Below are 72089 nucleotides of genomic sequence, written 5' to 3'. Positions count from 1 at the left end.
ACTAGGCGGAATTTTCCGCGCGGAGCGGAAAATTACGCTCAAAAACTATTTTGAGCATGCGCAATATCTATTTAATATTTGCGTTTGGCGCTATGGCGTTTTCGCTTGGAAGTTCAATCCAATCCGACTTTTTCCGCTTTCCGCCCGTCCAATGAGCAACATGGCCGACAGGAATATGAGTGAAGAAAGCCGTGAAAGATATATTTCTAGCATAAATTCCTTAAAAGAGCTTCTTGCAAGGTCCGAGGAACAACAGCAACTTATTGCAATGGATGAAGGGTCAGTTACTGAACTGTTTGGTCACATACAACAGCAACGACAGGAAAAGCAAGTGGGAAACATTTCTCAAAATATTTCAAATTTAATAGTGCAACAGAGCAAGGTGAATAATAATTATACAATTTACACCAACTTTTTTTATTTAATATTATCATATATCCCTTGATATTTTTCAAGGGTGTTTTTTGCGGTAATTTTCCCATTATAATACCACTGATTTCAATTGATTTCGCTTTGAAGTACTATAAAATTCTTCAATGTATAGTAGTATTTTAACTGAAATTTTTTATAGCAAATCAAATGAACACATTTATATATTTTTTATATTTTTTTCAAAATTTTATACAGCCAAGTAAACTTAGATTACACAAAGTTTCGTCATTCATAGATCATACATCATAAATTATCCTAGTTCAAATTTCTTTATTGTAAAAAACATTTTTATTTTTATAAATATTAATATTTCATTTTTTGAAAAAAACTCATAGCTAATCCAGCAATAGACTCAAGTGAAGCTCCTTTAACCAACATAGAGGCAGGAGAAGAGGAGAGGGGAATGTCAATAGATTTTGAGGTTGAGTTATTTATTGAAGAAATTCGGAAACTTGGATGTTTGTGGAATACATCTTTATCTTCTTACAAAGACAGAAATGCAAAACAAAATGCATGGAAAATTCTCTCCAACATATTTAACAAAGATGGTAGGAATTCTTTAATGAACAGTTTTAATAATACTATTCACAGTTATGATTTTTCAAATTAACCTGTTATATTATGTGATATGCAGTGCAATAGTTTGTCAAAAAATGATGATAAGGAGCTTTTAGAGAAAGATTTACATGGCCTTAAAGTAGAAATGCTAGTCTACATCAAATCCCACCCATTTCCCACATTCCATTAATTTAATAGTGTAGGATTTAAAGGTGAAGAATTTACCATAATAAGCATGCAAGATAGTGAATATAGATTTATAATAATGCTGCTAGAATATATTTTCTTAAGAAAAATTATTGTAAAGTCTACATGCTGCCATGTTATCTCTTTATTTTCATTTGTTAATATGATTTGCATGCACTTTAAAAGTATTTCATTGTATTTACAGTGGAATTTTTAAAGACACAGTTGAAATATTTGAAAGATAACTTGAAGAAATGCCTTGATAGGAGATCCAAGGCTACAAAATCAGGGGCAGCTGCATCAAAGTTGCCCACATGCAAGTATTTTGATCAGTTGAGATTTCTGCATGGCAAAGTCTGTAACAAACCTACAGAAAGCAATTTGACACCAGTGATTGATGTTGAAGATTCATCTTTAGCAGTCAATAATTCTTCTGCACTTACTAGTTTTGTAACCCAGTCAGTGCTCTGCCCCGAGACCTCAACTCCAACATCATCAAAGAGTATTCCAGCCTCTGCTCCAGGAAAAAGTAAAGCAGAGACTGAAATTATTGCAAATACACCTGCAAAGCGAAGTAAGTCAAGAGCAGAAATGGCATTTGCAGTAGATACAATGTTGGTGAAGACATTGAAGGATATGCAAGAACCCACTGTTACTGATCAAGATGAAGATTTATTATTTTGCAAAAGCCTTGTACCAATACTTAAAAAGATGCCTGCAAGACAAAATAGGCTTGCCAAAATAAAAATAAATCAACTTTTGTTTGATATAGAGTTTAATGATGAACTGTGACTAATTTCATCAAAATAGAGTGACTTTCTCTAAAAACAATAGACACTCAAAATTTTAAAGTTAAAGTTGTACAGTATGATTCATTTACTGAGAGTTTCTTTTTTAAGATGTGAATTAAACAGTATTTTAATTGTCAAGTGAATGTAAGGTTCGCGTAACCATTTCCATTTGCCAGCTGACAGCACCCTGTTGTGAATTGAAATATTCCTTGAAGTCATCACGAGTACTTTTGGCTGATTTAGAATAGTTGTTTGAACCAATTTGCGGAATAGGGACCATTCCTTCAATGTTTCCTTCCCTTCTCCATTCCCCAGTTTGCTGACCAGCTGCTGATTCATGATCTGTGTAGCTAAGTGGGCAGTAACTGTGGGTATCCTCTGGAGATCTTGTTGCCATTAAAAAGTTGTGCAAAACAACAACTGCTTTGGTAATATTTATCACCTTCTCCACGTTTGCAATGATTGGTTTTCGAAACACTCGGAAACGTGATGTTGCAACCCCAAAACAATTCTCAATAATTCGCCGTGCCCTTGATAGTCTATAATTGAACACCCTTTCTGCAAGGGTTAAGTTCTGTCCTGGGTAAGGTTTCATCATGAAAGTCTTGAGTCCAAAAGCATCGTCCGCGACAAATACATAAGGGTAGGTTTTGTTTGATGAGTCAGGTTGGAATAGCTTTTCAGACCCAGGGAGATTCAATAGATTATTATCTATGGCATGACCAAGATAGCTATTAGCGTACACACTACCGTCACTCTGTCTACCTGCATCACCAATGTCCACGAGAGTAAATTCGTAGTCTGCATTACAGACTGCTAAAAGCACAATACTATGTGTCTTCTTATAATTAAAATAATCAGATCCAGAACGAGCAGGTGCCTGCATTACTACGTGTTTCCCATCGATGGCACCAAGTGCATGTGGAAAGTTCCATTTACTCTCAAATTCTCTAGCAATTTTCTTCCATTGTTCTTTAGTTTTTGGTGCACTTAAGTAGCCGTTTTCGATCAAAACATGCCAAAGAACTTGACACGTTTCACCAATAATCCTTCCTACGGTCGAAGGGCTTATGCGATAACTAGCTGCTATACTGGTTTGTTCATCTCCCGTGACTAGGTACCTCAAAGTAACTGCTAATCTTTCACTGGGTGAAATGGGCTCACGCATTTTTGTTGCTTTTTTCTGTATGTAAGGAGAAACCCAAGAAAGAAGTTTTTCAAAAGTTTCTGGTACCATTCTGAAACAACGAAAAAAGTACTCGTGGTCAAAAAGGACCATTTCTTTGATTAACAGGTGGAATTCTCCTTTTAAAATGCGTTCTTGATAAATCTTCCGCACCCAAAACCGCTTCTTGTATTTTTCATTTTGTCTTTCTAGTCGCCTACGAAGCACAACTAAAATTATTAATCTTTGCAGTTGTTTTTGTTTTACACTCGACATGTTGAATTTGAGATTTGATTTTCGCGCGTTTTATTAATTTTCCAACTTTTTCGCTCGCAGCGGATACTTGTGGAAATTGAAAAGCCTTTCCTCTCGAAACTTTTCGAGCGTAATTTTCCGCTCCGCGCGGAAAATTCCGCCTAGTGGAAAACAGCCTTAACGCATTATGCGTCTCTAGCGTGAAAACAGCCAATCTAGCAATTAAACTGCGGGTTTCACATGAGTCGCGTGTCTGATTGCTGCTAATCTTCTTTGGTTAAAAAAAACCTCGTTAATTTCACAATACCTTGTCTTGCAAAGCCAACGGTATAGGGGACAATAGGATGGGCGTTAGCAACAATATGAGATATTTCCGCCATTTTTTTAAGGCTTTTAACCATCTCGAAGCCATGTTTCAAAAAACCTTTCCGGGGCAAAGCGAAGGAACTATGTTGACTGTTGTGATTCTATGATAATCTGCAGCAACGATTGTGCAAACGTAAAGTGATAATATGACACTATGCAATTTAATACCGCTATTTGTAATCAAAAGCGCTGGGAGCCTAATCTTTATCATTGTTTATTATCAATCAATGTTACTTTGACCTCTACTTAAGGTTACATTTACCTACGCTTAACGTTAGGTTGGGCTATTTTCATGCAACGCAACGATTCACGGGTTATTCAGTAGTGAGTTTACGATTCACGACGCGGCCATCTCGACGACGCACTTGCAAAACAAAGAAACTCCCACACGCGAGACAATAGGTATGCATATATAATTTGTTGTCCCACGACAGGGTTGTTATTCTTACGACGTCTTCAAATGAGGTATTTTCACGGCTTCTCGATGACATCAAAGCAGCGGCAGCCCGCGAAACTGTTTTACAGTTTCAAAATTGCTCGAATTTTCACGTTTTGTAAATCTCTGAACATAAACTCTCTCTCTCATAAGTAGAGCAAACTAAAAGCGTGTCAAATATTCTGAAGGTTCTTTCAGCAACTTTCATGGAGTTAATTTGAATTTTTAAAATGACGTACGGTCATTTAGGGTCTGTTTACATAAGCCCGGTTACCCGAAATTCAACGAAGCGTGAGATGATTTTGAGGTATTGAGATGAGTAGATAACATGATCTTAAAAGTCGTATTACTCGTATAATCACCACAACAATAGCATGTTCTTGTATGGTGTCATAAAGACTTTTTTCAATACCTCCAATTCCTCTAACGCTTCGTTGAATCTCGGGTAACCGGGCTTATGTAAACAGCCTCTTAGTGTAAACAAACGTTTTGTTTACATTTTAAACTTCAGTGTTTCCAAAAATATCCCTTGTGTTATGACTGATATTTTTTAGGCCCGTTTATACAAAGTTGAATTTATTGGTACGGTACGGCTAAAATTGGTACCCGTGCACATTGTTATTCTTTCCCATGCAAGCTACCAACACAAAGGCCGAGCATCAGACTAGTCTCTAGTCCTCTTTACCGCGCCTTGCATTCCTGTAACGGCCGAGCATTTCATCCGTCCTGAAATGCGAATTTAAAACGAGTTTCGTCCTGACGGGATTCCCGTCCAACTTACGGGAAAGTTAAACGGGAAAGTTAGACCGGTAAATTCGGATGAGAAACCCGTCTGTGACCAGATTTACATTTGACAAGTTTCCCGTCTCTAATATAAATACGGCTATTCAATGACGAATAATTTATGGCCCTCAGCCTGCATGACAGAGCTGTCAGTGAGGATCGTTCGCAAAGGAATTTCTCGGAATAAAGTTTAAAATTCGAGGAAGAGGTCACTGATCTTATATTACACAGGATGTAGCAACCATACCTATCCCAAAACAAAGCCAAGATTACTAAACTTTCCACGCTAGACTTTGAGATTGATTTGGAACCTGACCGAGTTAGTCCTGACTATTAAAATATAAAGTTACCGTTCCGGGGTTCTCGTGATGTGTTAATTAACTTAATTCTCTCAATGAAAGTAGTTAATTCTAACAGGCATGGTTTCTAAATCCAGTGTAGTATTATAAGATCAGTGTGCGAGAACCACAAATATTTATTGGAAGGCTAAAATATTTCGTTATTTACAAAAACATTAACGAGAGAAATAAATGCCTCGAAAAAGTCTTGCCATTAACAACAAGGTAGTCAGGTAGTGTTCCAAGTTTGATTTAAATGTCGAAAGTATAGAAGTCAAATTCTAAGTTGCAACCTTAAATTCTCCCAAGTTCGTGAGAGAAGCGAACGAAGCTATACATTTTGTAAACAGTCGGGTCAAATAAAACTATGAAACACTACAACGCAAATTTGCAATCACGTGATCGTCTTCAAATTACGAATATTTATTAAACATTCACATTCACATTAAACAGTTATTAATCATCCCAGCAAAGGTCTCATCTCGTCAAACGCGGAAAGTCTGATGTTACACGAAGTTTGATTGGCTCCATAGAGCCAATCAAATTTCGTGTAACATCAGATGCGTAAGATGGTGCAATATCTCAAGAGAAGTGAGTGTAGGTTGTTGACGTTCTCGCAAATAACAGAATACACTAAAAAAATACAAATAAAATGTTACCTTATCTCAGTTTCAAGAGAAAAGATACATAGAAAGCTATCTTCCATAAAAACAATAACTTGCAAAGAATTTATCCGAAACATACGAGTTTCAAAATACAAAAAAATCGCATTTTTATACGAACTTTTCATACGGGATGAAAAACTGCCCCATGCTAGGACGATTGGCAAAAATAAAGGATTATCAGTGTCTTAAAACTGTGTCAAAATTACAAGGCAAAAAACAAAACTTACTCGAAAGCTAAAGCAAAAGTTTGAAGCGTACTTGAACTCAAAGCGAAAAATTCGTATTTACTCACACTGTAGTTGGAAAATATAGTAGTCAGATAAGGTAGATGCAGAGAAACAGATTGCTATAAATTTTTTTAAAAAACCCACAAGCGCGGTGAAAACAATGAAAAATATTTGACCGCCCACTTAGGAGGAGTGGGGTGTCTTCCAATAGCTCCTTCAATTTCCCCCATCTTTGGCATCACTCTTAGCAACCAAGTTACTACTCCATATTTATATAGAGCTCACTAGGATGGTCTGATCCTGCAGCCTGATCCAAATACGGGCTTCGGACCAATCAGCAGATGCGTTATATACATGTCACGTTGTAAACTGTGTTGAACGTCGTGCGTACTTATTATTACTATGGTTTGCTCAAGTGGAATCCCAGTTAACCACGCGAAAAATCACTAATCAAGACACAAAATTTCATTATATCGTCGCTACACTTCCGCCGGAAGTGGCTGTTGATATTCGTGACCTTATCATCAACAAACCAAATACGAATGCCTATGATGTGCTAAAGGACAAACGAATCACATTACCACGTACAAAAACCACTAGACATGCCATATAAGGGGCCATATCGCGTACTCCGCCGGTTAGACAAGTACTTTCAGCTCGATATCGGTGATCGCGATGATACAGTTTCGCTAGATCGGTTAAAGCCGGCGTTTATAGACAATCATCGAGAAGATGAGGATGAGTCTATTGCGTGCCCTGCAGACAGTGAACTCGAACAGATAGAAACAGGCAGTGCGGAATCGCAAGACGCAGAATTTCAAGAGTTTTCCTCCGTCCCACGCCAAACTAGAGCAGGCATGCAGGGTGATACGGACACCAAAACGGTATGCAACGTAATGTTGCTATACACTAGAAGGGGGTTGTTGTAGTGACGCTCGCGGTGGCCTGGGCCGAGAGGACATGTTGTGTTAAAAAAAGAAAGGATGTTTTAGAATTAGTCGGAGCGTGAAGTGTATTATAACAGCTTGTTAAGTTACGCTAAATACATTAAAAGGTTGTATTGTTTAAACATCCAAGTTGTATACAATAAAGTGTCTTTGATAAACGGTTTATGCCGTTAAACTGGTTTATGCTGACCGAATTCTGTACTGATATCTCAACAAACCAGATTAAATCTATCGACTTTGACGAACGAATTGACCACAGCACCAATATTTCGAGTTAAAGTGATAGGATAATGACTAATCTCAAATACACGTACTGCAAGATTCAGAGGTGCGATATCAAAAATTTATCGCCATTTACCCAAATTGCAGTGCAACGTCCTTGTGAAGGAATAGAATCGACCGTTAAAGCCGCCGTTTGTCCTTTAGTTGTTGGTGGAAAATATTATTATCATCACGGAGTGTATTTGGGCAACAACCAAGTTATCCACTTTAGCGGCGAAGATAAGAGCAAGGCACAAATTGGTGTGTGCTCTGTGGAGGAATTCGTTGGGCCTGTAGACAAAAAAAATCTCGAAATTTATGAAATAAAATACAAAGACCAAAGTGTCGTTAGCCCTAAAGATGCCGAAGAGAGATTTTTAAAACTCAAGAAGAATCAATTCAAATTCGGAAAATATGACCTTGATAAAAACAATTGTGAGACATTTGCAACGTGGCTAATGAAGGAACAAAGATGGCCCCTTCATGTAATACTCCAGTATAAGACGTTTACTATATAGGCAAAGCAACCACCAACTTTCTATTACCTAGCAACCAATATAAAGTTTACTTTAAGACCAGTCACTTAGTGTTTAGCCTTTATAAAGTTGAATGATTTCGTAATTTGTCTAAGGCAGTATACATGCACTAAATGATTTTCAACCATTTCTGGATCCGTTCAATCATCTGTATCCAGTCGTATCAGTTTACATGGTAACCGCCGCCCATATAAAATATCTAAAGATCAGAGACAAGTTATATTAAATATAAACAGGCCAATCCTTATTTGTACATGCGAAATTTCATATTTTAATAACGTTATGTGAAGTTACATATTATAACATATACGACTCTCGCAATAGGATATGTGCAGTTTCACAGAGGTCCACATGCATGTGAAACTTCAGAAGAGAAATAAAGCATTACACATGCACATTTAAATCTATACCAAACAGTAAAAAGAAATATTCAGTAGGAATTTGAATATGGAACCCCGAATTAAGCTTTCAAAGACGGCACGCAGAACCTCTCCTCGAATGCAGAAGTAATCTCTTTAAAAAAAGAATTATTCTAATTTGTGAAGAACATGCATATAGAACTTTTCAAATAACTTTTCGTTGAACACTCATAAGACTCTTCGTCGTCTAATATTCATCATAACATATTGCTGGTTTTTATCAGGAAACATAATAAAAACTATCTAATCACGGTTATTACACTCCAGAATAAGACTTCAGTTTTTGGATAATAAAGCAAATTTCGCAATACCAGTCCTCAGATAACCGGAAGTGATTTTACCAGGAAATAAACATTGATTCTACGTGCTTACAAATTATAAAATCAAAACAATATACTACGAAGAGAAATTTACTTATATCTTTCTCAATTCAAGCGGTTCCGCATTCCTTAGTTAAAGCGTATAAACATGCAACTTCCTTATACATTAGTGGAGATTGAGAAATTCGGAACTCTTGCAGAAGGAACTCAAATTGCTTATAAAGGTTTATACAAAGACCTGGATAAAATTTTGGCTTTCTTTTATCCCCTGTTTAGTTCTGAGGAGCATTACTACCATCATGGCGTGTATCTTGTAGATCGAGTTGCTCATCTTTCCGGAGCAAAATAAACCGACGCTAGACCTCGCGAAATTTTCTCGAGTTTGCCACAACGCTTCTGCCATTATCATTTAGCTAAATATTTAAATCGGCGCTATGCAATGATTAGATTATATTATGAACTTATCCATTCAGTTCAGCATTAGAGGTTATTAAAAAAACGTTAGCAGATCGTAAGAAATATCCGTATTTGAAAACTTTAGATGCCTCAGGAGTAGAATTGCATTGCAAGTCGCAAGGAAAGTTGCACTGTGTAACATCTTCCTTAAGCCCCATCATTTACACTACACTCGAGTTTTTGGTACGGCATGGCTAAAATGGTAAAACAAAAATTGCCTACATCGCATGTTCATATTTTCTGTACTACGTCACATTTTGCAGCCAAACTTGGCAATTATACGAATTTTAGCTTGTTACCTAGGGCGCTTTCCATTTGCACGGCCAAACTGGTAAAATCGGTTATATTGTTAAATGGAATGCGAAACCTCTGAATATCTAGACCGTTCTGACCGGAATTTTTGGACCGGACCAGAAGTAAGTCCAATCTGGCCATTTTTCCCGCCTTACGGAATTCAAGATGGCGGAGAGGACGGAGGTGACAAACGGTAAGCATTTTGCTTTATATTTCTCGAATAATTTGCATCCTTCACATGTATTAGAGGATCGAAAAGAGAAGCAGTATTGTGGTTTTTGTTTTTTATACATTTGCAAACAGCAATGAATTGAAAATGGCATTAATATTTTGTTTTATCCGTTTTAAGTTACAGTCGGCGATATTTTCCATGCAACTCCTTTAATAAAGTGGACGTCTGCGTACACTAAATTACTTATATCCATCCGGAAAGAAAACGAGAAGCTTTTCAACACAGGACGTTCAAGGAAAAAAGTAATTTGGGCGCGAGTTGCGGAGAAATTCAACGAGGAGATTGACGATGTTTACACGACTGGTGATCAGTGTCAGAGTAAGTGGAAAAAACTTGAGCAAAAGTATAAAGACGTAAAGCTTCACAACAGCCAGTCAGGAAATAATCGCAAGGAATGGGAGTTCTATGACTTGATGGATGATGTAATTGGAAACAATCCAAATGTTGTGCCTGTATGTACAATGAGTACCATAGGGGATGAAAAAGATACCATTGGCATTGAGGATGAAGATGATAAGGAAGTACAAGAAGGGAGTAAAAAGAAAAAAAAGAGGAGAGGCAGCTCTACCTCCACAGCTGTTGTTGAGTTTTTGAGTGGTTATGCCACAGAAAATAAATCGAATGAAAGAGAAAAAATGGATATGCTGCAAAAAATGCATGATGATAAAATGGATATAATGAACAGGTTTCTCACACTAATGGAGAGGCAACACCATGTTTGACTGAATATTCTGCTTCACTGTTGAGTTAAAATATTTTATTATATTTTATAGTATTATATACATTTATTTATTCAGAAACCATGTATCAAATATAATTGCTTTTACATATTTTATATTGAATTGCTTGAATGTTAATATAATTGTTAAACAAAAATTGTAACAATGTAAATACATGGTCCTAAATAGCTTAATTAATTATTTTTCAATATAATTGTCATTTTACAAGACTGTAATTATTATATTGGTCCTTTTTACAATGACAAATAATCTCTGAGAACATCTCGTTTAACAGCTGCCAGTTGGTTGTCTTGGTTAATATTGTCACCAGCAATGTCATTGTTAATATTGCCGCCAGCAATGTCCAATCTGTTTACATCAGCAAGAAATTCTTCATAGTCTTCTCCTTACATTAAGCAGAAATTGTGTAAAACACAAGCTGCAACAATAACAGAAACAATCTTCTTCTGACAAAGCATATCCAAATAAAACAATCTCCTCCATCTCCCTTTTAATAAGCCAAATGCTCTCTCAATGACCTGTCTAGTTGAAGAAAGTTTAAAGTTGTAGGTTTTCTGGGCTGCTGTTAGATGACCATTGTCTTTATATGGAACCATTAGCCATCTATATAAAAATAAAGTATATACAAAATTTCATTTATCTCTTGAAAATAGAGTTGCATTGTTTATCTGGTATATATATCAGTCAGCCTCAGAAATGTGAATTCAGATTCAAAATTATAAAACCAATAAGAACCAATTCATTATGAGAAAAGGGGCAAGGGTTAAAGGTTTTAACTTTTAATATCTTACTTTAGGTTACCAAATTTATGTTATTAGATATATACCTTAGCAAAGGGTAACCTGAATCTCCAATAAGGTGACCATCTCCTGGGAAAAGGAAGTGGTGGTTTTGCATAGACTCAGCATGTAAAGGTGAATTTGCTAATACTCTAGAATCATGCACTGAGCCTGGCCAGCCTGCATAAATGTCTGTGAAGGTTAGGTCGTGGGCACAAACTGCCTTCGTAAAAAAAAACAAAGTTGAATGAGTAATAATTGATTACAATGAAACAAATTTCATGAAAATAAAAAACATCTTATTCACTTGCATCAATTTGCTTAAATGGTGATTGGTATATTTGTACCTGCATAATAACAGAGTGAGATCTTTTTCTGTTAAGATAACTATCTGGATAGTCACTTGGTGTTCTTATTCGTATATGTGTTCCATCAATAGCGCCGAGAACACGAGGAAAACCTTTTATTCCTTCAAACTGTTGTTCGATTTCGTTGGCTTTTGCATCTGAAAATTATATTCGCAAAAAGAAAACGTAGTAGTTACTATGTCTATATGGAAGTGAACTTTGACCAACGACGAATATCATATTATAATGAACTTCTCCGTTCATTACCTTGCGGCCAGCGAATGAATTCTTTTCTCACACTAACCAGAGCTTCACAAATTCTGTGCAAACATCTGTGAACACTGCTCATAGTAATGTTGAATCTATCCGCCACACTTCGATGACACTCCGGATTCGCTAGCATCCATATTGCGACTAAAACTTGCTTTGCAGGATGAATTATAGGTCGCCTGGAGCTACTTGCAACTGGAAGGTATCCTGTTTGAACAATGACTGTCACTAGGGATTCAAATGTCCCTCTTTCAAGACGAAAATGATTTTTAAATTCATCCATTTGATATTGAGGAATTAATTCCTCAAAATAATATTTGTTTCTAACCAAGTTTCTCCGGATAAAACACGCAAGTAGCCCTATGATCTCTGTTGGTAAGTGTGTACGGAAAACTGTAAAATATTCTTCAAAATCATCGCCAAAAAAGCTAAGAAACATGAAAACCACATTATTGTCCTCCATCTTGAAATTTCTTACATTTTCTGTCTCGGTTTCTACAAGGCAAAAGGTCTGGGAACGAGAAATCCGGTTATCCGGCACCGATCTTTCCAATAAAACTAGATATGGCAATTTTGGTCTGACCAGTTTGGCCGTGCAAATGGAAAGCGCCCCTAGATCGCTTTCCTTCATACGGTAAAAACGGTCAGTTGTGTTTCAGTACAGACAGATTACTGGTATTTTATAGAGTGTTTTAAGAAATCTGCACTCAGATTTAATGTTATTTACCTCTGATTAGGAGGGAAGATGCAGTTTCACCGCTATATTTTTAACGAAATACTCTATTTCAATTCAAAATTCCACCGGTCTGACCATTTTGGCCGCTTAATGGAAAGCGCCCCTACGCCCGCGCGGGCGAAGCGAACGGTAATAGAGAATCGCCTTTAGTCTGTTATGGATGTGGTCCATTCATGGGTTAAATATATTCATGATTATTTTTAAAACACAGCAGAAACAGCGCCCACGCACTTATCGCATACAGATACAAAGATGCATCACATTATTTACAACTACAAAACGAAACTACTTTCATTATTGAATTTGGCGACGACACTTGGTCTATAAGAAGCTGTGAAAATGTCTAACACTAAACCGTATACATTAGTCGAGATTGAAGAAATAGGAATCTTATCTAAAGGATCTCAAATTGCATATAAGAGTTTATATCAACGATTAGATTCAACTTTAGAGGTCTTTTATCCGGAATTCAGTTCTGAAGAGTATTACTACCATCATGGCGTGTATCTTGGCGATTGCAGAGTGGTCCACTTCGCAGGAGCAAATCAGAAAGATGCGAAGCCTTGCGAATGTGATATATTTCAATTCTGGAAGGGGGCAACGGATGGGAAACTGTATCGAGTTGAATACGACGATGATGTCAAGAAACTGCCGGTTCAAGAGACGATGAGGTACGCGGAGGAGGTTTTAAAAACAGCTTCGACGTGGCCAGGATTTCAGACCATCTACAACAATTGTGAATCGTTTTCTACGTGGTTGAAGACAGGGGAGAGTCAAAGAGCCGAAGGAAAGAGTGCAAAGATAAGAATAATTCCTCTGGCCGCTGCTGTTGTCGGCGCTGTTGCTAGTTCTTCTGCTGTTGCAAGTATTGCCATTCGTCGCTAAGCGGTTGGCAAGAGAAACATAGTTCACGATGAGCAACAATGCGAATAGAAAGAAACAATGCCAGGTGGTTGAAGACTGTAAAACTTACTATGTAACCGACAGACGTCTTATTATTGACTCTTATATTATTATAAATTTCATTTTTCAGCAATTCCTATATATTTCAAGGACAGGTACAAAGTCAAAGATTAACAAATATTCTACCCAAAAATGGATATTGTCAGTCCTCAATTGGCAGTTATAAGCATTGTTTTTGACACAATAAAGGTTCAAACGTTTAAGAAATAGAAAATATTTTCCGTGTTTCCATATACAGTTATATAAACACGCGTGGGAGTTTGGTAAAACGAGAGATAATCAAATTCGAGTTCTCCCAAACTCCCACAAGTGTTTCTATAACTGTATAGAAACACATGAAAAAACGTTTTCTTTTTTCTTGTAATATAACTCAATAAAAAATTTTTGTACAAATATTACACATAATACGATTCAATTATAATTATGTTATATTTCATAATTTCACATTTTATACAAGAAATAAATAATTAGTTCGGTGTATTTTCTTTCATCAATAGTCTGATTTGTACTGGAGAAGAAGATCATCTTTCGAGCTGAACTTGTCCGCAAATTACGATTTAAATCTCGCTGGATAGGTTACGTAACTTTTGTTTTAGTCTGAAGATAAAATATGCGTAAAAGTATATAGTTCGTCTAGAGTTGAACATCGCTTGGATCCCGATAAACGTTTATTTATATAAAGAGTGGCATTTTCTTTTCATGCTTTCCGTAAGTTATTTCGATTTTTTGGCGTCGGGTAATTCTAGATTATCCGGATAGATCAACGAAGGGACGGCGCCAGCGCTAGCAGCACTAGCTGTGACTGCAGAACTAAGAGCTATTGGTGGGGACACAACGGAAGACCCCACGGTCAAAGCAGAAGCAAGTGAAATGACAGTATTCACTGCTTTTGAAACTTGTGCAGAGCGTCTCACCCCAGTCAGGAGCCATGTCGCAAATGATTCACAGTTATTGTTGCAAAGATTATACCCCGGCCATATTGAAGGTTTTTCTAACACTTTTTTCGCATTTTCTAGAGTCCTTTCGACAGGAAAAGTCTCAACCTCCTTGTTATATTCCACACGATATAGATTTCCATCCACTGCAAGCTTTGTGAACCTTAATATATCACATGTGCAAGGTTTCGCTTTAAGCTTGCATTCTCCAGCGAAGTGAATCACGCTACAATTGCCAAGATACACTCCATGATGATAGTAATACTCTTCGGAACTAAACAGAGGATAAAAGAAAGCCAAAGTTGAATGTAGGTCTTCATAACGCCCTTTGACTGCAACTTGGGTTCCTGGAGGCAAATTTCCAATTTCATTAACCTCGACTAAAATATAATCAGCACTCATATTAATCCACGATATTTTGAAATTCAAGGCTTGCTTTTGTGTATTCACAACAATTAAAGCAATTATGTGCCTGATCATGCTCTACTTGGTCATTCTTCTAAGAATATCAGCAGGAAATTCCGGTATTTAAATTCAAAATACCTCGCTATTATAAAATCACATTCTGGAGAGTAGCAATTTAGAAGAATAAAGTAAAAGGGTAAAGGTAATATTCCACATGACAGAAAAAACTTTTATCTCAGGTCATCAGTGAAACATATTCACCAGCTTTACTCAATCAACAGTAATTCACCAGCTTTATTCAATTAGTGCTTGCTAATTGTTATGTTAACAAGTATTGACATTTTGATTTACGGTTGTGATGGCAATGTGGATATCCTACTGTTAGGCAAATACCTTCCACAAAACGAAACTGCGGAGAAACATGTCTAGTATGTCGGAACCGTACACGTTAGTCGAGATTGAGGAAATAAAATCTTTACCAAAAGGAACTCACATTGCACATAAAATTTTAAATGAACAATCAAAACCAGAAGAGTCTACATATCGATATGGTGTGTATCTCGGGAATTATAAAGTGGGTTACTTTTCAGGAGCTAACATGCTTGATGCTGATCGTGAGAAATACGATATACTTCAAGTTTTGAAATCTTCCGCAGATGGTAAACTCTATCGAGTTGAATACAATGATCACGTCAAGACCCTACCGGTCGAAGAGACGTTGAAGAAGGCAGAAGAAGTTTTGATAGAGCCTTCAACATGGCCTGGATTTCAAACAGTTAACAACAATTGTGAGTCATTCGCAAGATGGCTTAAAACAGGTGAACAAGTTCCGGCCAAAGCAACAGATGCGACAACTAGAATAATTCCTCTGGTTGTTAGGGCAATACATCGTTCAGTTAACTGCAGTGGCGCCAGTCTTCAGTCTTAACGATGCCAATGACTCACGAAATATAGGAGTACATTAGCTTTAGCACTAAATATATGGACCTGTTTGTAATGCATTACTGAGTGCATTGTTGATTGATGTAAACGCTGCCGACCCACACATAGCGATGTAAAGGTTTGTTCACACGATCCAATTTTGTTAGATCCAATTCACCTCGGACGGATGTTTAATAGTCTGTTGTCTTATGATGTTCATGGCCAGCAAATGCACTAGTGAATATGGCTTTATCAATAACAGACGATATTCAATATGTCAGAAGTTAATTGAATCCAACAAGTTTGATTCATGTGAACGAATTATGTATGTTGATTAAAGTTCACATTCACACACTGAATATTAAACAGTTGTTAATTATCCCAGCAAAGATCAATCTCGTCACGTGAGATTATCCGCAGCAAACATTTGAATTTCCGTCTTGGGATGGCCTGATCCAAATACGAGCTTCAGACCAATCAGAACATGGGTTATATATATACATGTTACGAGTTAACTGTAAACAAACTGAAACGATAACTCAGGAGGGAAAATTGAAGCCATTGCTTTTTACTTTTTCTGAGTTAAGAAGTGAAATACTTAACGCCAAATGTTAAGCCGTATATGAAATTAACCTATTGAAAAGTTGTATTTCGTGTAGAAATTTCGAGACTTTAGGTTAAAGGGAAATATCTAAAAAATATTTCAAAATTTCCCGGGGTTTTTTGCCTGCTGGTAATTGTTTTTGTTTCTTTAAATATTTCCTGTGCAGTTTAAGTCTTGAATTTTTTAAGTCTTGAAGTATCTCGTCTCAAAACTCTTAGAAAAATTATTTTCAATTGGCTATTTCGGTGACCCAGAACAGAGAGAAATATTGCTTTAGTGGAGTCGCTAAAGTCGCTAATGACTCGAGACTTTGAGATTGATTTAGAGTTTGATGCAAACTAAAGTCCTAACTATTAAAATTTATAGTTGCTAAGAAAGGCCAACCTCAGGGTTCCAATGATGATGGATTAATCCTTTGACATTAGATCTCCGGAAATCATTAATTCTGACAGACATGGTTGCTAAATCCAGTGTATTATGAGATCAGTGTGCGAGACCCGCAATTATTTATTGCAAGACTTCATTTTAAAAGTTTTTATTGGAATGTTTAATGTAGTTTTTTCGAGTACAAATTTTCGTTATTCACAAAAATCAAGGTTAGAATTAATTAAATGCCTAGAATAAGTTGACCACAGTTTTGTCTCAAACTAACAAAATGGATTTAGGACAAGACCAAAGTGAATTTGTGAAACCTATACCCGGACTTGGCTGCTAAATTGAAGATATTAATTATGTTCGTGTTATCATACTTTTATAATGTATTATATTTCTGTTATAAAAGCGAAATAAGAAAGTCATTCTTGCCTTTCCATTGGTCAATTGAATTTAGGTTGTAAATATATCACTTCTATTGTTCTGTGTACCCACATTGTAATTTCTTTGTTGAAAATGTGCTAGTATCATTATTTCAGCTTGTATACATTCCAAATCTTACAAGAATGCTCTAGTAATGGCCCGATTAAATCTGGTTTTCCACCAGCGATATTTTTCGCCCCGATGCGACTTTATTCCTTGGTTTCAGTGAGCAATTCGTTCCAGAAGGTTGCAGTTGAGAGCTCTAAAACAAATGTAAAAATGTCGCTTCGCGCAAAAATTGTCGCTAGTCGAAACCGTCTTTATACAAGAGACGCATTATCGGTCTGACGAACTGGGGAAGCACAAGATAGTTTGCTTTCTAGTTTGTCTGTGTGTAAACAACGGGAAAACAGACGGATCATCCATCAACACGAACTTGGGCAAGCGAAAGATAGTTCATTTTCAAGTTCGTCTGTGTGTAAACATGGGAAAAGAGACGGATCACCCGTCAATACGAACTTGGCAAACCGAAAGATAGTTCATTTTCCAGTTCGTCTGTGTGTAAACATGGGAAAACAGACGGATCATCCGTCAATACGAACTTGGCCAAGCGAAAGATAGTTCAATTTTCTAGTTTGTCTATATATAAACACGGTAAAACAGACGGATCATCCGTCTGGACGAACTTGGACAAGCGAAAGATAATTCATTTTCTCGTTCGTCTGTGTGTAAACACGGGCGAACAGACGGATCATCCATCAACACGAATTATCCACATAGTTCGTCTAGTTAGACGAATGTGAATGGATAGTTCGTCTTGATTGGGGAACTACGAAAAATTCATCATAAAACGGCTCTTGTGCACTCTTCTTACCGCATAAACAATTTCCCAAATCCCGTGCACTTTCTAAACGCGCGACTCTGTTTCGTTTGACATACTCGTCTACATATAGTTCGTCTAGATATTGTGTTCATACTAAGACGAATGATCTGATTTGTCTAAACGGATAATCCGTCTCTGCTATAAATCGGGCCAATATTAATAAATAAATCATGTTGAATATTTAAATGAATTGTCAAAGACAGGTTGTTGAAGGCGAGCAAGACAAAACTAACGCTGAAGTTGACGCGTCTAGAGCGGGAAATGAAAGTGGAGGAACTGTCACAGACAACGATAACGATCCTATAATAAATCTAAACGTTGGTGGAAAGACATTTACAACCAGGAAATCAACTCTCTGTCAGGTTGAAGGTTCCTTGTTCGCTACAATGTTTAGCGGTCGCTGGGAAGATAGTGTCGAGCGTGATCAAGATGGCGCTGTATTCTTTGATTTTAATCCAAAGCATTTTGGCGTTATTTTGAATTATCTCCAAGTTAAAAAGATTGCAACCTCAGAGAGTCTGGTAAGTGCATTTAAAATTCCGGAAGATGAAGCGAATTACTTCAACATTCTTGTCGAGTATCTTGGCTTGAGTGATGAAATTTGTCCAACTGAGATTGTGTCTGACGAGAAATTCAACTTGCACAGCCCAGGAGTCACTCTTGAGGAAAACGGGAAAGTCGCAGTTCATGATAGAACTGATGGACTCGAATATGCCCTTGGTGAGAATGTTTACAAACAAGGAATTGTGAATCTCGAATTGAAGTTGGAGTCGTTTGAAAATTTACGTTGGGTTTTCGTTGGCATAATGGATGTTGATGTGTTTGTATCACCCAATAATATTTCACATGAACGGCTTGGTGGATATGGATGGACATTGGGGGTCAACGGTGGATCAGGGTGGAAAAATGGGTCAACGTTGCCATTAAATGTGGATAAAAAAGCTGCCTTACAAAGTCAAGTTGAACAGGATGATACGATTGAGTTAGTCTTGGACTGTGAAACAGCAAGGTTGTCGCTTCATTTGAGCAAAGATATAGATTCCATATCGATATACCCAAGTGTAATAGCTTCCGACTGTACATTGGCTTGTATTATGCCAATGACAAGATACGATTGAGTAATACGTAGGGATTTAGTGAACTATTTGAGGCTATGCCACCATTTTTGAAGTTCTACTCTACTCTGTGACTGTTCTTATTTTTAAGATAACGTTATTCTTTGAACAGTCGGTTGGTTTTTAAAAATAGCTTTGCATGTTGTATATTTTTAGAACAGTATCTCGTGTTATGTTAAATCACTTGTTTTCTTATTAGGTAGGCTACTTTTTATATAGAGTTACTTTTTCATGCGTAGCTTAAAAATGGTTCTGTCATCGTGCTTTGAAACGTTTTAACTTCAAGCACTGCCTACTGAGGCGACTTCAAAAGCAGTTTGCGATCTCGCTGTTATCAAAATAACTTACTGAAGCATTTTTAATTTCAAATACCCTGGGGCCGGTTGTTCGAAAGGCGTTTAGCTTAATAAACGGTGGATAAGTTCGGAATGGAAAACAAAGTTATCAATTTATTGAACAACCGAGCTAAAAATATTTCGATGTAAATAGGTTAACTTTCAAAGAAAGTGAGTATTAAATGCATAAAATGCAGGTTCAGTGTAATGATGTATGAGAGTATTTCTAAACTTTGACTTATCCACCGCACCGTTTAACGCCTTTCGAACAACCGCCACCTGAATAAGACGATGTATAGTTTAAAATCTCTTAGGAATATTTACGAACCAAATTTTAGCAATAAAATTCTAAAAGCTTTTGAAATTTTAATATATCCCTGCAGCTGTAATAATCTGTCCGGCCATTGTGGAGAAAGCGACATTTATTTGTCAATTTTAACTATATATTAGCCGCAAATTTAGAAAAACGGAAAGGATATCGATGATAAATTGTCATCAGGAAATTCTTTTGCCTTTTAAGTTTTAAGGAATTTTACAAACGGTTGATGCTGGCTAATTTTGGTGTATCAATTGAATCAATTCGTGATTACGGAGCAGGTACGTTGCCAGGCAACCGCATACATAATAATTAAACTTCCGGAGCCTTGCAAAAAGGAAACTGCATAAATCTAATTCCAATTCTTTACGGCCTTTCAATGATCTTTAATTCCGGAAAGAATTACTATCATCACGGCATGTGTCTCGGTGAAGGTAAATGAGTAATCAAAATCGCTTGGGATGGTGAAACGAACGCCAAACCTCAGATAAACAGTGTATCTGATCTGCTAAACAACAAGGAGAAAGTGTTTAATGGTTTTAAAAGTTATCGTTTAAAAATTTAAAACTATGAACTTAATATATGAAATGTATATGTCTAAAATAAATGGGGGGCTATTATAGGGGGTTGGTCTACCCGGAAACCGCCATATTTTTATCCTCTTTCACCGTTAACCGCCATTTTTTTCTTCGAAAATCCGTAACCGCCATTTTCCTGATCAACATAAAATTGGTTTCTCTTCAAAGAACCCTATGAACAACACTTATACATAAAAGAAACTCCGCACAAAACACAAAATCAAAGTTTTAAGAATATGCGAAAATCATTCATGATACCTCCCATAAAAACTTCCAAAGCTTGACCTCGTTCATATTTTAAACCGCATTCCGCGCATAAAACACATATTTAACCGTAAACCGAGTTAAAAAAAATAATTTTCCGCTACCGTACAATAATCTCTTAGTTTACCGTAAACTGCCACAAAATGTAGATATATCCGAAATCCGATCCTTGAAATGGATAAAACAGCCTAACCACCAGACTGTAATAGCTCCCAATTAATCTACTTAAAGTTCAAAATTATGAAGATGTATGAACTATATAAGTTTATAATGTTCTAAAAATCCTAATTACAAATGTATTATATCGTTGCCCCATGTTCAAATTTATCAACTGTCATAGAGAAGATAATTAAACAATGTTCCATACGGTCTACTTAAAAAGTCAACTTACACGAAGTATATAAGTCTAACATTTTCTAAACAAACTATTTTATCTGATACATCGACTTGTTTTTGTATAAAAACAAGTGTTGTAGTGCAATATTTTAGTGTGAAATACGTATTATTCATACGGATTATGAAAATGATCCTTTATCACATGCGATTGTTATTTTTTTCTAAAACCATGAACGCCAAAACGATAAAAAAACGAAATGGGGGCAGTTTTAATGAAAAAGCAGTTCCGAATAGTAGAGACTGTTTGCAAAACATCAGCTTCGTCTCAATTCTTGAAGGTCATCTACTGCATTTTATCCGTCACTTTACTTATGATATTTATTGATAGGCCATGCATTTACCATTCCCCACTTTGGTAAAAGGTAAGGGTGCAGTTTCCCCCTGTCGCCCCCCCCCGGCGTCGCGTATCGCCGTTCATGTCTAAACGGCTTAAAATCAAAAGAATATTCAAAATTATCAACTTCTATATAACTGTTCAAAATTGTAAAATTAAAGTCATGAAATATATTATGGAGATCTTGTTCTGGAGCCTAACCTGGAATATCAGGTTTTGCAAAGTTGCCAAACACCACCATATCACCCGGTACAAACGCTTCTTTCATGTCAAACAGGTTTTTGGCTGGGAACAGCAGGTTCTTCAGGGCAAAGAGGGACACTGACGTGAAGTTTTTGTTGAAAATCTGAACCAACTGCGGAGGAACGTCTTGCTGCATTCCACTAAAGAATTTATCTTGGAGGTCTCGATCATTGGTTTTGCATGGTCCGGCAGGTGGTGAAATGTGACCGTTGAGTTGGACGTTTGTTGAAGTCGTGTGAATCGTAACCATCTGATTCTGTCCAGAACCAGTAACATCAAGTGGTAAGTTTGTGTTCAAGTTGACCGTGACTGGCAAAGAGTAGTTTTCGTAACCAATTCCGGTCCAATGGCCACTATTAAACATTGAGGAAATGAAAGTACGGGTTCCGTATTGAAAAGGATAGCTCTTGTTGATATCATAAGCCATCTTGACATCCCAACTTGATGCTGCCTAGCCATGTTTGAACGTCATGCCTTCGAGATCTACAATAACTTCATCATTTTTGACTCTCACGAAAGATTCCCATGGGATTGGAATCGGATCTGGTCCGCCGCGCGGAGAGGAACCGCTGGGCACCATTCTTGGGGAGAATGAGCCGGACACTGACCCAGCTGTCGCTTTAGAAGACCACGTTTTGTCTTTGTTAGGATCGGAAGCCGGAGGATCGCTTTGCAAGGTTAGGCCTTTTGTGTTTTCAAGACTTGCAGGCAAGACATCCTGGAAGAAGATCTTCCTGTTGATGATCAACGAACACTGATAATCTGACAGAATTGGCTCCCGCAAACTGGACTGCGCGGAGCTTTGCACCTTTCCTGTTGTCGCGATGAATAGCTGAAGCAGATTTCGTTTGCTCGGGGTTTGGTAAACATTGAAGAGGAAGTTGGATGGTTTTAGAGATTTTAGGACGGAAATTCCATTGAAATCGAGAGTTCCAAATTTGTATACATCATAACCGTCTTTCAAATTGGAAAAATATTGAGTCAAGGCCATGGCAAGAGTAGTCTGCACACCACTAACCTTAAAACATTGAGGTTGAAAACTACCACCTTTCAGCTTCACGACCACGTTATGATAGCTGGACACAGAACCAGACAATATTGCAAGGTCTACATTTCCAAGAACAGATGCACCGTCACTTTCCAAAACTTTGCAGTCGTTAACCGCCACCCACTTTCCGTTTATTAAAAGGCTATACGTCCAGTAACCAGAAATGATGGGCAAAGTGATTTCCGCGCTGTTTTTATTGTTCAAGAGAAACTGCAGCTCAGGAGCGTTGAACTTAAATTCAAAAGAGTGTTTGTATTTCACCCCGGTGTCTGTGGTTCCCTCTTCTTCATGTTTCCCAGTTTCTCGTAGAAACTTTGGATTTCCGTTCTGTCTTCGTACTGGGCTTTCAACTGCTCGTTGACTTGTCCAGCTGTCATGGAGAAAACAACATCCCATCCTTCACAAACAGATATTCCCTTCATCATGGTGAGAACTGTGTCTTTGGACACAAATTCTGTGAAACTTGATGATTGTGACTCTGCAAGGGTCGGTGGTGAACTTGCGAGATATTGCTGGGATTCAGTTTGCATTTCCAATGGTGAAATCTCGGTTTCCTTCAGTTGAGCGTAAATATGGAAGATGACACGTACGTTGACACGATCTCCAAACTTTACTCCCTGATTCGATTGAACTTGAGGCAAAGAGACGTACCACTTGGAAAACGGAGTGATTTTGGAAATATTTCCATCAAAAGGATCTTGACCGGTTGTCAACTCGTACGCTTGAAAATCCTCGACAACATCTGACTCGTGATCTTCACATGAAGAGTTGACTTTTTGAAGCCCGGTGAAGATTCGCGATGTCGTTCGAAATGTCAACGTTTCGCTATTGAAGCCTCGATCATAGAATGGCTCAGCATCAAACACGAGCTCTGTGTAATACTTTCCACTATCGGTGGAGACGATGCCGTCAATCTCGACCACCACGCTTTCCACACGGACGTAGTTAAATGGTGAAAACTCGTGTTTGTTGATATCCATGTTAAAAGGGAAGCGACGGTTGTTTGTGAAGGTTTCTGGTCGAACACCATAAATCTCGTAGATGATCGGGTCTTTCTGTTTCTGAGGGAGTGGTTGAACTGTCAGACCCTGGTTGATGCTTTGAGACTGTCTCAAGATGGCCAACTGCAAGCCCATCATCGTGAAAGATCCGATCGGAGTGGGTTGACGAAGATACTCGTATTGCAAAGCCCTGTCTTGCATGACGACAGTGGAGGCCAATATTATTAGCATCTGGCGTTGAAAGAACAACAGCTGACCGGAAAGACCAATCAAATCAATATTTTCGAGATCAAGATTCTGAGGTTTCGCATCCAGATTCATTTTTAACTCGTCCAGGCGCTTTTTCTGATCTTGATGAAGCTTTATTCGTTGTTGAACTGCGGACAAATCTGCTGCGATTTTCTGAATTGAACTCTGTGATTCCAGCAAGGCTTTGCCACGTACGTAGGACGAGGATCTCAAAAGCAGCAGAAAGCTTTGCCTTTGCTGAAATATCAGGTCCAGTGGAAAGAACAGCTTTGAAGTTAACGTGCATCTCATCCCATTCAAGTCTGGACAGCGTCACCAAACCTTCCGGTCCCAAGTCTTTCAAGGCTTCGACAACTTTTTGGGGATCTTTGGGAAGATTTTTGAAGCTCCTATAAACGTTAATGACAGCATCAAAGACTTTAGCCATCTTTTGAATTTTCTGTACTGACTTACCAAGTGACTGGAGTGCTGTGAAGGACGATGATGGAGTAACGAAGGCAAAACCGAGGGAAAAGAGACCAGAGGCGATGTCCATGGCCGCTTTTAACGTTTCTTGCTTCTCCCAGTCTGCAACAGCGTCTTGGTAATCCTTGACCGTTTGATCTACGACCGTTCTTTGTTCGCTTAAACCTGCTTCCAACTTCTTTGTCTCTTTAACAACATTGTTCATTTCTTCTTCTTTATCTTCGAAGACGCTCTGAAACACACTTTCCAAACTACTTTGGTAATCTGCTTGGGTGGAAATGTATTCCTGTAACAATTTACCAGACTTGATGATATTTTCGTTCAGGGCTTGTTCTCGTTTGATCTCTCGTTCCTCGGCCATTCTTGCTCTGATCTGGCTCTGAAAGTTCGTCAACTTATCAGAAGCTGTCTTGATGACATCCTGGACATTTTTCACGACATCTTTGTATGCCTCGTAGCGGAGTAATGGAACAGGGATTCCAGATTGTTGAGGGCTCGCAGCGACCTTTGCAAGGTACATTGCTCTGGCTTTCAAATCCAGCAGTTGGTCTTCACTTCCTGTTACGTCAGCAAGCCACACAAGGAAACGCTTCATTAACTCGATACTCTTTTCGTTATTCGTGGGGTTGGCGAGGAGAAAGTTGAGGCGAGCTTCAGCGACAACCAGAGAAAACTGAATATCGGTGAGTCTTTCCATCACAACCGTCGATGAAGGAGATTCTCTGACATCACGAATTATGGTCACCTTTCCATCATTATATTTCATCATCAAACCATTCATAACAACACAAAACTTGCTATTATCTGAATTACTAATACGAAGACCACTATAAAACTCACCACAGAAGAGGCGACTCTCGATTTCTTTAAAAGCTAAATCTGAGATTTGGATATCTGGTGGTAAAGGGCTGTTTACACCTCAGGAAATGACGTGACCAAGGAAAGTGACGTGAGAGGAACCAGGAACATTGATGGATGTCTTTTGCTGGTCATTGGAACTTGGTAGCATTTTGCGTTATCATCAGGATTCTTAATCACCGCTTCCTTCTCGAAAAGGGCAGGTTTGCTTGAATTCGCAAAAGGCACGGAATAGATATCCGCGTTAAAACCTGCAATAAGGTTCGTCGATTCACCGAGCTTCATTCGAAAATTTTGCGACATTATTAGAGTTTGCTTGGCTCCCTGTCAGCAATGCACTGAGATTCGAACTATTTCTTTTACCAAATTAACGTTGCTTTGTTTCTGGTAAATAAGAGCATTGTTAAAGTTAAAAAGTGTGAAAATTGTGAAAATATAATTATTTGACAGGTTCTGACGTATGTCGCCCCTATTTTGCCGCCTTAAGGTTTTTAACACAGCTGCATGTTTGTGAAGGTGTCCCAGAAGTTTCCACAATAGGTGGTTTGCAAATGCCGCCATCTTGGTTGATTTTTCAAAACATATGCACAAATATTTTTTCATCGTTGTATCTTAATACCCACCCAAAAATATGATAGAGATAATAAGCAGTTACATAATAAACGAGATGAAAAACAGTTACAAAATAAACAAGGAAATAGTGAATCAAAGCAGTGAATCTCTTGAAAAGTAGAAGTAAACTTTGCAGAGTCAACCCATAGGTGGCCCAGAACTGATCTCGCTAATCTCGCGCGACGCTCATGTTGTCTGAACAGTCTTATATTATGACTGTTGCCTATATCATAATATAAGACTGTTCAGACAACATGAGCGTCGCGCGAGGTCGGCGAGATCAGTTCTGGGCCGCCTATGGTCAACCAAGATGGCGCCGAATGAATGATTGTGAGGTCATATGCAAACCAAGAATAGAATAATAAAAACACTTAGGCCCGTTTCAGACGTGAAATTTTCATGTGCCGAATCGAATGCAAATGAACTTAAACAAAGGTTTTGGTTCATTAACTTTAGATGAAAAGTTCGACGTCTGAAACAGGCCAAATATGACTAATTTATAAGACAGCTAAAACGTAAACAAAACAAGGTACACGCGTGGAAAATATTATACACTTAATGTATGCTCCCGAGGGAAATAGTGAGTTTTGTTTTCCCAAGAGTCTGAATCAAGTCTGTTCACAAGCTTGCAACAAGATTTGTTCGCACTGCTTGTCCCAAGCTTTTGACGAGATGGGACAACTTCTTAACAAGTTGTAATTATAACAAACTTGTTGAATCGAAAGACTTGATAGAAGGCTGTTCAAACAAGTCTGGTACAAACATGATGTGACAATATTGCTACAATCTTTTGCTGTACAAGTTCGTAGCAATGTTGTTGTATCATATCTGTATAAGACTTGTCAGAACAATCTTGTAAATGCCATCGGACTTGCTACAAGTTGTTAACAGCTTGTCCCAAACTTGTTGCAACAAATTGGAGCAAGCGGTGAGCAAGCGGTGCGAACAAATCTTGTTGCAAGCTTGTGAACAGACTTGTAACAACTCTGTTGCAGACTTCTTACAATTTGTGCGTTTGGACGCGTGTACTTTGCAGGGCAATAAAAAAGTCTTAAAGCGAACAAAAGTGTCGCAACGCAAATAAAAAAGATAAAACAAAAGCAAAACGTGTTATGGAGGAAGAAAAAGTGACACAACGGAAGTTAACTTCGTATTCCGCAAACGGGAAATTTTGGCGGGAAACTTTGTAGAAAACGCAAAAAGAGAGGATCAGGGAAGTTTTACGGGAATTCCAAAAGAAGCAAACATCTGCTAGATTCGAACCGTAATAGAAGCTAAAGTCCCGAGGAAACTTGAGGTATATACCGTTCGAATATGAGAAATTTCAAAGTACAAATGACCGGAAATGCGAAAATGTTATTCTGGTTCCTCTAGTCCACGGCCTTTCTAGTCAACGAGCCTCTAGTCAACAACCCTCCAGTCCACGACCCTCTAGTCCACGACACACTAGTCCACGACCCTCTAGTCCACGACCCACTAGTCCACGACCCTCTAACGAGGAAACGAGGGCTCCGCGATAATCGAAAACAGAATGTTGTATTCGATTAGCGTTTGAATAATCAAAATTATTGAAAACGAAGCGATAGGATAACGCCAGTGCAAGAATATGTTTATGCAATAGTCGTTCAAAATCACATATATAAGTTTGTAGTTAACGTTACAGTTGGTATGGGGTACCTTCAAGGATTAATAGGAGAATTGTTTATATGTGCATTTTGGCGGGAAAACGTTCAAAACATCAAATCATTTGGACGTACCACACAAAATTCATTTATAGTAGTTTTGTTTATTAAATTATTATATTATAATATGACATTTATAGTACGCGCATGCTGATTGGTCGAGAAGCGTGTTTCTATAACTGTATAGAAACAAGGGAATTTTCCCGACGAACTTGACAAGCGAAGCGATGTAATGAGAATTTGTAATTGAATCGAATTATAATATTTGTACAAAATCATTTTTTGAGATATATCATAAATGAAATAGAAAACATTTTTTCCTGTGTTTCTATACAGTTATAGAAACACGCGTGGGAGTTTTACCAACAGCTATCCGTGATTGGATAACACCAAATAGCGGCTATCGACGTTGTTAATTATAAATTTCAACGCCATTATCACTGAGATGAATACAAAAGTTGCTTTGATTCAAGTGTCATATTCTTCTCGGCGTATCCCGAGAAATCTTTTCATTTCAACGATATTTTTAGATTATATAGCTAGCTACTTTTTAGATGCTTTTCACGGGCCAATTGTATCAAGCCCGTTTTGTTTCAAAATAGAAAACAAGTCTATTCTTTTATTCAACAATCGAACTTTTACAAAGATACTGTCTACAACTACATATTCAGTGCATAATATTCAAGTTGACTCATTCAAGAGAGATGTAGGGAATTATTTAATTTTGACTTATCCACCGTTTAAGCTAAACGGCCTTGATACAACCGGTCCAATGTTTCCCAAATGTCTTTTTATGTTAAAAATGTTACCACTGTTGCATGATTATATGACTAAGGTTCTTCCTGAGCACATATATTACCCGACATAGAAAAATTCTCGTCTTAATGCAACTAAATTTCATGTTTATCTTATACATATATACCATTACACTTCAAATAGTTTGAATATAAATATACAAAAAATGCATGTATGTTTATTGGTTTCTGACTAAAGTATATAAACAAAGGTATTAATTTAGACAATTCGCTTTTGCCGTGTTCAAGCTTAAGTCGGTGCAAGCCTTGTGTGCAAGACATAGTTTGTTTGAGTATTTATTAATCTTTTCGCTGACCAAGTTTGAAGCTTATACGTATTAAGAATTGCGGCTGTCGACTCAAAGGAATATTCAATAGAATGCAAGCCTTGTCTTCCGAATTTCAATTAACCTTGAAACAAACAAATTTTGCATTTTTCAAATTATACCAGTTCATGCAAATGATAATTTAATAAAAAAGTTTAATAATAAGGTTTAATAATAAACAATTATTGAATGAGGTTGAGCAGGATATGAGGAATTATTAAGGCCGAGGTTTGTGTTATCTGCCGAAGCCGAAGGCTGAGGCGGATAACACAAACCGAGGCCTTGATAATTCCTCATATCCTGCGAGAACCGAATTCAATAATTGTTTTATTATTTATTTGCAAAAATTTACCTTTCCTTTGATTTAGCCATTCGTATTTTCCCGCTTTTAGGTTTTGGCACAAGCCGCATAAATTAGCGTCACGTCATACCGTGCAATAATTTTTTTCATATCTGACGAAGTGACGTCAAACGTGCAATAATTTTTTTCATATCCGACGAAGTGACGTCACTGTCCAAATTTGGGCAGCTGCCGAGCGGATATGACGATTTCGCAAACAGCTGCTGGCCAATCAAAACTCTTGACTCATTTTCAATAAATAATAAAGTACATTCTTAGCGCCAGCAAGCACAAAACACAAGTTATTATTAAACACAAGTAATTAACAACAAATTCATTCGGAAGAAAATATCACGTTGGTTCTTATTGTGTTATTCTATGCGGGAGCAAAAACCTCATAAGTTTGCTGTGTAAATAGTCTCAGCTAGCTACGAATATAGTTACTGTATTTAATACAAATTCAATTTTTTAGTTGGGTGAAATAGGAGACCGCCTCGCGTCTAAATTATTAGCTTAGACAAGTGCCGCTAACGTTGGTAGAATGCCTAACATTAGTTACATTGTTGTGATAATTTAAATTGCCCGGATTTATTTGACATCGTAATTATAAAACAATACAGCATACAGCTATTTGCAAGCCATCGTTAACCGTGAAGTTTTTATCACGTTTGTTTATGTTTTAAACTTTTGGGTTTAACCGGAAACGTTGAATGTTAAACTATAAACCAATCAAGTTACACTGTGATATTTCAGCAGTTTTGACAGGTTCCGCCCAACTGTTTAACATTCAACGTTTCCGGTTAGACCCAAAAGTTTAAACGTAAACAAACGTGAAAAAAGCTTTACGGTTAGCGGTGGCTCGCAAATAGCTGTGTAATCATGCTTATTATTTTATTAAGTGTTTATTGACGCCAATATTAATGAATTATGTAGAAAAATTTCAGCACACATTTTAATTGAACAACGTTCTTACTCAGTCTCGGAAAATTTGACAAGCTTTTTATTGTCAGAATATCGGTTTGGGAAAAAAGTGACCACTCGAAAAGAAACATCGTTTTGACTGTACTACACGTGTTGAACACGATTAGCCTCCTATCTCTCACCTTATTTTTTCTAACATAAACAAAGGAACAAGTATTTGCAACGCCGAAACGGATAAAGCAGTGCGCTTAAGTTTTGTATCTGCATGGTAATGGGGTGGACCTGAATGCCAGTAATCATGCTTTACTCATGCCGTATATATCATGAACACTAGTCTCTGGGGCTGCAAGCGGCCGGGGGGGCGTGAATTCTTGCCTGACTTAACCCTAACTATCGTGTGTTTCGGCAGCGATATATTTGCCCTTTTAATAGAGGAAAGATGTCCACATTAACGTGCAGTCTAGGCCAAAGCTACAGCTTTAGGCAACATTTTTATTTTGTGAAACACTTCAGCGAAGCCTATTTGCTGTTAAATAGTTTGCAAAACGCTGTAACTGCCGTAATTCAGTAACTGGTAAAATCGAGCGCTATACAGCGCAGTCATTGCAATGAGTTTGAATAAAGAGAAGCTTTTCTCATATATGTGTATATAATCAATCTCTTTGAACTGAATTTGCCTTCCTTTAAATTTATCTCGATCGCACAAAATGGTCGAACATGCATGTAAAAAGCTTGTGGTTGTTTATGAAAGACACACAACCAGGTCTTAGAACATAACCATGCAATTTGCTTGTAAACATTTGACATATACGGCCAACGGTGATTTGCAATCTTTTCTTTCAATTATTCAATAAATTGGTATATATAAGGGGCTGATTACATGGAGTGTTTTCAGCCCGAGCAGAGTTTCACCCCAGCTGACCGGGCTGGAACTTCAGCCTGGGGTTGTTATAAAATCCTAACAAAATCGCGCACGCGATTACATGACAAGAATTTCAGCCCAGTTCGAGTTACCTGGGAAAGTTAGTTGAGTTACCCTAAAAGTTCAGCCCGGGCTGAAACTTAGTGTTGTTGCCATGTAATCGTAAATAAACTTAAACCCGGAAAGAAAAATTCGCCTTGACAATGCTTTTCGTTTGTTTATTTCACTTTTATGTGCGGTGGTCCCAAGGTTGTCATAGCCGGGGGTGGTATTGAGGATAAGCTCCCACTACCTATAAAATGCTCCCATATGGCGTGCGTGCTCAAATAGCCTGACAACTAAGTCCAGCTCCTGGCGTGCTCGTCGCAGGACTGCTTCTACTGACAGGAGAAGGGGTGCAGGCGGGTCTCTGGCGCCTTAAAACCAGATTGCTTCGGGCAGGTGGGGCTCGACAGCCTGGGAAGGCAGTCCACCTAGGGGAAGGAAACCCTGATTTCAAACCTGCGCTGCCTTGCGGCATACCCGTTCACTGGAAAGGCTTCGGGAGTCAACCCTGAGGAAAAATCCGGAGTCGGGGCCCCTAAGGCAGTTCGTCGTTACCCTCAACCTCGTTCTGGCAGCTCCTGCGACGGCGCTGGTGCCAAACTGTAACAGCCTGCTGTTCCTTTGGATCCACCAACGACGTGGAGAGGGGGGACACGCTGCATGGGCAACAGCCCGTCCTCCATATCATCCTGCCCAGGCTAGAATCCTACCACAACGTACCAAAACCCAGACCATACACTGGAGAGGACACTCCAGCTTCGCCCTCGGCGTCGACACAACACGGGAAGCAATAGATACCGGTTATAAGTCATTGCTCGATTGGCGTAGAGCTTGGCGCCAGGGATTGCTTTCGACGGTGGGAGGGATTTTCGGATGCCATTGGACAGCTATCGCCCGCCTCAAGCTGGGTAGCCCCCAGCCAATAAGGTGCTGTCCCGCCACGGTCTGCTTGCCCCATTGGGTGCATGGGGATTAAGAGAAATCTGAACGGCAGACTGCAAATCTCGCACTAGGCATAACAAAACAAAGAAAAATACCAGCTCTAAAACTGGGAAGCTGGAACGTACGAACTATGATGACCGGCCTCGCAGAAAGCCTCAAACACATCAGCGACGCCAGGAAGACCGCTGTCATCAACGACGAGCTGAAGAGACTGAACGTAGACATCGCTACCCTGCAGGAAACACGACTGGCTGACTCGGGCACACTGAGAGAGAAAGACTATACGTTCTTCTGGCAGGGAAAGGGCTCCAACGAGCCCAGGGAGTACGGAGTGGGCTTTGCAGTTAGGAATACATTGCTGAAGATGGTTGAACCTGGCAGCAACGGCTCTGTGCGACTCCTGACTCTCCGCCTTAACACCACTGAAGGCCCTGTCACTCTCGTCAGTGTCTACGCCCCAACGCTGGTCGCCACCCCAGAAGCCAAGGACGAGTTCTATGAGAACCTAGCAGCCAATGTCAGGAATATTCCCAGCACAGAACAACTAGTTCTGCTTGGCGACTTCAACGCCAGAGTGGGCGCCGATCATGACTCCTGGCCGTCCTGCCTCGGTGAATTTGGTGTGGGCAAGATGAATGAAAACGGACAGCGTCTACTGGAGTTCTGCACGTACTACAACTTGTGCATTACCAACTCCTACTTCCAGACCAAGCCACAACACAAAGTTTCCTGGCGCCACCCGCGTTCCAAACACTGGCACCAGCTGGACATGATCCTGACCAGACGCACCTTCCTGAAGAACGTGCTACTGACCCGTTCCTGCCAGAGTGCGGATTGTGACACAGATCACTCACTGGTGTGTTACAAGTTCAGGATGCAGCCAAAGAAATTCCACCGCGCCAGACAGCAAGGAAAGGCACGCATTGACACCAGCAAGATGGCCCAACCAGAACTTGTGGAGCAGTTCGCCGCCGCCTTTGAGAAGGAGCTTGGCACCTTGGGGCACGAGGAATCTGCAACGAAGAGGTGGGAGGAGCTGCGTAACACCATACACCACACAGCCTTGACTACCTTTGGGAAGAAAACCACCAAGTCGCATGATTGGTTCGAAGCCAAGACGACTGAGATGACCCCTGTCATCGAAGCCAAGCGCGCTGCTCTCGCCGAGTACAAGCGGACCCCAAACGAGAGGAACCTCCAGATCCTCAGAGCTGCAAGGAGCAAAGTCCAGCGGACGGCACGGCGCTGCGCCAACGAGTACTGGATGCAGCTAAGTGAAGACATTCAGACTGCCGCCATCACTGGGAACATCAGAGGGATGTACGATGGCATCAAGAAGGCACTGGGCCCAGTTCAGAGCAAGACGGCACCCCTCAAATCCTCCACTGGGGAAACCATCACAGACAAGGGCCTGCAGATGGAGAGATGGGTGGAAAACTACTCCGACCTCTACTCCAGACAGAACACAGTGTCCCCCTTAGCTCTTGATGCTATCGAGTGCCTACCGACCATGAACGAGCTCGACGCGGAGCCAACCTTGGATGAGCTCAATAAGGCCATTGACAGCCTGGCCGCAGGAAAAGCTCCAGGCAGTGACTTTATACCACCCGACCTGATCAAGCACTGCAAGACTGCCCTATTGCGTCCACTGCACGAAGTCCTCTGCCAGTGCTGGAAGGAAGGTGCTGTACCTCAAGACATGAGGGATGCCAAGATCATCACCCTCTACAAAAACAAGGGCGAAAGAAGCGGCTGTAACAATTACAGGGGGATCTCTCTCCTCAGCATAGTTGGCAAGGTGTACGCGCGCGTCATCCTCGTTCGCTTACAGAAACTCGCCGAACGCGTCTACCCTGAGTCCCAGTGTGGCTTTCGCGCCAACAGATCAACGGTAGACATGATTTTCTCCCTCCGCCAACTCCAGAAGAAATGCAAAGAACAGAACATGCCGCTGTATGTTGCCTTCATTGACCTGACGAAGGCTTTCGACTTGGTCAGCAGAGAAGGCCTATTCGCGATCCTGCCAAAGATAGGATGCCCCCCAAAGCTGCAGAGCCTCGTCGAATCCTTCCACACTGATATGAAGGGAACTGTACAGTACGACGGCAGTATCTCGGAGCCATTCGACATACGCAGTGGCGTCAAACAAGGCTGCGTCCTCGCCCCGACTCTCTTCGGGATCTTCTTTGCATTGCTCCTGAAGCACGCCTTCGGCTCATCAACAGAGGGGATCTACCTACACACCAGATCCGACGGCAAGCTGTTCAACCTTGCCCGCCTCAAAGCCAAAACCAAAGTACGAGAGGCCCTGATCAGCGACATGCTGTTTGCCGACGATGCTGCAGTCGCAACACACACACAGCAGGAGCTCCAGACCCTGATAGACCGCTTTTCCCAGGCCTGCAAGGACTTCGGGCTTACTATTAGTCTAAAGAAGACCAACGTACTGGGACAGAGCGTGGAAGTGCCACCATCCATCACCATCGACGACTACGAGCTGGAAGTCGTGAACGAATTCACATACCTGGGGTCCACGATCAGCAGCAACCTTTCACTGGACACAGAACTGGACAAAAGAATTGGGAAGGCAGCAACAACACTCGCTCGCCTCACCACACGAGTGTGGGAGAACTCCAAACTTTCCATCAAGACCAGGATGGCAGTGTACAATGCCTGTGGAGTGAGACGTGGACTACCTACGCCAAACAAGAAAGAAGACTGAACGCCTTCCATCTGAGGTGCGTCCGCCGCATACTGGGCATTTCGTGGCAGGACAAAGTGCCCAACACCGAAGTCTTGTCTCGCGCCGGCCTTCCAACCATGTTTACCTTGCTCAGACGACGAAGGCTCCGCTGGCTGGGCCATGTTCACCGCATGGAGGACGGCCGTATCCCCAAAGACATCCTCTAAGGAGAACTGGCGAGTGGCAAGAGAGGCACTGGCCGCCCACAGCTGCGCTATAGAGATGTCTGCAAGAGGGACATGAAAGGTCTTGAGATCGACACAGAGCGCTGGGAGAGCCTGGCCGACGACCGCTCCAGATGGTGAAGCACAGCGACCACACAGCTGAAGACAGGAGAGGAGCGGCTGAAAGGTGCTGCGGAGGAAAAGCGAGCCCGCAGAAAAGAACGTGACCGCTCTCACAGCACAGAGACAATCCACAAGTGTGACTTGTGTGACAGAGACTGCCATTCGCGCATCGGCCTGTTCAGCCACAGGCGGCGCTGTTCCAGCAGGACAGACAACTAGGATTTTCAACCCATGGTCACCACAGACCGAAGGAGGCCACCACCATGTGCGGTCATAGTCTCTTAAAGGTCAAGTTATTGTCATTCGGGATTTTAAAGCGCTCGAAGAATCGAAATAGGTCTACGACCAGTCTTTACAAACTCAGCCCGGGCTGAAATTTCAGGCTGCTTTAAAAATAATCAGTGACGTGTCATAACACAAACTTGTTATGTAATTGAAAAATACTTTGGCTCCGGTTTGCCTGGCTGAACCTCAGCCCGCGCTGAAAAGACATATTGCATTCAGCCCCTAACTGTGTGTAAAAAACCCCGCCACTTTCTGAATACTTTGTAGCAGGTTTGCAAAAATCAATAGAATCTTGTAAAATTCTCATTAAAACTACCGTTTATATCAAATATTTTGAACTCTACGTTACAGAGGGATAACCTGGGTTGAGATTCAGCAAGTTCGTTTGCAAATCGGTACTTTATATGATTGATGCTGGACAAACGTTGATAGGCGGAAACGCTCCGATTGAAGTCGCAGATTTTTTTTTGCACGATGGTTTTATTACACGATAATTAAGAAAATGTAAGAAGAATAAATCAGTTATATTACACTCCGTTAACCTGCACTGGAATCGATATCAGAAAATATATAAATTTATAATTTACCATCATAATTACCAATACAATATGATACGATAATAAAATTTTAACCCATTTCGGGTCTTACCTGTCCAAATGCGGCCGAAAAACGTTGTACAATTGAAAAACAGCAGAGTTATCAGCTCCAAACGTAGTTACCAGAATTATACAACTGAAAAAATGAGCTTTGTTCGACTAGAAACAACTTGTATGAAGCAATTTTCAAGGGAATATTGAAAACAAGCCAAGTGATTCAGCAGTGTATAAGTGCCACAACCTTCAATTTGGTAAACAATTTAATTAATAAATTTAATTGAATTTTTCAAAAGCCATAGGGATTAAGCAGTTGTAAGCGGACCTTCTCCGGGCGCGTATATTAGCCAAGACAGTTGCCGCTGATGCGGTATAGAATGCTTAACATTGGTTATAATTTAAGAGTTAATTGTGGAGATCTTTATTTGAACCGTATTTTGGGCTTTTCTCGTGAGCCACGTTGCTGAGATATAACAAAACGTAAAATTGACTTCTGAGGTATTGAAATAAGTAAATAATATGATCCTGGTAGGCATGTAGTCATTCTAACAAAAGAATGTGCTTGTTTGGTTTCAAAAAGACTTCTTTCCATGCCTCAAAATCAGCTAACGCTTCGTTGAATCTCGGGTGATCGGGCTCATGTGAGGCATATAGAATAACATCGTCAATATCTATAATCGAATATATTCAGGTACCGTTTATTGAGACAATCACGTCTCCGTTGGTATTCCATTCAACAAGCGAGGAATTTTTGAACAATTCTGACCGCTTGGTTGCAATTATATTTAGGGTAATCCACACCGCGGAAAATGGTGTTTATGAAGTTTCAACTCGAAAATCTAATCACTATCTCCATCAAAGAGAAAACTATTGAATAACTTTAAAAAGTTCAATTTTTCTTCTAAATACGGATTCTGCAAACTTTTGACAGCTCATCAAACACATCTGAAAGTTGCGAAATGGCCATTTGCTTGCGATATGTAATTGACAAGTAACTCGTCTATATTGATGAGCCGATCAAAAGGCGATATGCTTTCTTCAGACGCGCTTCAAGTAGGGAGCTTTAGCAGTGACTACGAGTACGAGATTCGTCATTCTCACAAGTTGTTTGCATACGCCATCAGCCAAAACTCGTAGTCGTTGGACTTTTGAGTACGAAATTTACCAACAAACTCGTATCAAAAGCTGAACGACTCCGAGTTCTAGCTGATGGCGTAAGCAAACAACCGCGCGCGGGAATGACGAATCTCGTACTCGTAGCCACTGCTATATAATCTCCCTAGTAACTGGTGTTAGTCGGTAAAACTCAAGGCTTTCCCCCCTTCAGTTAAGATAGTCACGCTACGAGCGCCCTGAAACTCTTCTTTAACTCAACCTGACAGTTCAATCTTCACGTGCTATTGTTAGGTAGATTAAAAAGTTTAAAGGTGAAGTTATTCTATTTTCTTGCAATAAGAAACTGGTCCACGTTTTAAAATAAAGAGAAATATCAGTCAGTACAGTGTCGCACACGGAAACAGTAAAACATTTCAAAGTAACTCATGTAGTCCATCTTTCCCAAAACGAATTTCCGAGGATTAAGGAATGTAATATTTGCACTTTTCGCTAAAGTCAATTTAAGGTGAAAGTGAAGTCCGTAAGTAAACAAACGGTTTGTTTACATTTTGAACTGCTGTATTTTTTAAAATACTAAGGTCTGTTAATATCTGATATTCAAATGATTCAAATATAGAGCTTCTGAACATAAACAATAAAGTTCATATTCGCATTTAGAAGCCTTGCGAACCTAAATGTTCGACCGCTAAATTCAGAAGCACGTCTTACTTTAAAAAGTATAGAAGTTCAATTGTTCAAAAATGTAAATAAACCGCATGATACGTTCACTTTGTCTTACACTTTGCATTTGGAATTCGTGCTTATATATTCTTACCCCAATTCAATCTAAACATAATCGAACAGACGCCGGAGTAATTGCTATTTTAAACTTCCAACATAAAAAACGACGCTCGTATGCGTTATATTTTACCAAGCTCGTAAGCTTGTCTAAGGGGCTGTTTATATGGAAGCCGGGCTGGCCCACTTAGCGAGACAGCTTAGCTAGCGAGATCTCACCGCGAGTACATTTCCTAATAAAAACGTTTGTGCGTTTATATGGACAGGCGGGCTGGCCCGCTACTTGGCGAGATCCTGCTCGAAAGAGGCGAGATCTGGCTTAGCGAGATGAAAATATTCTCATATAAACGCTCTAAGCGGGCTGTGAAACCAATTTTTATAATTTTTATGTTCCTCAGTGTTCACTACATATTTAAAAACAATCAAACAGTAGCAACGTACTTTAATAGATGCTGATACTAATGTAATATGAACTTTAAGCGTGAAGCCAACAAAGGCGTTGTGAATGATGAGAAACACAGGACTAGTTTATCCTGTTTACCATATAAACAACCCCTTAGCCTTAGGCGGCTGCATTTGTCTAACTTACGTTTCTACATTGCGGCTTTCTTCCGTGGCGTAGCCAGCCCGACAATATAGTCATGCTATGCTAATATTTTGGTGTTCATTGACAGTGAAAACAATTAATTTCTAAAGATATGAATAATGGTAATAACATAAAATTTGCATAGTATGACTAAATCGTCAGGCTGGCTACGCCACTGCCTTTCTTAACTACAAAATCTACAAATGAAAACTTTTAACATTTAAACTTTATGAACTTTGTTTCATAACCGATGAATCCAAAACATATTTAAATACTTCAAATAAGGGAAAGTATCATATGCAATGTTTATTTCATGCTATAGGAATGTTGTTAATTACAACCCCATTTCAGGCAGATTAATGAAAACAGCTTTATTATTTTGATAGACAGATGATATAATTAGTACCTCTACCATGCATGGGGGCATATGGTAAAACGCGGACTGGATTTGACTTGTAAAACACGGACTGGACTAAATTAGTAAAACACGGACTGGACTAAATTAGTAAAATGCGGACTGGACTAAATTAGTAAAACGCGGACTGGACTAAGAATGCGTGGGTCATTCGTCCATTCAATTTTTTCCGAAATTGAAAATTGAAAATTGCATTCAATTTTCAATTTTTTATTTTGCAATTCGTAAATATATGTAAAAATAAATTTCGGATATTAATTTTTATGCTTTTATAAGACGAATTTAAAAGAAAAAACGGCGCACATTGGGAATTTTTTCTTTAGTATCGTTGCCGATTTTCACCATCTTTCAATTTAATATATATACGGTGTTTGTACAAAATTATAAAAGCAATCAATTTTCAATTAATCCTTTCGAGAAAAAAATTGAAAATTGATTGCACTTCCGGTAGCAAACCCCCCCCCTCCCCCACTGGCCCTAATTCTTTGAATTTCTTTCGCGCCGGCGGGAACACAAAAAAGAACGTGTTCCACGGTTATAACACTGTTCCTGTAGTATAGTTGTGTTTTATGTAAACGGCGTTGTTATTTGGTTATTCCTTCAACTGCAAATGGCAAGCACAAAGATTTTTGATGTTCATCGGGAAGGGAAAAGCTTAAGATTGCGAATTTCGTCCAGTGAGCTCACGGTGTCAAGGCTTTCTCGAGCATTCCAGGCGAGTAAATTTAGCATAATTTTGTATTAATATAAATTATTAATATTTCTCATGACTGTTTGGGCAACGAGCCTTTTCAATATGTATTTCAATAAAAGTATTGGATACTTGCAAAAATACAAATTGTAAATCATGTCCATCTTATTGTAAAGTAAGCGTTTATAAATAGAAATATATATGGCTGAATGAAAAGTATATCACTATAATTTTGGGGGTATATTGCACCCACTTTATAAACCCCCTGGTATATTGTGCAATTTCTTACCAAAATATAAATTTAAATGTTAAGTGTATATGAAAATCTTGCTTGTACAATGTTACTCTCAATTCTCTATGACTATGTATTGTTTACATTAATTTTCAGGTTGAAGCAAATTCCTTATACCTAAAGGAAGAATTTGGAGACTTATCCTTTTGGCCAAATGAAGCAGGTCGCTTTAACACTACTCATCTGGAGGATGGTAGATCAGTTGAGGTGATGGGAGATGATATGGCCAGCACATCTAGCCAAGAGCAGCAGCATTCTGTACAATCCTTCTCATATAGCACTACTCCAACTTTGACCAAGTCAACACCTGGTGCCACCCCTCTGTTTGGTGGTGGAAGACGGAAAAATGCTGTGATAGTTAAGATAATCCATGCTCAGATGTCATTAAGAAATGAAAAAAACAATCCAACCTTTCTAGAGATAGGGCAAACGTACATAAATATAAACGAAGAAAATGCAAATGTCAATTTTCTAACAACGAAAGCAAAAGAATCATTCCATGATGAAGCAATTGAATTGGTCACCAGCAATGGCTTAAAAATCATGGACAATGAGGGAACAAGAGGTCAGTATTCTATGCTTTATAGCCATTTTTACCAATTGTCTTCAAATATTTAATATTAGGGTGCATTTAGGCACATCTCCATGGTTAAAGAGACTGTTAATTCTGCTTAGCAGATGTATACTAATTTGTTTACATTATGTTTATATGTTATATAATTGGTATACAATTATAATAAGGTTGAGATATAATTATTAAACTAAAATGGCCTGCAATATAAATAGGCACAATGCATCATTAAACAATAAAAACTTACCTTGTAATATGTAGCTTGACCTCACACACTGGTAATAAATTTAACAACAGGAATTAATATTTACTTTATACAGGTGTAAAAGTTATGAGCCTGCTGTCAGCAGGATTGAACAATGTTGTGCAGCCAACACTGTTCAACAATATTGATACAATATATAACTCATTGTTAATGAAAAAATGATTTCATGTATAGCATGTACTTTAAGTAAATCAAATATAGTGCTCCAGAACAACACAACATGTTTTTATAAGTAATTTATTTCATAAAAGTAATTAGGGGTTTAACTAAAAGTACTAATTAAAAATGACCTTACTGTAACCCTTTAGCAAACAAGGAAATGCAGGGGCTTTGCTTGAATAGTTCCTTGTAACTCCTTTTAGTCCTAACAATTTAATGTTGTTTCAGGTTTGAGCTTTTGGAAATGTGCAAGTAGAAAGATATATGCCGTGAAGGCAAATCCCAGAGGTATTAAAGGAGTGAATAAATCAAAGGAGAAGAAGATTACTTCCCATTATGTTTCGGATGATAGTGATGATGAATTTGTATCCAAGAATAAGAAAGCAAAATTTGTCACCAGCACTGATTTTGAACAACTAAAGTCACAATTACATGAGATGAAAGGGATGATAAATGATATACTTCAAGTTAACCAGTCGGTTTCTTTGCCAGTGGGGCTTGTGAAGCTTGTTCGTGATGCCTTCATGTGTAAAATTTGCCATGAAACACCCATAAAACCACCAGTTATAGCAACAAAGTGTTGCTGTACTCTGCTTGGGTGTGAGGTCTGTGTTAACACATGGTACAATGGAACTGACAGTTTAAGTAAGAAATGTCCATATTGTAACGAGCCACGAGGGTATGCTTCAACATACCAGTTTAAGGGTCTTGACGAGTTCTTGGCTGCTCTAGGAAATATGATCAAGGGTGCAGACAATGATGTTGAATAATTCTTTCCAACACAAACATTGAAGATATCTAAAATGTTCCAGATATGTTTTCTACATGTACAGTATAATGTAGATTAATTCAGTTATAGTTTGCACAATGATAGTTGTTGCCATGTTTGCAAGTTGGGTTTGGAATAAGAACTATAAACAGAGAAATCTTTCAGAATGCTGAAAGAATAACCAATTGAGTTGAACTTTGTTACCAAGTGTTTAATTAATACTCTTGAAATTGTAAGTTACCAATTTCATTTAGCCTGTTTTTAATGTTGATTTGTTGTCAAAGATATAAAATGCTGAAGGCCTTCTTTAAAAAGGTAACTCTCTCCATTTACCACACCATGAAAGATTGTACTGAAATTAGGATAAGCAGCAACAAATGAATCAAAACGCAATTTCTTCAGCTGTGGGTTTTCATAAATGGGATCAACTCCAAACAATTCTGGTAGGGTAATAGTTCCTCCTTCACTTTCATATAAGGCCACAGCTTACTTGGTAGTAAATCTTGTGTTGGTAGCAAGCATGCTTTGTTACTTGCTTGCATTCTTTCATTTGGAACTCCCTTTCCTATTTTGAAGGAAAAACAAATAACCTATAAAAGCAAAGCCTGCTTCATTTAAACCAATTTGATGGAGCACACTGATTAAAATTCCGTTATTAAAATTATTAAATGTGCTCTACCTGTTTTTTCTTGAAAAATGCCTGACAATTTTCTTGTTTTTCAGGCATGTGTCTGGAGTTTAATGGGTTAATTAATCATTACTTTTGAGAGGAATATCCTTACCTGGAATAGGATGATTGTTCCAACTGTCAATAACCTGTTTTATTCCTGTATCTGCAACCCTCGACACAAACCATGATACGCAGAATTTGGTAATGTCATCATCCATATTGATGAGTTCTTCATTAGCCATTGAATTGAGAACACTTTTAATAGGGTAATTTACACGAGTGTTAAACTCTACCCACTTTCTCTCAACAGGAAGATTCTACAATAAATAACAACAGTTGACTTGTTTTCTTGTAATCTACAATTATGAAATTATTATGTGCAAATTTATTTTTTAAAATTAATTGGGATTAATACAATTAATAACAGGAAGCAACATCATGATCAAAACCTACAATAGTACTATGTATTTGACAACCAGGCTGAATTGTGATTAATCTCTACAGTAGTTATTAAGCTGGTTTTTTTTCAAATGCTGGGTGATTTTACTTGTCAAAGGGGAAGCACTAGTGGGTTAAGGGCCTTAACCCCTAGAAAACACACACTTTCTACCACCTGCATTTTGCCACAGTTGTTTTTTACATATTTTATTATAATTTACCTTATGAATATTATACCTGCTTTGATGTGGTCTGAATGTAAGGTGATCTAGTTACGTTTCCTCTATACTCTTGCAACCTGTTTTGCACATGCAATTTGAGATAAAATTCTGTTCCATGATCCACGCGTATTTGGTCCCACATTCCATATTGTAAAACAACATTTCTATCAAAAAGCATATGCACATTGCTGTAAAAATACATGCACAATGGGAAGGATAATAGGTCAATGAGTTTTGTTTATAATTAAAATGCCTATATCATGGTTGTGGAGTTTGCATGCCCCAAAGAAACTAAGAAATTTGCAATATATTTTTATCTTGAAAAACTTCATGTTGGGTTTATCAGCTACTGAACATGATGTCGGAAAGGCAATTGCAATTTAGTTTCCTTTAATGTTAATTTGCAGCAAAATTTCCCATTTATTCCCTCATAATTAAACAAAACATATTACATTTCTTTCTCAAAATGCAAACTCTAAAAACTCCACAACCATGATTTTTAATGCTGTATGCTGAATGCTTTACCTGTAAATATGCTCATAAATGAGAACATTATTTTTGACTGGCATTGTAGCAAAAGCTACAATTTTACCACTGAAACCATCAACTGCACAGACTTCTGTTAACCCATACAATGCCAATTTTTCATTTTGATCCAAATGTAATTTGTGACCAAAATACTCAGCATTATATGGCACTGGATTGACTTGTCTTGCTGTGTTGGCATTTCGTTTGGCTTGATATGCGGGAGACACTATAGACAAAGCCCTACCAATGCGCTTTTCACCAGCTGTGACACCAATGCTCCTCATATAGCCCTTCACCATTTTCCGACCCCATGCTGGCCCAACCTAAAATAAAGGTTCATAACACCTAGACAGCTAGATTTTCTGAATTTGCTTTGGGGCAAGAGTGCCAAAAATTAAGGTTTCGGGATGGGAAGTGAGTGGCAGTGTGTAAATATGCTGCTGATAAACTGAGGTTTGGGGCTACAGTTGGCAGGGGGAGGGGGAAATTGTGAGATTTTTTGGGACCATATAGTATTTGATTTAAAACCTTTTTCTTACTCTCTTACCTTGGCAACAACTGTCCTTGCACATTGTGCAAATCGTCATTAGATACACGTGTTGTGAGTGTATGTCATTCCACAGCAAAATCTTCTTACTGATCTTTCACTAAATCCTCTTTTTCCTGGAAACGCTTCTTGTAATATCAGGCTTACTTCAGAGTGTGTTTTTCTTTGGTTAACACGAGATCTTTTACGTACTCCAAGTTAACTTCATCCATATTTGCTGCTGATTAGCCTAACTTGTTATCAAAGCTTAAGATTCCCGCGCTATTTTAGTTATGAGGACACCCCCCCCCTACGCAATTTTGCTACCGGAAGTGCAATCAATTTTCGATTTTTTTCTCGAAAGGAATAATTGAAAATTGATTGCTTTTATAATTTTGTACAAACACCGTATATATATTAAATTGAAAGATGGTGAAAATCGGCAACGATACTAAAGAAAAAATTCCCAATGTGCGCCGTTTTTTCTTTTAAATTCGTCTTATAAAAGCATAAAAATTAATATCCGAAATTTATTTTTACATATATTTACGAATTGCAAAATAAAAAATTGAAAATTGAATGCAATTTTCAATTTTCAATTTCGGAAAAAATTGAATGGACGAATGACCCACGCATTACTAAGTTAGTAAAACGCGGACTGGACTAAATTAGTAAAACACGGACTGGACTAAATTAGTAAAACACGGACTGGACTAAATTAGTAAAACACGGACTGGAATCGATAAAATTTCTTAAATTTTATAATTATTATCACAACAAGAGATTTAAAAAGTCGTATATACTTTCCTAAAGTTTTGGAAAGGAAGCGTAGAGCCTTGAACATTATTCACGATGTAAAGAAACGAGGAGCGACGAGCATTGCTTCAAAACATTCCGGGCGTAAAAATCGAGCAATTCTTTCAGAATCTACGCAATTTATCATCTTATGTTATGAATTACGAGCATTCAATTCAACACAAATATAATTTGGAAGGCTTATTCCATTAATAGAGCTAAGAGGTTAGGAAGAAACGATGCTGTGTTGTTTATATATGTGCTGATAGATCTCTTACACGAATATATATTATGTCGATAGCAAGTCGATACCTGGTATTCTGCATATACAGTACATAAATAATATTATACAGAACGGACATTTTGTGCAGTAATCAAATCATTTTGCCGGTATACAGTATTGATTATAAGTATATTGTTTTGTATCGATTAACGCGTCGAAGTATGATTGTGTCTATGATGTGGATATTAACTATTATGTCTATGATGTGGATACTTCGACGCGTAAATCGATACAAAACCAGTGGCGTAGCCAGCCCGACAATTTAGTCATGCTATGCTAATATTTTGGTGTTCATTGACTGTGAAAACAATAAATTTATAAAGAAATGAATATTGTATCGATTAACGCGTCGAAGTATGATTGTGTCTATGATGTGGATATTAACTATTATGTCTATGATGTGGATACTTCGACGCGTAAATCGATACAAAACCAGTGGCGTAGCCAGCCCGACAATTTAGTCATGCTATGCTAATATTTTGGTGTTCATTGACTGTGAAAACAATAAATTTATAAAGAAATGAATAATAAAAATAACATGAAATTTGCATAGCATGACTAAATCGTCAGGCTGGCTACGCCACTGTATAAAAGAATATACTTATAATCAATACTGTATACCGGCAAAATGATTTGATTACTGCAAAAAATGTCCGTTCTGTATAATATCATTTATGTACTGTATATGCAGAATACCAGGTATCGACTTGCTATCGACATAATATATATTCGTGTAAGAGATCTATCAGCACATATATAAACAACAGCATCGTTTCTTCCTAACCTCTTAGCTCTATTAATGGAATAAGCCTTCCAAATTATATTTGTGTTGAATTGAATGCTCGTAATTGTCGTAATTCATAACATAAGATGATAAATTGCGTAGATTCTGAAAGAATTGCTCGATTTTTACGCCCGGAATGTTTTGAAGCAATGCTCGTCGCTCCTAGTTTCTTTACATCGTGAATAATGTTCAAGGCTCTACGCTTCCTTTCCAAAACTTTGGGAAAGTATATACGACTTTTTAAATCTCTTGTTGTGATAATAATTATAAAATTTAAGAAATTTTATCGATTCCAGTCCGTGTTTTACTAATTTAGTCCAGTCCGTGTTTTACTAATTTATTCCAGTCCGTGTTTTACTAATTTAGTCCAGTCCGCGTTTTACTAACTTAGTCCAGTCCGCGTTTTACTAATTTAGTCCAGTCCGCATTTTACTAATTTAGTCCAGTCCGTGTTTTACTAATTTAGTCCAGTCCGTGTTTTACAAGTCCAATCCAGTCCGCGTTTTACCATATGCCAATTTACTTTCCCATCGTTGAAAGGTAAATTGTTAAATTGTAAAAATGTTACACGAAAACCGGTTTTCAACATCAACTCGCAACGCCGCGATAACTGATGTTTTTGAAAAAGGTTTACGCGTTGAATATGGTATATAGCTATATGAGCAGTTTTTATGAAACGAGTAGAAAGTTTATGACTGTTTAAAGATGATGTACAGTCCGTTCTGAGCATATATTCTGCGCATAACAATGTTTGTTCACGTTGGTTATATAATCTTTACATGACGTATGCGTCGTTATAATTTTCTTATTTTCTTCTCGCTCGACCGGCTGTGATTTGTGATGAATATGCTTATTCTATATTATATTTTGAAGAAAATATTGTTATATTTTGAAGAAAATATAAAGCGAAGCTTGTAAATAAACCGGCCGTTATTTAAAACGTTATGTATTTGTAATTGTAGGACAAGCGAGAAGGTAGCGTCTGTAGGCTGTAGCAATCAATTTTTCAGTCAATACATAGATCAGTAATAAAAACCACTGGTTCGCCAAGATTTCAATAATTGATTTTGTGCCAGAGAAATATTGACTCGAGAAATAGAACGACTCTAAAGCGCAAAATTTATACCCAATTTCGTCAGCATGAGGTTGTAATGTTCTTTCTGAAGAAACGGAATTAAATCGCTTTGTAAATGGCACAAAGCCGGTGTAAACTGAGGAAGAGCTGTTCGTGCACAGTACAAGTTAACATGAAGATAAACGGATGAGATACTTGGTGATGTTTGCAACTGTTTTACGAAGCGCGTCTGGGAGTCGATGTTAAGACTTTTAAGTTTCTTGACAACGACATTTTGTTGCGAAGTGCTACCATATGTAGCCAAATATACCGACGCAAAACTGCCAGATCCAAGTTTTTTTTCTTTGGAAATGCTTCTCCAGGCAAATCTCGGAAGCTCTAAATCCTTTTGTATTAAAACAACTTTCGGGAGCTTAAAGCTCCCTGCCATTTTAAAATATACCACTGAAGTAACTTGGTTTTCAGTCCAGACTATACGCGACAGACTATCATACACAATCGTCGCATGAATGCAGCTGTTTGACAGTTTGTATTTCCGGATACGAAATAATATAAGCTGTAACAATTTAAGGTTACAGCCTATACGAAACTGTTGATAGCTACAAAATCTTTAAAATTGAAATAACTTATCTATGGGTTAGAACGCATTATATAATATTTATGAATTTGGTGTAGTTACTTGGGAATCTTGCTAACACTCTGAACTGAAGTAATAGTATAGCCGCCAGAAAGGTGTGAAAACTGCCAAATGAAATATGAAGACCCTGCGGTTGATTTCCTTTCAAATCAAACGAACAATCATTAACCAAGCAAGCCAGACCCGCTTGTAGTTCAAACTTAGCGTTTTACAGATTTTGGGTCCGCGTTTTACAGATTTTGGGTCCGCGTTTTACAGATTTTGAGTCCGCGTTTTACAGATTTTGAGTCCGCGTTTTACAGATTTTGAGTCCGTGTTTTACAGATTTTGAGTCCGCGTTTTACAGATTTTGAGTCCGTGTTTTACAGATTTTGAGTCCAGTCCAGTCCAGTCCGTGTTTTACAAATGCAGTCCAGTCCGTGTTTTACAACATGCCTGTATTTTGATGGAAAATCACTCGGTTGTGAAATTTTAAGCGCACGAAATGCCGTATGCATGCAAACACTTTAAATATCGTGTCATGTCGATATATACCAGAAAACTCTTGCTACAAATTCACAGGATTTATGGTGTTCGCGGTTTGAATGAGTTTGTTTTTGTTATTGTAAATTACGGCATAGCATAATTCATTTAGCCCAATAAGGGGCGGGTTTACACACCGCGGGGCCTGCGGCATTTTCTTCACGCGGAACTCCAAATTTCTGCTTTGTCTATAGCAACGAATCGTTCCTAAGCACTGATTTAACTGTGCATATGATGATATAAATTATTCGCATATATTCGCATCATGCATATATAAGGTGATGTTGGGTCACTGGAATTACGCTTTATGCTGATTTTATTATAATAATCATATACATATAGCAACTATAAACCCTGACACAGAATCACAGACAAGAGTATATATGTTAACTTGGTGTTTAAGTTTTTTATTTATATTTATCATATCCTCTGATCCTCATGATATATTTCAATCATGGTTGTCCCCAGGAATACCCAAAGCGAAAAAATCGCGGGGTCCTAAAAGGCGTGGGGCCCGTGGCATTTTTAGCATTTGCCACTGTGTAATCCAGCGCTGAGCCAAGTTCAAGGGAATTATACATAAAAGACAATTTGTTCAAATATCCGACAAATATGGCCGCGGCGTACACTCGTGGCGCGTGAAACGAACTTAGGGCGATTCTCCATTACGTCCGCTCCGCCCGCGCGGGCGAAGCGCGCTTTGTTTTTCAGGTCCGTCACGGTCGCATGGACAGAATTTCAAAAGCCGCTTCGCCTGCGCGGGTGAAGCGGACGTTAATGGAGAATCGCCTTTAGAGTACTCGAGGAACTCACTTACTTGCAAAGCTTGTCTTATTTATTCGGCGAATATATTTTAGTTTGTTTCAATTGTTTGAAAGCGGAATTCTAAACGAATCTCTGGGACTCGCAAGTTGTGGCTAATATGGCGCGTGCATGTTTTTCATACAAATATACTTCCCAGCCAAAGAGATTAGTACAATTTGTTTTTAAAGATATGTTTTTGCGTCCCTGCGTTTTCTGGCAAAGCAGAATAATCGCTTTAAATATAAACTTCAATCGTTTGTCGCTATCTTTCGAACTTTGTTTTATAAAGCAAACCCAATTGATTTGTTTATATTTGAGGCTGCATTGCAAGGTCGCTCTGCCAATGCACAACATTCATAGATTAAAAGAATCGCAATACAATTTACAAGCGTTGCGGTATCCTGCGATGCATTTCGTTCAGCCGTGCAAACGCCCAAAGCCATAGAAGGGCAAAGCCATAGACTTTAAAAAAGCATTCGACAGTCACAGTAGACCTTCTAGATATTATCATTCTTCGAAAAGGTCAGCAATACAGAATAAGGGGAACATCTTTAGAGCCTTTTACATTTTACCTAAGCAATAGGGAGGAGGTCTGTGTAATCAGCAACGAAAAATCAAAGCAAGAATTAGCAGAAAGTAGGGTACCACATGCAAGGCTCTAACTTAGGACCTTTACTATTTTCTCCTTACATAAATGACTTGCCAAATGGCCTCTAGCACACACAGGTAACCGTGTTTGCTGATGACACTAACCTGTCATGTACAGGAAGGTCTCCAACGGATGAAATCGAATGCAAGCTGAATTCAGATTTGCGTCCTATCAGTAAATGGTTAGAAGCCAACAAGTTCACACTAAACACTAAGAAAACAATTGTTATGTTCATAGCCTCGAAAGGAAAAACAAAACAAAAACTCTGGTTCGAAGAGTTTTGATCGCAGAAGAACCGCCTACATACTGTAAGTATATAGGTAAGATATGAGACGTACAGTATAGTCAGTACTGTCTAATGTGTTGAATTAATGCGTCGCGTTATGTCTTTGTTGTCTTTGTTGTCTTTATTGTTTTGTTGTCTTTGTTTTCTTTGTTATACCTTTTTGAAACCGAAGTTTCACCTATGCACACGATTGATATATGCCATATTTCTGCATTAGAAAACAGCTAGTAGAAACGGCTATGATACTCTACACAATAGCGGTTCCTTTAAATTTTCTTAAAAAAAAGTAACGGAATTTGAAGATTTAAAAAGCGTGCAATTTGCTAGCTACCGTTGCTAATTGCTTGGATCAACTTGTCAATCAGCATTGACCTTCCGTAGTTAATGGTATGTAATTAACTAAAGTTATAAAAGACCCAAATTTGCATGACCAGACAAACGCATGCAGACAAGCAATGGGGATCAGAGTCCATGTTTAATTTTGATCGGCCACAGTTTAAGGTAAGCGACCGAGATATTTTTGTTAAATACGACTACGGCCCTGTTCATATGAGCTGGGCTAGCCCGCTTTGCCGGGCTAGTTTTTTTCTTATTCACATGAGGCGGGCTAGCCCGGTAGCGTTTTATAATTTGTTGATGCTAAACAAATCGAAAAATGCTGCTTGCATCGATTACAGCGGTTTTGGGCAGATACATTTCGTTAATTTTGAAATGTATTGTGTTCTTTTGGTTTGCAAATACATATAAAATGGCGAAATGATGCTATGAAGGTATATTTGTAGAGAAAGCGATCGACGATTTACCGGGCTAGCCCGCCTAGTGCGTTCATATGAGCCCGTTTTGCCGAGATCTCACCTCGCTCAAGCGAGATCTCGCTATAAAGCGGGCTGGCTCGCTTTCCATGTGAATCAAATTTCAAAAACATATAGAAACAACTTAGGAAGTAGGATCTCGCCTCTAGCGAGTCAGCCCGGCAAAGCGGGCCATCCCGGCTCATATGAACAGGGCCTAATAGACGTTTCGGAGTTGTTACCGGGGGTTGGAAGGTGTTTTAGGCGGTTTATCTGTGGTATTTTGGTTGAAAATCACTCTATTGTGAAATTGTAAGCGCACGAAATGCCGTATGCATGCATGCAAACACTTTAAATATCGTGTCATGTCGATATATACCAGAAAACTCTTGCTACAAATTCACAGGATTTATGGTGTTTGCGGTTTGAATGAGTTTGTTTTTGTTATTATAAATTACGGCATAGCAAAATTCATTTAGCCAAGTAAGGAGCGGGTTTACACACCTCGGGGCCCGCGGCATTTTTTTCACGCGGAACTCCAAATTTTTGCTTTGTCTATAGCAACGAATCGTTCCTAAGTATACTGATTTAACTGTGCATATGATGTTATGTGTTATTCGCTTGCATATATAAGGCGATGCTGGGTCACTGGAACGACGCTTTATGTCGATTTTATTATAATTATACATATAGCAACTCTAAACTCTGACACAGAATCACAAACAAGAGTATAGATGTAAACTTGGTGTTTAAGTTTTTTATTTATATTTATCATATCCTCATGACATCAGTGGCGTAGCCAGCCTGACGATTTAGTCATGCTATGCAAATTTTATGTCGTTAATGATTATCATTATTCATTACTTTAGAAATTCATTGTTTTCACAGTCAATGAACACCAAAATATTAGCATAGCATGATTAAATTGTCGGGCTGACTACGCCACTTCATGGCATATTTCAATTAAGTTTGTCCCAAGGCATAGCTGGAACGAAAAAATCGCGGGACCCTAAAAGGCGCTGGTCCTGCTGGCAACCTAGTAATTACAAATTCTAATAATAATTTACAGATAAATTTGTGCAAACTCTACAGGGAACATCTTTAAAATTTTTCACATCCTTCCTGAGCAACATAGAGCAGGTCTGTGTAATTAACAACGAAAAATCAAAGCAAGGATTAGCAGAAAGTGGGGTACCACAAGGCTCTAACTTAGTACCTTTACTATATTCTCTTTACATAAACGACTTGCCAAATAGCCTCCAGCACAAACAAGTAACCGTGTTTGCTGATGACACTAACCTGTCATGTACAGGAAGGTCTCCAACGGAAATCGAATGCACACTGAATTCAGACTTGCGTCATATCAGTAAATGGTTAGAAGCCAACAAGTTCACACTAAACACTAAGAAAACAAATGTTATGTTCATAGCCTCGAAAAGAAAAAGAAAACAAAAAACTCTGGTTCGAAGAGTTTTGATCGCAGAGAAACCGCCTACATACTGTAAGTAGGTAAGATATGAGACGTACAGTACAGTCAGTACTGTCTAATGTGTTGAATTAAGGCGTCGCGCTATGTCTTTGTTGTCTTTGTTGTCTTCATTGCCTTTTTTGTCTTTGTTTTCTTTGTTATATCTTTTTTAAACCGAAGCACCCATGCGATTGATACACACCAAATATCTGCAGTAAAAAGCGATAGAAACGGCTATAACAAGACGCCTGTTCTAGCGTTAACTCTGGCGTGCTGCGAACGTACCAGTCTTCAATATAAAAAGCTTCGGAACATAAACAATACAGTCCATATTCATTTAGATGCCTTGCTAACCTTAACGTTGTTCGAACGCAAAATCCAGAAGCACATCGTACTTTAAAAAGTATAGAAGTTCAATTGTTAAAAAATGTAAATAAACCGCATGATACGTTCACTTTGTCTTAAACTTTGCCTTTGGAATTTGTGCTTATATAGTTATATTAAATCTTCAATACTGAGCAAACTGCGATGTTTCAACGTGCCCATACAGTACCACATCATCTTGTTAAACGACGAAATATTAATAGCAGCGATATTATTAAAATAGGACCAGAATCTACATGTATTAAATATATTCTGACCATAATTCAAACTAAATTATTGAAATATATACATTTCACAATAGCGATACAAATTTACAGAATAATTCTCCTTTTCCTAAAGATTGAGTTTTTTTTATAGTGTTTTTAAAGGAAGAAAGATTTTAGGACTTACGTCTAAGGAAGAACATAACTTAAGACTACGTCAAAAAACGCTTACTTGATTTAATCTACATTTATTGCGTAAAGAGGAAGAACCTGTTTATTACAATGCGTATAGGCATTGTTACAACTTGACCTTTGATAATGCTATATACAGGGTGTCCCAAAAAACCCGAAAACTATTGAAATCACCCATAACAATGCCATTGTTAGAGTTTGAATGCCTAAGCACTCTGTTGGGCCCACAAGTGTATAAATCGGGGTTGCCATAAGCATTTTTATGCATGCATATGATGCTGTAAAATTTGCTTGTTCGCAAAAATGATATTTATTAACAATATTTACAATTTACAAATATGGATAACATTATTCAAATGTGCATCTCAAGGACCATGACCTTCGACATGTCCCCTTTCTCTAGCAACACAAAGCATTTAGCATTTTATAAGTTGCATTAAATCCCCACGGGCTGAAATTCGTGAACACGGCATTCAATTTTAACAATGAGTGATTTCAATAGTTTTCGTTTTTTTTGGGACACCCTGTAGTTACCATTGTTACTGAACGTAACAATTCACTTGACATAACAATTTACTGGGACTCTTCCTCCGAATGGCTCATTATGAGTCAAGCATAAACCTACAGTTATTTGCAAGCCAGCGTTAACTGTGAACTTTTTATCACGTTTGTTTACGTTCCAAACTTTTGGGTTTATCCGGAAACGTTGAATGTTAAACTATGAAGCAATCAAGCTACACTGTGATATTTTGACAGTATTGACAGGTTCCGCCCAACTGTCGAAATATCACCGACACAGTGAAACCTGATTGGTTTATAGTTTCATGTTCAACGTTTCCGGTTAAACCCAAAAGTTTGAAAAGGAAACAAACGAGATAAAAACTTCATGGTTAACGCTGGCTTGCAAATAACTGTAGCTTTTAGCCTGCGCGCGACCAGCGTCTAAAGCCACGCTCTGCTTAGGTAAGTTCCTACGCGCCATACGTATATCTGTTGTTTGCTCTGATCTGGCGGCACACAAACTCCGATCTTACTGCTTCTTGCTTCGCATTCCTTTGTGCCTTGGGGTGAGTGCATGATGTCGCCTCTGTTTTTAACGCGGGGCGGCTACTCTTACTTTCAAGCAAATGAAATTTTTGCTTCGGCCTTGACAAACGAACTGGTTTGCCCAAAGTTATAACCCGCACCTTACCAACCTTACCCTCTATAATTAGCTGTTCAACAATTCCCAACTGCCAATGATCCCTCTTCACACCTTGCTCAAAAATAGTCACTATATCTCCCACCTCAACCTTACCTATTCCATGCTCTTTCACCTATGTTTTATGGAACTCTTTGAGATTGACTAAATATTCGCGTCTCCACCTTTTCCGAAAGTGTTTGTTCCTTGTAGTCAGATGGTATACGGATCGGTTGATGTGTTATTGTCATTGTAATCGTTGGGCTCGTCAATATCGTCTGGCATGCTCATTGTGCGCCTACGATGTAGTGAGATAAAGTCAAAATCTCCGTCTCTCGTTCGTCGTATTGGTAAGTCAGTGGTCCACAGTTTATAGCCGCCTGTACCTCTGCAAAAAATAATTCTCACTCCTATTGGTCAATTTAGCATTTCCTAGTACCTTCCTAATGCATTCCTTAACGTTTCTTTATAGCTACCATTCGTTCAAAGAATCCCTCCCACCATGGTGTTCTCTCTAGATTAAACTTCCATATACTATCCTTCTAATCTCTAAGTCTGACTTTACTTCGGGATTATTGAACAGGCGCCTCAGTGTTTTATTTACAGCCTTAAATGTTTTGGTGTTATCTGAGACAATTAGTGATGAGTTTAGTGATTAGTGATGAGGTGCAGTAAAACGTCTTAAAAATCTTCTAAATGTTTGCGCGGTCAAATCCTCAATTATTTCTGAATGGACTGCTCTCGATACGCAACATGAAAATAACGCTGCATAAACCTTGACTATATTTTTCGCTTGCTTTATATAAAGAGGCCCTGCGAGATCTACTTCTCCTATCTTGCCAAATGGCGGCGAATGTCTCACTCGAAATGGTGGCAAAGGCGCGAAGTTGTGGTTTTTGGAGCCTTATACGATTTAACCGCATGTTAGTCTTTCACAAACGCAGCACTCATTTACAACTTTTTTTAAACATTGTCACCCTTTTGGGATCCAAAATTTACTCCGGACGTCTGCTACTTCTATTTGCAATGAAACGCGCCGAGGGCCGAATTTTTATCGTTGTTTATTAGCAGCCAACGTGACGTTCACCCCTACTCAACTTTACGTTTTGATTGAATATGCAGCGATGATTTGAGTGACAGTTTTTAAAACATTTCAACTGTCAACTCATTAGAACTGGCTAATCAAAACAAACGCATTTTATTGTTGGCCAATAAACACCCCACGGTGGCGAAATTGTGCAGTGAATTTTATAAGAATATACAGCATCTTACGTTGATAATAACCCGTAAATCGCTGCGTTGACTATAGCCCAAGTTAACTTTACGTGATTAAAGTTAACGACGTTTTAACTACAAAAAAGTGATTAAAAACTGATTAAGAGTTTTATACAACTGGTCCTTGACCCTAACGCTCACCGCACCAATATGATTATATGACATTATCGTACTCCCAAACATTGCAAACAATGTCAAAATATGCTACGGTCTCAGGTATGACTTTGCGCAAATATATATCAACCGTTCAATTTGATCGTAAGGCATATAGATAGGCCGACAGGTAGATAGATGATAGTAAGTAATACTGAAATTACTGATTTATAATAGATAATTGGGTAATTTTGAATCCAGTTTAGATCCGTGTATTTTCAATTTTGAATTTCGGGTCGGAGTCAGAGTCCGGATTTCGAAGTATGTCGCTCTCGAAATCCTATTCCTACGCTGCTTGCCAACCACTTACTTAAATTAAGGCCCCTTTGCGTCATCCTAATACTAGCCTTTTCAAAACAGCGCATATGCTTCATCGCTCGAATTCTTTCATAAAACAACCAGTTCACTGGACATAACAATTTACTGGATACTCTTCCATGTCATGCCAGTTGATATAACTATTTCTACAACTATTTTACTCTGTATATATCTGAACACAAAAAAGTGACATCACACGGGATAACTCTATCAGTTGTAAACTGTTCTTCCTAAAGCTGCTGTGAGGATCATCTCTTATTAATCCAGTGATACTACAGGAGGAAACCTAAACTAAATTAACTTTATTTACACTGGATAGCTCTATCAGTTCTAAACTGTCTTTCCTAGAAGTCCAGTAAGGATTTTCTCTTATTGATTCAGTGTTACTACAGGAAGAAACTTAACTAAACAACTTTATTTATACTGGAAAACTCTATAGATTCTATATAGACAGTTTTTTTAGACCGTATTCAGTGCTATTGAACTTAATTTACCAAAGGGGGAGGGGTTTTCTTAACGAGGGCGAGGCTGTGGTGACGTCTTGTGTGACGTCAGAAGTTGTCATTGACATTTCTTGTATAGGAGGATAAAAACTTATATTACATCATTTAATATAAGATATTAGTTGGCTGACTGCGCCAATCAAGATAGCTCCTCAAGACTCGCACTGGAAGTACTTAGTTAGATACACTTTACTGCCCTATATAGAAGTATATGTAGAGGTAAATATAGAAGTATATAAGTTATGATTTTTATCACTTCACTAAATGTAGGTAAATTCTGATGGTTCTAAGGGTCTTAATTTCGAGTGGAATTATACACACTTCATATTAAGCCAGGAACAGTTGATGGAAAAATGAGTCAACTATCGGTCCTCCGGCAGGAATCTAACCTACGTTTTTAATTCCTGCCGGAGGACCGATAGTTGACTCATTCTTCCATTAACTGTTCGGGGCTTAAATTTTAAGCGTGTATAATTCCATTCGAAATTAAGACCCTCAGAACCATTAGGATTCACCTACATCGAGTGAAGTGCTAAAAATCATAACTGATTTACCCTCACCTATTCCCGGCATTACCATCCTATACACATTAACCACGCTTGCTCTTGTCAGCTGCCTCTGTAGCTCAGTGACAAGAGCATTGCACGCGCATCGCAAAAGCGTAGGCTCGATTCCTGCCGGAGGACCTATAGTTGACTCATTTTCCTATCAACTGTTCCTGGCTTAAATTTGTTTAGTTTAACTTCAATATGCTCTTATTTACCAGAGAAAAATCAACATTGATTTGGAATCAGAAATAGTCCAACGAAAGAACAAAGAAAATTCTAACAATGTCGCGAGAGTTTGAAATCATGCTCGGTCAGTCCACAAACCTTCTTAAAGGTTTTCAGAAGGACATCTATTCCGTGCCTTTCGCAAATTCAAGCAAACCTGCCCTTTTCCAGCATGAAGCGGTGATTAAGAATCCTGGTGATAACGCCAAATGGTCGTACCCAGTCATCACCCTGCACGAGAACGCCGAAGATCTTCTTTCTGCCGTACTTCAAGTAAAACTACGACCAATGAGGAACGAAGAGCAACCCAGCGAAGGAGGCTCACCATCTTCCTGGCCATCTGGGGCTCTTATGCTTGCAGGAATGGACAAGGTCGCTCGTCAGAAAGCCCTTAAACATCTGTCCGCCCAACTCGATGTTGACCTTTCCACTGCAGGTTGGTCCTATGCTTTGGCTCGATGTACTCGTAAGGTTGGCATGGCAACTCACCTGTGCTACGAGAGAGGAATCTTTGGGAATCCAGATCCTGACAGCACAATCAGACCAGATGCGTTAGCGGCCCTGAAGAAACTCGAGAAACTGCAAAAGACGTCGACGGATGTCACAATGGACGGCGCCAAAGGATATCTAGATTTCTACGAAAACTATGGTACACACTTCGTGTCAAGCATCACTGCTGGTGATTCCATCTTCCAGGTGTTCGCTTATGACGCCTCGGCGTTCAAAGAAATCCAAAAGACCTACAAAACAGACCCAGAATCCTTCGGTGGCCCACTTTCCTACTCCTTTACAATTTTCACCGTACCACGAAGTGATGATGGAAAGTTTGGTTACACAGCTGCAGCTGGAAAAATTTGTATCGCAAGTGAAGATGAAGAATTGGTAAAATCCTTGCATGACGGTCTTTGGTGCGATGAAAGTTACTCTGGTACGAACAGCGTCTTGACTCCGTACCATTATGGTCGTTCAAATTACTTAAACACAACTTTCAAGAAAGTTGTTCTAATTTCATTCGAGTTGGCTTCCCTCAGCATTTTCGCCGAGTATTATCGGATGTTGATTTGGCATCGGGTCTTCAAAGGAGTTATGTTTACAAAATATGCCAATGGCTTTGGCGTAGCGCCGTACTTCAGCAACAACTGCCCGTATGATTTGAACACCATCTTCAAAGATTCAGACCCGATCGATGGTGATGGCCTTCTCTCAACACTTTCAACACCCTCTGTTAACATCATGAAAGAGAAGATTGATCTCGACGCCTTCGTGGTCAGGTTTCCTGAAGTGGTCAGAGAATTCGCAATTTTTGCAAATGCAATTCAGGTAAAGGGGCCTTTAATATATTTAGGTAGGTCATTCCGTCATTCCCGTCGAATAGTGCACAATTCAAAGTACTTTCTTTTTAACTGATCTATATTTGGGTTTGAACACATCGGGTTTAATAAATTGATGGTATGAAAAATCCACCTGGAATTTCGGGAATTGATTTCACATTTCGTAATGTAAACATAGACCGCATTAATACATAAAATTTTGGACATGCCGACAGTAAGCTTGCAGTCAAATTCTATTTGAAAGTAATATCTAAAACAATTTATTCTCCATAGTTACCAAATTCCAATCACAAGCAAAAGACATCCATCAATGTCCCTGGTTCCTCTCGCGTCACTTTCCTTGGTCACGTCATTTCCTGCGGTGGAAACAGCCCTTTACCACCAAATATCCAAATCACAGATTCAGCTTTCAAAGATATCGAGGGTCGCCTCTTCTGCGGTGAGTTTTATGGTGGTCTACGTATTAGTAATTCCGATGATAGCAAGTCTTGTGTTGTTATGAATGGTTTGATGATGAAATATAATGATAGAAAGGTTACCATAATTCGTGATGTCAGAGAATCTCCTTCATCAAAAATTGTGATGGAAAGACTCACGGATATTCAGTTTTCCCTGGTTGTCGCTGAAGCTCGCCTCAACTTTCTCCTCGCCAACTCCACGAATCACGATAAGAGTATCGAGTTAATGAAGCGTTTCCTCGTGTGGCTTGCTGACGTAACAGGAAGTGAAGACCAACTGCTGGATTTGAAAGCCAGAGCAATGTACCTTGCAAAGGTTGCTGGAAGCCCTCAACAATCTGGAATCCCTGTTCCATTACTCCGCTACGAGGCTTACAAAGATGTCGTGAAAAATGTCCAGAATGTCATCAAAACAGCTTCTGAAAAGTTGCTGAACTTTCAGAGCCAAATCAGAGCAAGAATGGCAGAGGAACGAGAGATCAAACGAGAACAAGCCCTGAACGAAAATATCATCAAGTCTGGTAAATTGTTACAGGAATACATTTCCACCCAAGCAGATTACCAAAGTAGTTTGGAAAGTATGTTTCAGAGCGTCTTCGAAGATAAAGAAGACGAAATGAACAATGTTGCTAAAGAGACAAAGAAGTTAGAATCAGGTTTAAACAAACAAAGAACGGTCGTAGATGAAGCCATTATGGATTACCAGGACGCTGTCGCAGACTGGGAGAAGCAAGAAACGTTAAAAGCAGTCATGGACATCGCCTCTGGTCTCTTTTCTCTCGGTTTCGCCTTCGTGACTCCATCATCGTCCTTCACAGCACTCCAGTCACTTGGTAACGCAGTACAGAAAATTCAAAAGATGGCTAAAGTCTTTGATGCTGTCATTAACGTTTATAAAAGCTTCAAAAAGCTGCCCAAAGATCCCCAAAGAGTTGTCGAAGCCTTGAAAGACTTGGGACCCGAAGGTTTGGTGACGTTATCCACACTTGAATGGGATGAGATGCACGTTAACTTTAAAGCTGTTATTTCCACTGGACCTGATATTTCAGCAAAGACAAAGCTTTCTGCTGCTTTTGAGATCCTCGTCCTTCGTGGCAAAGCCTTGCTGGAATCACAGAGTTCAATTCAGAAAATCGCAGCGGATTTGTCTGCAGTTCAGCAAAGAATAAAGCTTCATCAAGATCAGAAGAAGCGCCTGGACGAGTTGAAAATCAATCTGGATGCGAAACCTCAGAAACTTGATCTTGAAAAAATTGATTTGATTGGTATTTCGGGTCAGCTGTTGTTCTTTCAACGCCAGATGCTGATGATATTGGCCTCCACTGTCGTCATACAAGACAGAGCTTTGCAATACGAGTATCTTCGTCAACCCACTCCGATCGGATCCTTCACGATGATGGGTTTACAGTTAGCTATCTTCAGACAGTCTCAAAGCATCAACCAGGGCCTAACGGTGCAACCACTTCCTCAGAAGCAGAAAGACCCGATCATCTACGAGATTCATGGTGTTCGACCAGAAACCATCACAAACAACCGTCGCTTCGCTTTTAACATCGATATCAACAAATGCGAGTTTGTATCATTCAACTACGTGCGGGTGGAAAGCGTGATGGTCGAGATTGATGGCATCGTTTCCACCGATAGTGGTAAGTATTACACAGAACTTGTGTTTGATGGTGATCCATTTTATGATCGAAGCTTCGACGGTGAAACGTTGACATTTCAAACGACATCGCGAATTTTCACGGGGCTCTAAAAAGTCGACTCTTCAATTCAAGATCGCGAGCCAGGTGTTTTCGAGGATTTCCAAGCGTACGTGTTGACAACCAGTCAAGATCCTTTTGATGGAAAGATTTCCCAAATCACTCCCCTCTCCAAGTGGTACTTCTCTTTGCCTCAAGTTCAATCGAATCAGGGAATAAAGTTTGACGATCGTGTCAACGTACGCCTCATCTTCCATATTTACGCTCAACTGAAGGAAACGGAGATCTCGCCGTTGGAAATGCAAGCTCAATCCCAGCAGTATCTCACAAGTGCACCACCGTTCGTTGCAGCGTCACCATCTTCAAATTCCACAGAATTTGTATCCAAAGATACAGTTCTCGCCATGATGAAGGGCAAATCCATTTGCGGAGGATGGGATGTTGTTTTCTCCATGACAGCTGAACAAGTCAACGAACAGTTGAAAGGTCAGTACGAAGACAGGAAAGGCAATCCAAAGTTTCTACGAGAAACTGGGAAACATGAAAAAGATGGGACCACGGACACCGGGTTGAAATACAAACAGAAGTTTGAATTTCATTTCAACGCTCCTGAGCTGCAGTTTCTCCTGAACAATAAAAACAGCGCGGAAATCACTTTGCCCATCATTTCTGGTTTTTGGACGTATAGCCTTCTGATAAACGGAAAGTGGGTGCCAGTTAACGACTACAAAGTCAAAGAAAGTGACGGTGCGTCTGTTCTTGGAAATGTAGACCTTGCAATATTGTCTGGTTCTGTGTCCAGTCAGCATAACGTGGCAGTTAAGCTCAAAGGAGGTCATTTTCAACCACAAAATGTTAAAGTTAGTGGTGTGAACAATGTTGTTTCTTTGGCCTTGACTGATTATTTTTCCAATTTGGGAGACGGTTACGAAGTGTACAATTTTGGCACACTCGATTTCAAGAAAATCTCCATCCTGGAGTCCCTGAAACCATCCAACTTCCTCTTCAACGTCTACCGCACTCCGAGCAACCGTGATTTGCTTCAGTTATTCATCGCGACAACAGGAAAACTGCAAAGCTCCGCGCACTCCAGTTTGCGGGAGCCAATTCCGACAGATTATCAGTGTTCTTTGATTGTCAACACGAAGATTTTCTTCAAGGATATCTTGCCTGTAAGTCTTGGAAATACAAGTGGCCTAATCCTTAAAAGCGATCCTCCAGCTTCGGATCTAAACGTAGACAAAACGTGGTCTTCTGAAGCGACAGCTGGTTTAGTATCCAGTGCATTCCCCCAAACAATGGTGGCCAGCGGCTTCTTACCGGTGACACACCAAGGCCAGATTCCCAGCCAATATGAAGATTACGTGAAAGTTCAAAATGACACAGTTGATGTAGATCTGAAAGGCATGACGTTCAAACATGGCGATGCGACATCAAGTTGGGATGTCAACATGGCTTACGACATCACTAGGAGCTACCCTTTCCAATATGGATCCCGCACTCGCAGGCCGACATTTTTTAGCTCAGGCGATTGGACTGAAATAAGCTACAATAACCACTCATTACAAGTCATGGTGCACCTGGATACAAACTTACCACTTGAAGTTACTGGTTCTGGACAGAATCAGATGGTCACGATTCACACGACTTCAACAAACGTCCAATTCAATGGTAAACTCTCACCACCTGCTGGACCATGCAAAACCAATGATCGTGATCTCCAAAAGAAATTTTTCAGCCGCATGAAACAAGACGTTCCTCCGCAGTTGGTTCAGATTTTCAACAAAGACTTCACGTCAGTGTCTCTCTTTGCCCTGAAGAACCTGCTCTTTCCAGCCAAAAACCTGTTTGACATGAAAGAAGCGTTTGTACCTGGTGATATGGTGGTGTTTGGCAACTTTACAAAACCTGATATTCCAGGTTAGGCTCCAGAACAAGAATTCCAGAACGTATTTTATGGCTTTTACAATGATGAACAGTTCATTTGGAACTGAAATTGACAATTTTGGTAATTCTTTTGATTTTGAACGCTTTAGATATGGACGCTGGAACTGAGGGAGGGCAACCCTTTTCCGCCCCCTTTATCTTATACACTTGCAGTCAAAATGAATTGCTCAAATGTTGCTATTGTCCTATGTAACAGGAATCGTAACAATCAATCTTTTATTGTACACTAGCGGTCAAAAGGAACTGTTTAGAAACAAATTCATAAAGAAGAAGCGAATATAGGAGAGAGCTTCATAGGTATTTTGGTTAATTCTCTTATTCCAAGCAATATTTCAGTGATGTAATGCAACCTGCCACACTTCCAAGATATTCAAACAATGGTTTCGTGGGAAGAGGGAGTTACAGAAATGGATTAGCCTGCACAGTCAAGATACCTTAACCCTATTGAAAACCTGTGGGACAATGTCAAGGGGGGGGGGGAGCATCTGCTTTTTCAATATATAGAACTTTATTTCGTTTTGTTAAGGATCTAGCTACTGATTGCTTGATTTCTCTACTCAGAGCAGCTGTTAGATTCACCAAACTTGAAAGAAAACGTTAAGACTAAGTTTGAATTCCAATGTTTTACAACAACTCTCTAATATCTATCAATTCAAAAGTGACTTTTCATCAGCGTTCTCACTTATAAGGAAATTTCCTTTGAGAATTTTGACTCTATCGAGGGGAGGGAAAAATAGTTATCATATTCTATTCAAATGTCCTTTGTCGCAGATTATTAAAAATAACCTCCCCACAATAAAAAATAGGCATATTTAAATTGTGAGAGCACTGCTTTTCACTAATGCTGTATTTGCCCTGTCATCATTCCGGCGTCCATCGAAATAAATAGCATATAAACCGCATATAAACAATTCATTTATATAACTATCACATAGATTGTTTAGAAGTTATTAACTAATGTACTTCGTGTAAGTTGATATTTTATGGAAGTTGATTTCTGGAACATTTTGAAGATTTTGGATAATTTTGAACATTAATTATACAATATTATATACAATAGGACCGATAGTTGACTAATTTTTATCAACTGCTCCTGGTTTGATTTGAAATCTGTATGATTCCTTCTTAATGATACAATGATATATCCTATTAATTACTAAATTTTTGGAATATTATAGACATATACTTCAAACTTTTTCATAATTTTGAACTTTGAGTAGTTTATTTTTATAGCATTATAGATGAATACATTTCAATGATTTCATTCTGTTAGGATTATAATTTTATAAACGTTTACTCCAAGATTATCATGGTTATTGGCTGATGGGCGTCAATCGAACCATATTCATATAGGGGGACCATATTGATATAGAGGACCATATTGATATAGAGGACCATATTGATATAGAGGACCATATTGATATAGAGGACCATATTCATATATTCTGTTATGCCAGGCTGATTTCTTTTGAAAGTGAAATTGCTCTCAAAAGAAATTTACCGGGCATGGCAGAATATATGAATATGCTCCCCCCCTGAATTAATAGTCAATTTACGCCAATGACCATTATATTTTACTAGAAGTACACGCATGCAGCAACCCCTTGCTATTTCAAATCAAGTACGAAAAAGATCTAAATTAATATTGAAATGACACAAAACTCAAATATGTTATAGCCAATGTTTCCATCATTCAATACAAAAATAATCACAAAGCTAGTGTAAACATTGCCCGTTCAATTTTGCTGAATTATACCATGGCAGCAATTAAGTAACGGTTTAAAATCAAAGTTTCAAACGATTAAAACAGTACAAAAGCATCAGAGACAAAGAAAAAACCTCAAACCTCAAATTACAAAACCACCAAACGTCGACCGTCCATGACATAGAATTTGGAGAACTTTAAATTCAGCTATGTTCTCCCGGGTTCCGGGTGTAATTCGTAATCTCCGAGCGGAATTATTGCCCTCACAGGCGCTCCGTGCCCGCTCGGGGACCAAAACATATCAATTAAACTGCGTTGTTTAGAGGAGTGTTTATTTATCTTTGTCACTTTAAACACTCTACATCAACAAATTACTTTATAATACAACATTAAGCGGACAAGAAGCGGTCTCCATTACTGAATAGAAACACGGGAACTTTCCCGCCGAACTTGACAAGGGAAGTGATGTAATGAGAATTTGTAATTGAATCGAACTATAATATTTCTACAAAATCTTTTTACTGAGTTATATTGTAATAGAAATTGAAAACATTTTTCCTGCGTTTCTATACAGTTATAGAAACAGTTGTTTGAGTTTGGGATTATCAGTCCCACTGATTATTTCTCGTTCTCCCAAACTCCCACTCGTGTTTCTATTTAATAATTATAGACAACGAGTTCGAATTGTCTATGAGCGAATAGTCAACGAAGGCAAGTTGTCTAATTGTTTTAGTTTACACCCTGTACCTAGATCTATTAATTTCGATAAAATAATCGATACACTGCAAATACACCGAAAAATAATTTAATAAATTCAATTTTATACGGTCGCGCGAGCGAATTTTCCCAAACGTTCACCATCACGAATAGACAATGGTTGAGTAGCCACCCAGAATGTAGGATTTGTAATAGACAATATTAGGGTGTATACTAAAACTGTAAAAAAACACAGGAAAAAATTTTTCTATTTCTAAATAACACTCTTTAAGTACATTTTGCACAGGTGAGGATAAATCAATTACGATTTCGTGGCAATTTACTCCATGCAAGTAATTTGGTAATTTCTGCATTGTACCGGCATCGCATAAGCATAGTTCGATTCCTGCCGGAGGACCTATAGTTGACTCATTTTTCCTTCAACTGTTCCCGGCTTGAGTTTGAAGTCTGTATAATTCCACTCGGAATTAAGACCCTTTAAAAACCTTTTATATTTTGCATAGTCAAATCCTAGTTAACTCAGAACTGCACGACTCTGATTGGCCAATTCTGTCACTAACTACAGTCAAAAGTTAATTAGCCTTTATTAAACTGGCCCATAATTTAGCATTGTAAAAAATGGAAGATTGTCAATATCGATCAGGAAATTATACTTGCAGAACTTGTCACATAAAACGAAGTGTAAAGTGAATATTATTATGACCCTTCGGAATCATAAAATTACTTTTCCTGTAATGAGTACCTGTCAATGGTACTGTAGTACAAAGTAGTTGTCACGACTCAAGAACATAAGTTCTAGGCGGATATTAGGTTGTAACAATCATTTCTTTGTTATATTTTGCTCGGTTAAGCACAACTCTTTGTCGCCTGATCGGATGACTTTTGAGAGTGGTTGGCTCACTTTAACTTGCATCTTCTGTGCAAATATTTGACCGATTTTAAAAACAATTTAACCATTTAAAAGAGGACATTGTCCTCAGTAGATACATGTTTTTTTTAGTTTTATATGTTACAAATTCGCTATGATATTCACTTTAAAATGCATGCGATTGATTTATTATTGGATATCATACCTCAAAGCAGCCTAATCCTTAAAATGTTGCCCAAAAGGCAAACGGAAACTGGTTACAGTGATTTAGTTCACATTTCTAGGATCACTTTGATATATTTAGCTTCAAAATCGTGCCTTTAGACGATTTTTTCTCCATTTTTAACATAAACATTCATAATCTGCATGATGCTATGTATTATCGCATTCAACAAGAATTTCGCACCAAAAAAGCCGAGAAACTGACCTCTTGGTCCAATTTTATGACAGAATCGATTTTTGGGTTAAAAAATACCCTAGAGGGTGGGCATCACAGACTTTTGTTACATTTCTGAACCGCGTGACAACATTCTGAGCAAACACTAAGCACGCTCTTAGCAATGCTCATCAAGGCTCATCGCTTAGATCTTAAAATGGCTATTTCTCTGATTCTTTTGCACATCCTAATCCAAAAATACATAGAAGTTATAACAGAATGTTAATAAGCAAAATTCAGACAGTTACTGTACCTATAGCCGTTTAATAAACGGGAACTGGATGCCAGTTAACGACTACAAAATCAAAGAAAGTGACCTTGGAAATGTAGACCTTGCAATATTGTCTGGTTGTGTGTCCAGCCATCATAACGTGGTCGTCAAGCTCAAAGGTGGTAGTTTTCAACCTCAACGTTTTAAGGTTAGTGGTGTGCAGACTGTTGTTGCCATGGCCTTGAGTGAATATTTTTCCAAATTGAAAGATGGTTATGATGTATACAAATTTGGAACTCTCGATTTCAATGGAATTTCCGTCCTAAAATCTCTAAAACCATCCAACTTCACCTTCAATGTTTACCAAACCCCGAGCAACCGAAATCTGCTTCAGTTATTCATCGCAACAACAGGAAAACTGCAAAGTTCTGCCCACTGCAGTTTGCAGGAGCCAATTCCGTCGGATTATCAGTGTTGCTTGATCGTCAACACGAAGATTTTCTTCCAGGATGTCTTGCCTGCAAGTCTTGGAAACACAAAAGGCCTAATCCTGAAAAGCGATCCTCCGGCTTCCGATCTTAACAAAGACAAAACGTGGTCTTCTAAAGTGACAGCTGGATCAGTATCCTGTTCATTCCAGCAAACACTGGTGGCAAGCAACACCCTGGTGACACCAGTCTACAATGTCATCAAAAAAGAAGAATACGTGACTGTCGAAGGTGACAAAGTGGTTGTAGACCTCAAAGGTATGGCGTTCAAACCTGGCGACGAAACATCAAGTTGGGATGTCAAGATGGCTTACAACATCACTAGGAGCTATCCTTTTCAATATGGAAGCCATTCTTGCACGTTGTCAAAGTCTAACCAAGGCGATTGGACTGACAATCAATCAGGTTTGGATGTCAAGATCGCTTATGACATCAACAAGAACTGCTGTTTTCAATATGGAACCTGTTCCTCGAGTTTCGGTGGCCAATGGACTCCATTACACTGCAAAAACTACTCATTGCAAACTACTCATAACATCAAGTGGCAAGCTTGTATTCAAGTTGACCGTCACTGGTTCTGAACAGAATCAGATGGTTAGGATTCACACGACTTCAACAAAGTTCCAACTCGACGGTCACATTTCACCACCTGCTGGACCATGCAAAACCAGTGATCGAGAACTCCAAGATAAATACTTTAGCCGAATGAAGCAAGACGTTCCTCCGCAGTTGGTGCAGATTTTCAACAAAGACTTCACGTCAGTGTCCCTCTTTGCCCTGAAGAACCTGTTGTTCCCGGCCAAAAACGTGTTTGACATGAAAGAAGCGTTTGTACCTGGTGATATGGTGGTGTTTGGCAACTTTACAAAACCTGATATTGCAGGTTAGGCTCCAGAACAAGAATTCCACAACGTATTTCATGACTTTTTACAATTTTGAACAATTCATTTTGAACTGAAATTGACAATTTTGGTAATTCTTTTGATCTTAGACATGGACGCCGGAACTTACGCAGGGCAGCCACGCCTTTATATTTTACCAGAAGGGGCTAGGAGGGGGGGGGGGAGGAAAGCCTTTTGGCAATTACGAAACTTTTATGTTTATTACACGCCATGTACGTTTTTTTAACCTACATTTTTTAATACTCAATTTTGCACTAAATCTCTTACATCTCTTACAGGTAGGATTGCATTGCAAGTTGCAAGAAAAATTGCACCGTTATAACGTGGCGTTAAGTTCGACTGCTAATGTTTTGTAAACCCACTTTAGTATCCGTCGTTTCCAAAGCAACTTTTCACAAATGCTGTATTTGCGTTTTCATTGTTTTGGGCGTTCTTCGAAATAAATAGCATATAAACCGCATATAAAAGAATTCACTTGAGAATATCACAGAGATTGCTTAGAATATTGCTGTATTTTGAATTCTGCTGCATTTTGCAGCAAACATGGTTTTAGGTAAATTGTTGCACAGTTGTGAAGAAAATTGTTTACGACTGTAAGAAATATTTTGTTCATAACAGCTTCAAAGCATAATCTTAGATTTATAATTATACTAAAAGTCTAAAACAACTATACCCGTATGAGATCAAGGATTATTTATCAGTTATAGACCCGAGGACGAGGGGAATTCGGCAAAATATTACCCGAAGTGATGATATTGACAGTAATATAACATTCAATACAAACATCTATTTTTTACAAATTAGCAGTGGGCGGAATCGTAGCCTTTCCTGCAATTTCATTGGCTGCAGCAGCGGGCGGATGATTTATTCGCAAATTTTGCCCATTTTATTTTAAAATATATGGGCCGAATGATCACCACGATAAATTGAAGTGAATTTTAGTAAATTAAACAAATGAGGTTTTGATTGTTTATGTTTTGTCGCCATTGCTGAGTCCGACTACACAAGCAATGATAATACGACCGAACGCCAGTTGTTGTAAAAATATAAATACGTTATTTACCGTTTTGGCCGGTCCGGATAGAAAAAGATTTCCCTTTAATCTCAGGAACATTTTTGAAACATGGGGAAAATATTTTTCTATTCGGGCCTCGCACCCGAAATAAGATATATTTATCATGGCAAACGTCACTTCCGATGAAGTGGAGCTCCGTGATTGGCTGAGAAGAATTTTCAGCGGTCCATTAGCATTACTTTTCCGTAATGGACTTTCCCGTAATGGACCGGCATTACCGGCGATCCAATACGAGATGAAAAACAGAGAAATTCTGATTGAAAAGGCACAAATAAATGCTCAAGAGAAAATTTAATCGCTTTTGAAATTAATAAGACGACTCCAGACAGTATGGGTAAACTGAATAATTCAATATTTTGTTTTTGTTTTTATCAAATGCGTACCAGGCTACTAATACGAATTCATGCATTTCTTGTTTGTTTTAAGTGCAAATACATGCCCTATGCCATATAATAAACTTTTTATTAACTTTTTATTGCTTGCTCGGTCTTTACCGAGAAATATCGGACTTTGATCTTTTTCTACAAACCTCGCTCTTCGAGCTCGGTTTGTACAAAAAAGCCTTAGGCTGATAATTCTCGGTAAAGACCTCGCATTCGGTTAACAGGAAGTTAGTATCACATACTATAAAGTAACTACGTGTTATAACCTTGGTAAAAATATATTTGCAAGTATGAGTCGGTAAATACTGGAACCAAGACTAAAAAAAATCGTATTTAAACATTGTTTCAACTTTTTGTGTTTTCTTTGTGTCTCTGGTGGAGAATACGGGTTATTTCCTCGTCAGAATTGACCATTTCTTAATTTCAAACAAACAACAACAATGTTCCCGCAATTTTTTAGCCTGGCGTGTGGTCTCGCGCGATGTTCGCGAATCATCTTTTACACATTAACAAATTACCGCTGCATCAAATACGGACATCTTATTGGATAATTTAAAACTGAACTCTAATACCACTGTATAGCGATATTGCCTTGCTATTTAGAAAATAAGTTTAAAAATGTGACCCTCCACGGGAAAACATATATTAACGGTTTGAAAAAACGGGCTGAAATACCGTTTGCTATCCGTTTTCTATCCGTGAAAATCAAAAACGGTTGCCGTTTGAAAATTTTAAACGCCCGTTTAAATTTTATTGCTTAGCGTTTAAACGGTTTGTTCCAAACGTGAAAACGTTTTCATCGATCCGTGAAAACGTTTTGAGCGATCCGTGAAAACATTTTGGTAGAGCTGTGAAAACGTTTTGCTTTGGCCGTAAAAACATTTTGGTAAAACCGTGAAAACGTTTTGGTAGAGCCGTGAAAACGTTTAAATAAAACCGTGAAAATGTTTTATTGCAGACGTAAACATGCAGGTTTCACCTTTCACCTATATAACCAGTATAACGTTTCCGCTAGCGTGCAATTAAATATTTCCATCCAACAGTCGGGACGACCTTGTAATTAATCGTATAAAACTATATAAAATGTAATAAAATGTTTATATATCAGAGGCAAGCAAAATGGGTCAAACACCGAAGTGAGATATCCCTATATACCACTGATTACAACAAATCTAGTTCAGGTTTATAATGCTTATTAAAGAAGTATGATTGATTACATGTCTATCTTTTAATAAAGTATTATCACAGAAGCGAAGACACAGCCGCCCTTGATGATTTGCCAACTTGCACTGCCAGAAACCCAACAGGCCCCAAAATGCTTTTTCGCAATTATAAATGTACCTATTTCTATAGTGCGTGTGAAAAGACATATAGTTTAAAATTTATTACATCAATTAAATTCTATACACATACTAAGCAACATATCTGAGATGCAAATATAATTCAACTAATTATAACGAGAGATATCTGGTATTTGTTATGCAAATACTTATATAGATATAATAAATACGCACATTCACGAGCAATTTTGGCAAAAACAACTAATTAATGCGTTATAGGATCGTGTGCGAGTTTCCTGTTATATTATATCAACTTTTATATACGCTATATTACACATTTTCACAATATTTTCAACAAAGTGCATTTAACCAATCTTCGCCAGTGCGTGTCGAAGTTTGAAAATGGGTTGGTAAAAAATCACGATCGGTATGATATATATAAAATCGCCGTTTTTCTGCCATATCGATCGCTTTTTAGACTAGTTATATATCCTTTCATTTTGAGAACACACGGACTACACAGTCATAATAGCCTTAAGATGTATAATCAGATTATTCTAATCCGTACTTAAAATTGACGCAATTTTTATGTATGTTATTGAAAAGATTTGACCTCTGTAGGGAAAATATGAGCTCTATGTCAAATCTTACTTTTAATAAAAATTCTTGGTGGTCACAAAATATCTGTAAATATTTCATAATGAAATACTTTATCTCCTTCCATATTTTAGAGCATCTGCCAAAACGTTAACAGTAGAATATAGCTAGCATGTTATCTGAATAATATTATACGCTATCTGTGCTACACTGCATGAAAAAAAGTTTTTGTTAGTTGAATATGGGATCGAAGGCCTGCCGTCTGTAATCCAAACGTCAAGATTTCCGCCCTGAAAAGCAACTTAATACTCCATCCCGGCGCAAAGGTGCACAATTTTTTAGCCAAAACATATAACAATTACATATACTGCCCTTATAGAAACAGCGGATCGAAACTGTCAAAAATGCGCACAATTTTTTCTGCAAAGCATGTAGCAGTGCAGTCGCCCATATAGACACGGCAATTCCAAACGCACGCACAGGGGAGTTTATACTCACCATTATAACAAAAAATCAATCCACATCATCTTCGAGACATCTAATTGTGACACAATTTGTGCCCCTGCCTACGATTACCCGGCAAGCAAGACTTCTCCAGAAATATTGTGTTGATGCATAAAATATATCTACTGATTCTCGTGTCTGGAAAAATCTTATTTACCTGTCCTGCCTGTCTCAGCTTAGGAATTAATATGGTTGCATCTACACACAAATTACTTAGGAATTTGCATACAATTTTTGGTTAAGAAAAATTTTTGGTGTTTGAGTGCAGATGCACCTATTTATGTTATCTCAGTTTTGTGACCATCCAATTAAAGTACTCAAACCTCTTTGAACCTCTGGCAAACGATGTTCGATTTTACGATGTTAGACTGAACCAAAGCGATCTTGACTAAATAGCAACTTTCTTTTGTCATATAGTCTATAAAAATTTCATATAAGCCTTAGTGCGCATTTAACAAATAAATATATATGCACACACTTAACAAATACATATATATGCACACAAGGCAAAAAAAAATAAAGTTTTGATCGGCCCAACAGTAATACGAAATCTGATGATTCATGATTTCATCGATAGGGCCTGATTTCAATGCTTGACGGGAATTATTTCCAAGCGCGACTCATGCATAAAGTATTTTTAATCATG

General features: G+C 38.5%; 4 protein-coding genes and 1 pseudogene across 5 annotated transcripts; 3 read left to right on the top strand and 2 right to left on the bottom strand.

Annotated features, from left to right (window-relative positions):
- Positions 1-793: 793 nt before the first annotated feature.
- LOC114537410 lies at positions 794-1978 on the top strand. Its single transcript, XM_028558465.1, has 2 exons — positions 794-980; positions 1382-1978. The coding sequence occupies exons 1-2, from the start codon at positions 836-838 to the stop codon at positions 1966-1968; spliced, it is 732 nt and encodes a 243-aa protein (XP_028414266.1). The 5' UTR covers positions 794-835; the 3' UTR covers positions 1969-1978.
- Positions 1979-9600: 7622 nt separating this feature from the next.
- On the top strand, positions 9601-10389 carry LOC114533613. The gene is made up of 2 exons (XM_028555178.1): positions 9601-9628; positions 9785-10389. The coding sequence occupies exons 1-2, from the start codon at positions 9601-9603 to the stop codon at positions 10387-10389; spliced, it is 633 nt and encodes a 210-aa protein (XP_028410979.1).
- A 251-nt stretch (positions 10390-10640) lies between these two features.
- On the bottom strand, positions 10641-12086 carry LOC114533605 (putative nuclease HARBI1). The gene is made up of 3 exons (XM_028555165.1): positions 11801-12086; positions 11590-11691; positions 10641-10792 (listed from the first exon to the last, which is right to left on the bottom strand). The coding sequence occupies exons 1-3, from the start codon at positions 12084-12086 to the stop codon at positions 10641-10643; spliced, it is 540 nt and encodes a 179-aa protein (XP_028410966.1).
- Positions 12087-41641: 29555 nt separating this feature from the next.
- Positions 41642-43996, bottom strand: LOC114533600 (annotated as a pseudogene).
- A 6033-nt stretch (positions 43997-50029) lies between these two features.
- LOC114535155 lies at positions 50030-60401 on the top strand. Of its 2 annotated transcripts, none has more exons than XM_028556541.1 (3): positions 50030-50099; positions 56832-58158; positions 58443-60401. In XM_028556541.1, exons 2-3 carry the CDS (start codon positions 56896-56898, stop codon positions 60381-60383), a joined length of 3204 nt encoding a protein of 1067 aa, XP_028412342.1. In that variant the 5' UTR covers positions 50030-50099; positions 56832-56895; the 3' UTR covers positions 60384-60401. The 2 variants fall into 2 exon arrangements, with proteins under 2 accessions (XP_028412342.1, XP_028412349.1); XM_028556548.1 differs by lacking the exon at positions 50030-50099 and adding an exon at positions 51247-51898.
- The last annotated feature ends 11688 nt before the right edge of the window (positions 60402-72089 follow it).

Source organism: Dendronephthya gigantea, unplaced genomic scaffold, assembly GCF_004324835.1.
Source record: "Dendronephthya gigantea isolate DGI-Jeju-01 unplaced genomic scaffold, DenGig_1.0 000002F, whole genome shotgun sequence".
NCBI classification, from domain to species: domain Eukaryota; kingdom Metazoa; phylum Cnidaria; class Anthozoa; order Malacalcyonacea; family Nephtheidae; genus Dendronephthya; species Dendronephthya gigantea.
Note: the sequence above shows the minus strand (reverse complement) of the source record. Positions and strands in the feature narration are given on the sequence as shown.

Coding starts and splice junctions, on each gene's coding strand:
- LOC114537410 (XM_028558465.1), top strand. CDS start 836: ATGTCAATAGATTTTGAGGTTGAGTTATTTATTGAAGAAATTCGGAAA. Junction 981..1,381: donor CAACATATTTAACAAAGATG/GTAGGAATTCTT, acceptor TTGTATTTACAG/TGGAATTTTTAAAGACACAG.
- LOC114533613 (XM_028555178.1), top strand. CDS start 9,601: ATGGCGGAGAGGACGGAGGTGACAAACG. Junction 9,629..9,784: donor GAGGACGGAGGTGACAAACG/GTAAGCATTTTG, acceptor ATCCGTTTTAAG/TTACAGTCGGCGATATTTTC.
- LOC114533605 (XM_028555165.1), bottom strand. CDS start 12,086: ATGGATGAATTTAAAAATCATTTTCGTCTTGAAAGAGGGACATTTGAA. Junction 11,692..11,800: donor ATTCATTCGCTGGCCGCAAG/GTAATGAACGGA, acceptor TATAATTTTCAG/ATGCAAAAGCCAACGAAATC. Junction 10,793..11,589: donor TATACGAATAAGAACACCAA/GTGACTATCCAG, acceptor GCTTAATGTAAG/GAGAAGACTATGAAGAATTT.
- LOC114535155 (XM_028556541.1), top strand. CDS start 56,896: ATGTCGCGAGAGTTTGAAATCATGCTCGGTCAGTCCACAAACCTTCTT. Junction 58,159..58,442: donor TTTTTGCAAATGCAATTCAG/GTAAAGGGGCCT, acceptor TATTCTCCATAG/TTACCAAATTCCAATCACAA.